The sequence below is a fragment of the Hyla sarda genome, assembly GCF_029499605.1.
Source record: "Hyla sarda isolate aHylSar1 chromosome 1 unlocalized genomic scaffold, aHylSar1.hap1 SUPER_1_unloc_21, whole genome shotgun sequence".
Classification (NCBI taxonomy): Eukaryota; Metazoa; Chordata; class Amphibia; order Anura; family Hylidae; genus Hyla; species Hyla sarda.
Genome location: NW_026607583.1, coordinates 362,160 through 423,107, shown reverse-complemented (window position 1 = coordinate 423,107; position 60,948 = coordinate 362,160). Strand labels below are relative to the sequence as shown.

The following is a 60,948-nucleotide window of genomic DNA, read 5'->3' as shown; positions in this document are numbered from 1 at the left end:
TGTTGGGTCTTCACCATGAGGAGCAGCGGACACATCATATCTCTACATTGTTATGGGGGATTATTTCCCAGCAGACAAAATTATAGAGATAAATGGATAAGAAACTTTATGTCTGAAAAGTAAATCTTTATTAAACACTCGTAACAATGAGAAGTTTTCAGCGGGCACTACTGTGGATTCACAGCGAGTGATACAAATCCCTTCTCCGATGGCAATAATACGGCCGCTCATAAATGCCTCTATCTGGTGGTGCTCAGCAATAAAGTCCTTAGACTAATGCAACTCCAAACAAATAAGAGAGAGAATGCGACAGCGCAACAAAATCCTTCAGGCTTTATATCATGCGGGTGTACAGACAGGTGCAAATCACAGAGCAACGTCCGGTTCACACTGACTTGTGCTTCTTCCTGCTCCCGGAGCCGGAAGAAGTACAAGTCAGTGTGAAAGGGACGTTTCTCTGTGATTTGCACCTGTCTGTACACCCGCATGATATAAAGCCTGAAGGATTTTGGTGAGCTGCCGCATTCTCTCTCTTATTTGTTTGGAGATTATTTATATATATATAATATTCTAGTACCTGGTGACATATATACAGATGTGTTATTTGGATTCTATTTGCATTTTGTATATCAGACATTTTCTGGAATAATAATACTTTTCCCATGTAAATTTATTGCTCTAAAGTGATCTCTCTTGTGACTGACTGCAATGTTGTAGTTTTTGTACAATTTGACAAGTTAGAAGGCTACTTTGTGTGCGTTCTTTGGTGTATAAGAAGACTTGCTTTTCGAGTAAAACATTTTCCACATTCTGCACATGAATATGGCTTCTCTCCTGTGTGGGTTCTTTGATGTTGAACAAGCCATGATTTGGAAGTTAAACATTTTCCACATTCTGAGCATAAAAATGGCTTCTCTCCAATATGAATTTTTTGATGTTCAGACAGATGTGATCTCTGAGTAAAACATTTTTCACATTCTGAACATGAAAATGGCTTCTCTCCAATATGAATTTTTTGATGTTCAGACAGATGTGATCTCTGGGTAAAACATTTTCCACATTCTGAACATGAAAATGGCTTCTCTCCAATATGAATTTTTTGATGTTCAGACAGATGTGATTTCTGAGTAAAATATTTTCCACATTCTGAACATACAAATGGCTTCTCTCCTGTGTGAATTCTCTGATGTCTAACAAGCCGTGATTTAAAAGTAAAACATTTTCCACATTCTGAACATAAAAATGGTTTATCCCCTGTGTGAGTTCTCTGATGTTCAACAAGACTTGATTTAGAAGTAAAACATTTTCCACATACTGAACATGAATATTGCTTCTTCCCTGCACAATGTCTTTGATGTCCAGCACCCCTTCTGTGACCTTTATTTTGCTGAACATCCTGTGATGACTGAGAAGACAGGACCTGTATATAAGGATGAGATGACAGATCTTGGCTGTGAAGGGCTGAGGGTGTATCTGGGATAATGGAATGTTCTTCATATGTATCTTGTGTGATATCATCATCTGCTTTATAATCTGAAGATATAAGATTCTCCTCTGATCTCCTGGTACAATTATCTGCCAAGAATAACACAGATTTTAATTTTAAGTAAAAAAAGAAAAAAAACAACAATAAAAACTTTAACCTCTTAAGGACCCAGGGCATACCTGTACGCCCGACTATCGCGATAGTCTCGATCAGCTAGGACGTGAGCGGAGACCCCCTTACCTTGCTCCTACAGGCTTGAGCAAGCAACCCCCTATTATGCTGATCCATGCAAAGCTATGGCTTTGCAGGGATCAGGGTAAAAGATCAGTGTGTGCAGTGCTATAGCCCCCTATGGGATAATAATGATCAGTGTAAGAGATCAGAGTGTGCAGTGTTATAGTCTCCTATGGGATAACAATGATCAGTATAAGAGATCAGTGTGTGCAGTGTTATAGCCCCTTATGGAATAACAATAATCAGTATAAGAGATCAGTGTGTGCAGTGTTATAGCCCCTTATGGAATAACAATGATCAGTATAAGAGATCAGTGTGTGCAGTGTTATAGTCTCCTATGGGATAATAATGATCAGTATAAGAGATCAGTGTGTGCAGTGTTATAGTCCCCTATGGGATAACAATGATCAGTATAAGAGATCAGTGTGTGCAGTGTTATAGTCTCCTATGGGATAACAATGATCAGTATAAGAGATCAGTGTGTGCAGTGTTATAGCCCCCTATGGAATAACAATGATCAGTATAAGAGATCAGTGTGTGCAGTGTTATAGTCTCCTATGGGATAATAATGATCAGTATAAGAGATCAGTGTGTGCAGTGTTATAGTCTCCTATGGGATAACAATGATCAGTATAAGAGATCAGTGTGTGCAGTGTTATAGTCTCCTATGGGATAACAATAATCAGTATAAGAGATCAGTGTGTGCAGTGTTATAGTCTCCTATGGGATAACAATTATCAGTATAAGAGATCAGTGTGTGCAGTGTTATAGTCTCCTATGGGATAACAATGATCAGTATAAGACATCAGTGTGTGCAGTGTTATAGCCCCCTATGGAATAACAATGATCAGTATAAGAGATCAGTGTGTGCAGTGTTATAGTCTCCTATGGTATAATAATGATCAGTATAAGAGATCAGTGTGTGCAGTGTTATAGGTCCCTATGGGATAACAATGATCAGTATAAGAGATCAGTGTGTGCAGTGTTATAGTCTCCTATGGGATAATAAAGATCAGTATAAGAGATCAGTGTGTGCAGTGTTATAGTCTCCTATGGGATAATAATGATCAGTATAAGAGATCAGTGTGTGCAGTGTTATAGCCTCCTATGGGATAACAATGATCAATGTAAAAGATCAGTGTGTGCAGTGTTATAGTCTCCTATGGGATAACAATGATCAGTATAAGAGATCAGTGTGTGCAGTGTTATAGTCCCCTATGGGACCTACAACACTGCAAAAAAAGTGGGAAAAAAAGTTAATAAAGGTCATTTAACCCCTTCCCTAATAAAAGTTTGAATCACCCCCCTTTTTTCTAAAAAAAATTATATAAAAAAAACTGTGTAAATAAAAATAAATATATGTGGTATCGCCGCGTGCGGAAATGTCCGAATTATAAAAATATATCGTCAATGGCTGACGCGCAAAAAAATTCCAAAGTCCAAAATAGTGTATTTTTGGTCACTTTTTATATCATAAAAAAAGGAATAAAAAGCGATCAAAATGTCAGATCAATGCAAAAATGGAACCGCTAAAAACTTCAGATGACGGCGCAAAAAATGAGCCCTCATACCGTCCCGTACACGGAAAAATAAAAAAGTTATAGGGGTCAGAAGATGACAATTTTAAACGTATACATTTTCCTGCATGTAGTTATGATTTTTTTCCAGAAGTGCGACAAAATCAAACCTATATAAGTAGGGTATCATTTTAATCGTATGGACCTACAGAATAATGATAAGGTGTCATTTTTACCAAAAAGTGCAGTGCGTTGAAACGGAAGGCCCCAAAATTTACAAAATGAAATATTTTCTTCAATTTTGTCGCACAATTAATTGTTTTTTCCGTTACGTCTTGGATTTTTTGATAAAATTACTAATGTCACTGCAAAGTAGAATTGGTGGCGCAAAAAATAAGCCATAATATGGAATAGAAAGCGTTATGATTTTTAGAAAATGATGAGGGAAAAAATGAAAATGCAAAAACAGAAAAACGCTGAGTCCTTAAGGGGTTAAACACTGCGCCCATATTTATAGTCTTTTTAGTAGAACATTATAAGTGCAGCATGTGACATCATGGAACCTTCTCCCCGTCCTCCGGATAATAAATAGTTAATGTAGACATAATATAGGGTCTTCAGGTCACATACACCCCACTCCTGGACCCCATCACACTCCCATCCAGCAGCAATGAACAATCCATAGGGCACAAATCAGACGACAGCCGAGGCGGTTCAGAGCCCCCAGCAATACAGAAGTGCTGGGAAATATCCCAAATTATTCCTCTAGTCGTCTACATGGAAATCCTGCTGACTATATAAGATGGAGACAACAGGGACAATAAACACAACAGCGCACACAAGGACTTTAACCCTTTAACGACACATGACGTAAATGCACATGACTTTGCGCACCAGGACGTACATTTGTGTCCTATACATGACCGTGAGTATCGGAGCAGAGATTGCACTGATGTCCGCCATTAACCCCTCAGATGCCGTGATCAATACAGATACAGTGCGGCACTGATTGTGATCTGATTGTCAGCGGCACGGAGGCCTTCCAGCAGAATTCTAACTCTGCGCTGCGCTCTGAGGCAGGAGAAGAAGCGCAGTTAGTTTACAGACAGCTCTAACGTCCTAGTGACGTGAGTCGCATGTCACGTGAGCGCCGCGCTCTGAGGCAGGAGAAGAAGCGCAGTTAGTTTACAGACAGCTCTAACGTCGTAGTGACGCGAGTCGCATGTCACGTGAGCGCCGCGCTCTGAGGCAGGAGAAGAAGCGCAGTTAGTTTACAGACAGCTCTAACGTCCTAGTGACGCGAGTCACATGTCACGTGAGCGCCGCACTCTGAGGCAGGAGAAGAAGCGCAGTTAGTTTACAGACAGCTCTAATGTCCTAGTGACGCGAGTCACATGTCACGTGAGCGCCGCGCTCTGAGGCAGGAGAAGAAGCGCAGTTAGTTTACAGACAGCTCTAACGTCCTAGTGACGCGAGTCGCATATCACGTGAGCGCCGCGCTCTGAGGCAGGAGAAGAAGCGCAGTTAGTTTACAGACAGCTCTAACTTCGTAGTGACGCGAGTCACATGTCACGTGAGCGCCGCGCTCTGAGGCAGGAGATGAAGCGCAGTTAGTTTACAGACAGCTCTAACGTCCTAGTGACACGAGTCACATGTCACGTGAGCGCCGCGCTCTGAGGCAGGAGAAGAAGCGCAGTTAGTTTACAGACAGCTCTAACGTCCTAGTGACGCGAGTAACATGTCACGTGAGCGCCGCGCTCTGAGGCAGGAGAAGAAGCGCAGTTAGTTTACAGACAGCTCTAACGTCCTAGTGACGCGAGTCACATGTCACGTGAGCGCCGCGCTCTGAGGCAGGAGAAGAAGCGCAGTTAGTTTACAGACAGCTCTAACGTCGTAGTGACGCGAGTCACATGTCACGTGAGCGCCGCGCTCTGAGGCCGGTCACTAGGAGATGAGAGCTGTCTGTAAACTAACTGTGCTTCTTCTCCTGCCTCAGAGCGCGGCGCTCACGTGACATGTGACTCGCGTCACTAGGACGTTAGAGCTGTCTGTAAACTAACTGCGCTTCTTCTCCTGCCTCAGAGCGCGGCGCTCACGTGACATGTGACTCGCGTCACTAGGACGTTAGAGCTGTCTGTAAACTAACTGCGCTTCTTCTCCTGCCTCAGAGCGCGGCGCTCACGTGACATGCGACTCGCGTCACTAGGACATTAGAGCTGTCTGTAAACTAACTGCGCTTCTTCTCCGGCCTCAGAGCGCGGCGCTCACGTGACATGTGACTTGCATCACTACGACGTTAGAGCTGTCTGTAAACTAACTGCGCTTCTTCTCCTGCCTCAGAGCGCGGCGCTCACGTGACATGTGACTCGCGTCACTAGGACGTTAGAGCTGTCTGTAAACTAACTGCGCTTCTTCTCCTGCCTCAGAGCGCGGCGCTCACGTGACATGTGACTCGCGTCACTAGGACGTTAGAGCTGTCTGTAAACTAACTGCGCTTCTTCTCCTGCCTCAGAGCGCGGCGCTCACGTGACATGCGACTCGCGTCACTAGGACATTAGAGCTGTCTGTAAACTAACTGCGCTTCTTCTCCGGCCTCAGAGCGCGGCGCTCACGTGACATGTGACTTGCATCACTACGACGTTAGAGCTGTCTGTAAACTAACTGCGCTTCTTCTCCTGCCTCAGAGCGCGGCGCTCACGTGACATGTGACTCGCGTCACTAGGACGTTAGAGCTGTCTGTAAACTAACTGCGCTTCTTCTCCTGCCTCAGAGCGCGGCGCTCACGTGACATGTGACTCGCGTCACTAGGACGTTAGAGCTGTCTGTAAACTAACTGCGCTTCTTCTCCTGCCTCAGAGCGCGGCGCTCACGTGACATGCGACTCGCGTCACTACGACGTTAGAGCTGTCTGTAAACTAACTGCGCTTCTTCTCCTGCCTCAGAGCGCGGCACTCACGTGACATGTGACTCGCGTCACTAGGACGTTAGAGCTGTCTGTAAACTAACTGCGCTTCTTCTCCTGCCTCAGAGCGCGGCGCTCACGTGACATGTGACTCGCGTCACTAGGACGTTAGAGCTGTCTGTAAACTAACTGCGCTTCTTCTCCGGCCTCAGAGCGCGGCGCTCACGTGACATGTGACTCGCGTCACTAGGACGTTAGAGCTGTCTGTAAACTAACTGCGCTTCTTCTCCTGCCTCAGAGCGCGGCGCTCACGTGACATGTGACTCGCGTCACTAGGACGTTAGAGCTGTCTGTAAACTAACTGCGCTTCTTCTCCTGCCTCAGAGCGCGGCGCTCACGTGACATGTGACTCGCGTCACTAGGACGTTAGAGCTGTCTGTAAACTAACTGCGCTTCTTCTCCTGCCTCAGAGCGCGGCGCTCACGTGACATGTGACTCGCGTCACTAGGACGTTAGAGCTGTCTGTAAACTAACTGCGCTTCTTCTCCTGCCTCAGAGCGCGGCGCTCACGTGACATGCGACTCGCGTCACTACGACGTTAGAGCTGTCTGTAAACTAACTGCGCTTCTTCTCCTGCCTCAGAGCGCGGCGCTCACGTGACATGTGACTCGCGTCACTAGGACGTTAGAGCTGTCTGTAAACTAACTGCGCTTCTTCTCCTGCCTCAGAGCGCGGCGCTCACGTGACATGTGACTTGCATCACTACGACGTTAGAGCTGTCTGTAAACTAACTGCGCTTCTTCTCCTGCCTCAGAGCGCGGCGCTCACGTGACATGTGACTCGCGTCACTAGGACGTTAGAGCTGTCTGTAAACTAACTGCGCTTCTTCTCCTGCCTCAGAGCGCGGCGCTCACGTGACATGCGACTCGCGTCACTACGACGTTAGAGCTGTCTGTAAACTAACTGCGCTTCTTCTCCTGCCTCAGAGCGCGGCGCTCACGTGACATGCGACTCGCGTCACTACGACGTTAGAGCTGTCTGTAAACTAACTGCGCTTCTTCTTCTGCCTCAGAGCGCGGCGCTCACGTGACATGTGACTCGCGTCACTAGGACGTTAGAGCTGTCTGTAAACTAACTGCGCTTCTTCTCCGGCCTCAGAGCGCGGCGCTCACGTGACATGTGACTCGCGTCACTAGGACGTTAGAGCTGTCTGTAAACTAACTGCGCTTCTTCTCCTGCCTCAGAGCGCGGCGCTCACGTGACATGCGACTCGCGTCACTAGGACATTAGAGCTGTCTGTAAACTAACTGCGCTTCTTCTCCGGCCTCAGAGCGCGGCGCTCACGTGACATGTGACTCGCGTCACTAGGACATTAGAGCTGTCTGTAAACTAACTGCGCTTCTTCTCCTGCCTCAGAGCGCGGCGCTCACGTGACATGTGACTTGCATCACTACGACGTTAGAGCTGTCTGTAAACTAACTGCGCTTCTTCTCCTGCCTCAGAGCGCGGCGCTCACGTGACATGTGACTCGCGTCACTAGGACGTTAGAGCTGTCTGTAAACTAACTGCGCTTCTTCTCCTGCCTCAGAGCGCGGCGCTCACGTGACATGCGACTCGCGTCACTAGGACGTTAGAGCTGTCTGTAAACTAACTGCGCTTCTTCTCCTGCCTCAGAGCGCGGCGCTCACGTGACATGTGACTCGCGTCACTAGGACGTTAGAGCTGTCTGTAAACTAACTGCGCTTCTTCTCCTGCCTCAGAGCGCGGCGCTCACGTGACATGTGACTCGCGTCACTAGGACGTTAGAGCTGTCTGTAAACTAACTGCGCTTCTTCTCCTGCCTCAGAGCGCGGCGCTCACGTGACATGCGACTCGCGTCACTACGACGTTAGAGCTGTCTGTAAACTAACTGCGCTTCTTCTCCTGCCTCAGAGCGCGGCGCTCACGTGACATGCGACTCGCGTCACTACGACGTTAGAGCTGTCTGTAAACTAACTGCGCTTCTTCTTCTGCCTCAGAGCGCGGCGCTCACGTGACATGTGACTCGCGTCACTAGGACGTTAGAGCTGTCTGTAAACTAACTGCGCTTCTTCTCCGGCCTCAGAGCGCGGCGCTCACGTGACATGTGACTCGCGTCACTAGGACGTTAGAGCTGTCTGTAAACTAACTGCGCTTCTTCTCCTGCCTCAGAGCGCGGCGCTCACGTGACATGCGACTCGCGTCACTAGGACATTAGAGCTGTCTGTAAACTAACTGCGCTTCTTCTCCGGCCTCAGAGCGCGGCGCTCACGTGACATGTGACTCGCGTCACTAGGACATTAGAGCTGTCTGTAAACTAACTGCGCTTCTTCTCCTGCCTCAGAGCGCGGCGCTCACGTGACATGTGACTTGCATCACTACGACGTTAGAGCTGTCTGTAAACTAACTGCGCTTCTTCTCCTGCCTCAGAGCGCGGCGCTCACGTGACATGTGACTCGCGTCACTAGGACGTTAGAGCTGTCTGTAAGCTAACTGCGCTTCTTCTCCTGCCTCAGAGCGCGGCGCTCACGTGACATGCGACTCGCGTCACTAGGACGTTAGAGCTGTCTGTAAACTAACTGCGCTTCTTCTCCTGCCTCAGAGCGCGGCGCTCACGTGACATGCGACTCGTGTCACTAGGACGTTAGAGCTGTCTGTAAACTAACTGCGCTTCTTCTCCTGCCTCAGAGTGCATATTTTTTCATCATATTAAAAATGACCTAAAATATGCTATTTTGGACTTTGTAATTTTTTTTGCGCGTACGCCATTGTCCGTGCAGTTTATTTAACTATATCCTTTTATAATTCGGAAATTTCTGCCGCAGCGACATCACATATGTTTATTTTTATTTACACTGGGTTTTTCAAACTTGATTCAAACTTTTATTAGGGAAGGGGTTAAATGATCTTTATTAACTTTTTTTTCACTTTTTTTTTGCAACGTTAAAGCTCCCATAGGAGACTATAACACTGCACACACTGATCTCTTATACTGATCATTGTTATCCCATAGGAGACTATAACACTGCACACACTGATCTCTTATACTGATCATTGTTATCCCATAGGGGACTATAACACTGCACACACTGATCTCTTATAATGATCATTGTTATCTCATAGGAGACTATAATACTGCACACAATGATCTCTTATACTGATCATTGTTATCCCATAAGAGACTATAACACTGCACACACTGATCTCTTAAACTGATCATTGTTATCCCATAGGGAACTATAACACTGCACACACTGATGTCTTACACTGATCATTATTATCCCATAGGAGACTATAACACTGCACACACTGATCTCTTATACTGATCATTGCTATCCCATAGGGGACTATAACACTGAACACACTGATCTCTTACACTGATCATTGTTATCCCATAGGAGACTATAACACTGAACACACTGATCTCTTATACTGATCATTGTTATCCCATAGAGGGCTACTTTGGGGGCAACTTTGAACGCCGCGTCTACAGGGTTAATAGTGCGTTGCACCGCGATCAGTCCCACGCGCTACTAGCCACGGGTTCTGGCCGTTGTTAGAGGCTGGGCCCGACCCACTAGGACGCATGGCTCCCCATTATAGAAAGGGAGTTGGCGAAGGGCGTACAGGTATGCCCTCCGTCCCCAACAGGTTAACATAATGTTAATGATGCCGTACGGTGAATGACATGGTGCCATCACATTCACCAAAAATGTTTTCAAATTTATAAAAAGTGACTAAAAAGTCAAATATATACAAAAGTGGAACTAAAAAAAACTACAGGTCATGGTGCAAGAAATGAGCCCTCATACCGTCTCGAACACAAAAAAAAAGAAAAAGGTAGAGATGGTAAAAATAGGGCGATTTTAAACATACTGATTTTGTCTATTACCTGGTGATGTGAGGGGCTGCTGATCCTTCATCATGACCTGATCCTTGTACTGATCCTTGTGTCCTTCTACATACTCCCACTCCTCCATGGAGAAATAGACCGCCACGTCCTGACACCTTATAGGAACCTGACACATAATGATACAGTCATCACCCCGACCCCTCCAGTGGTGTTACTGTATAATGTCCCAGCATTCCCAGCAGTGTCACCTCTCCAGTCATCACCAGACCCCTCCATTACTGTATAATGTCCCAGCATTCCCAGCAGTGTCACCTCTCCAGTCATCACCAGACCCCTCCATTACTGTATAATGTCCCAGCATTCCCAGCAGTGTCACCTCTCCAGTCATCACCAGACCCCTCCATTACTGTATAATGTCCCAGCAGTGTCACCTCTCCAGTCATCACCAGACCCCTCCATTACTGTATAATGTCCCAGCATTCCCAGCAGTGTCACCTCTCCAGTCATCACCAGACCCCTCCATTACTGTATAATGTCCTAGCAGTGTCACCTCTCCAGTCATCACCAGACCCCTCCATTACTGTATAATGTCCCCGCAGTGTCACCTCTCCAGTCATCACCAGACCCCTCCATTACTGTATAATGTCCCAGCAGTGTCACCTCTCCAGTCATCACCAGACCCCTCCATTACTGTATAATGTCCCAGCAGTGTCACCTCTCCAGTCATCACCAGACCCCTCCATTACTGTATAATGTCCCAGCAGTGTCACCTCTCCAGTCATCACCAGACCCCTCCATTACTGTGTAATGTCCCAGCAGTGTCACCTCTCCAGTCATCACCAGACCCCTCCATTACTGTATAATGTCCCAGCAGTGTCACCTCTCCAGTCATCACCAGACCCCTCCATTACTGTATAATGTCCCAGCAGTGTCGCCTCTCCAGTCATCACCAGACCCCTCCATTACTGTGTAATGTCCCAGCAGTGTCACCTCTCCAGTCATCACCAGACCCCTCCATTACTGTATAATGTCCCAGCAGTGTCACCTCTCCAGTCATCACCAGACCCCTCCATTACTGTATAATGTCCCAGCAGTGTCACCTCTCCAGTCATCACCAGACCCCTCCATTACTGTATAATGTCCCAGCAGTGTCACCTCTCCGGTCATCACCACACCCCTCCATTACTGTATAATGTCCCAGCAGTGTCACCTCTCCAGTCATCACCAGACTCCTCCATTACTATATAATGTCCCAGCATTCCCAGCAGTGTCACCTCTCCAGTCATCACCGGACCCCTCCATTACTGTATAATGTCCCAGCAGTGTCACCTCTCCAGTCATCACTAGACCCCTCCATTACTGTATAATGTCCCAGCAGTGTCACCTCTCCAGTCATCACCAGACCCCTCCATTACTGTATAATGTCCCAGCAGGGTCACCTCTCCAGTCATCACCAGACCCCTCCATTACTGTATAATGTCCCAGCAGTGTCACCTCTCTAGTCATCACCAGACCCCTCCATTACTGTATAATGTCCCAGCAGTGTCACCTCTCCAGTCATCACCAGACCCCTCCATTACTGTATAATGTCCCAGCAGTGTCACCTCTCCAGTCATCACCAGACCCCTCCATTACTGTATAATGTCCCAGCATTGTCACCTCTCCAGTCATCACCAGACCCCTCCATTACTGTATAATGTCCCAGCATTCCCAGCAGTGTCACCTCTCCAGTCATCACCAGACCCCTCCATTACTGTATAATGTCCCAGCAGTGTCACCTCTCCAGTCATCACCAGACCCCTCCATTACTGTATAATGTCCCAGCAGGGTCACCTCTCCAGTCATCACCAGACCCTCCATTACTGTATAATGTCCCAGCAGTGTCACCTCTCCAGTCATCACCAGACCCCTCCATTACTGTATAATGTCCCAGCAGGGTCACCTCTCCAGTCAGCAGCTCCATCATCTTGTTGATGAGTTCTAGGATCTTCTGTTCATCCATTTCCTCATGTATCAGGGAGTGAGGTGGGGGCCCCGGGATTGGGCTCAGGGTTCTTCCCCATCCTTCACACACAGGGGCCCGACAGCGCTCACTAGAGGACTTCTTCACTACTGTGTAATCCTGTGTATAGAGAGATACATTAATATCACTACATACATTCCCAGAATCCCTCACCTCTCCAGTCATATCCATCTGTTATTACATAGATAAGAATGAGGTCATGTGACATCACTCCCAGAATCCCTCACCTCTTCAGTCATTTCCATCTGTTGTTACATAGATAAGAATGAAGTCATGTGACATCACTCCCAGAATCCCTCACCTCTCCAGTAAGCCGGAAGAGTATCTGTAGGGTGAGGTTTATGATCCTGTCGGCCATCTTGTTCCTGTCTCTCTCCATGGTTGATTGATCATCCAGGAGAATTCTCTTATATAGAAGATATCAGCAGAGGATCCTGGATTGGAGAAACCTGAAGGGAAGAAGAGGAGACGATGATAAACCGCACCAGATTCTATGGAGAAATAAAATCCATTTCCTGGAGATAATCTGGGGAAACATCTGAGGAGACATTATAGGAGTTTTCAGATTTCTCTATAAAACAAAATCCATTGTCCGAGGGCTGTAAAATAAGAGACTAGAGCGCACTCCCCTCTCCCGTCCAGTGGTGGCGCTCTGGTCCTCCAGGTCTTCTGAGGTCGCTCTCCCTGCTCTGCTGAAGACGTTGTGAATCCATTTCTCCTAATCTCTGAGGCTGCGGTGTATTCAGAACGTCTTCATCAGAGCAGGGAGAAGAATAGAGGGATTCAATATGACATTGTCCAATGAAGAATACTGAAATGTGTCCACTAGGGGGCACAATATACATCACAATTACATCAGGATTTTATGTGAATTGTGATATGTCCCCCCGGAAGAACCTGCTATTACCTACAGCAGAGGCCGAGCATCATATACCGTTACACACGCAGGGTCTGGGCCACCACCGGAGTCAGTGTTTCCCAAGCAGGGTGCCTCCAGCTGTTACAGCATTTGGCTGTCAGGGCATGCTGGGAGTTGTAGTTTCACAACAGCTGGAGGCACACTGGTTTGGAAACACTGTCTTAAGTAATAATAGGGGCGCGGGAGAAACTTAAAAAACCTGATGCTTACATAGTCCTGTATGGAAGAAGTGGCTGATACCCGGAGAAAAGAGACTGACCAGGTGACAGGATGGGCAGGTAAGTGACCTGATACCTTCACCATCCAGACATCCCCTGGGGGCAGTATAGGCAGGAAATCAGGAAACAACCGCTGGTCGGCACGGCGCTCCCTAGAGAAACAACCGCACAGCGCCATGTCTAAGCCACGCCCACCTACATTATTTTATTACAAAAATGGGATATAAACCTATTAGGGGAGGGGCTTCTATTACAAACCCTGAATAACGCTCTGCCATAGTGATCAGTGTTATCGGTGCTCGGCTTATACAGGCTGTGGAGGTGTCTGTATACTTAGAGCCCCGATCTGAGCACAGAGCACGGTAAGGGGCCCTCCGGCCGTCATCTCAGCTGATCTAGACTCCGCCCCCCAACAACTCATTTTAGATCCTGCAATCGACTTTGATCATGAAGTCTAAAGGGTTAATGGCGATGAGCATCATTAGTGGTGAGTCCTGGCTGCTTATAGCTCCTGAGCTCACCTCAAAGTCCCATATGGGGCGGAGAATGTAAATATATATTGTGTCCTTAAGGGTTAATAATAAACATCCCCAATAATCCTGATCTGATGGTGACCGCACACACCTACCTGTATCTGTAGAGGAGCCGTGTGCTCACAGGACCTGCGATGATGTCACCGTCATGTGATCAGTCACATGGAGGAGGAGGAGTCACATGATCAGGGGCTGCTTCTCTGAGAGATCTCCACACACAACACAACAGCAGTGACTGCCCCAGCAGGACCTGCTCTGTATCTGCTACATGCTGGAGGTGTAGGACCTGTGATGATGTCACAATCATGTGACCAGTACATTTGGGAGTAAACTTTAGCAGTATAGATGGGACTGTGGCTTAAGGACCCTTTAGGGAGAATCTTGTGACAGGAGTGGGCGGAGCTCAGCAGTGCAGAATAGAAGAGATTGCGATTGAGGACCTGTGACAATGGTCATGTGACAGCAGAGTCCTGCATACACTGAGCAAATGAGCCTAGAGAAGCAGCCCTTGATCATGTGACTCCTCCTCCTCCATGTGACTGATCACATGACGGTGACATCATGCAGGTCCTGTAAGTACACGGCTCCTGTACAGCTCTGCAGGTGGAGGTATGTGTGCGGTCACATGAGGTGTTTTAGATGTTGTTTGTACTATTAACCCCTTCAGGAACCGGCAGTTTTAGCAACAAACAAAACCAAGTTTATTGTGGTTCGAGATAACTAAACAAAGCTTTAGATTTCCCGGGACGCAGCTCAGGCGTTATCAATGTAATAGTAATGAAGGAACATAAACAAGTGAACATGGGTATGCCAAGACATCAGGTATAAGGGCACATAGGAAAACAGCAGGGGGTGAGCCAGGGAGGCTAATACAGTGAGAATGGAAATCTGACGTCCGGGGAGGAAGAGATCCCGGGAACCATACAGACTCCAACCTATCCACCGCATCCTCTGTAATAGCATTGAGCTTCTCCGCCAACATAATAACATTAACCCGATCCACCACCCTTTGTGAGGACAAAGACGGTTGTTTCCAATGGAACCGGCAGTTTTGAGTTTTAAGCCCTGAAGGACACAGTGATTTCTCATATTTGTGTTATTTTCCTCCTCGCCTTCTAATAGACATAATGATTGTAATTCCCTCTTTACAAAACCATATGAGTCTTGTTGTTGTTTTTTTTTTCAATCACCGGTTTGTACTTTGTAATGACATCACTCATTTTACTGCTAAATCTACAACAAGAGCCAAACATTTTTTATTTGTGGGGTGAAATAGAAAAATTTTATTTTTTTAAATTTGGGGTCTTCTGTTTCGACACAGTGCACTTTATGGTAATAATTCTCTTTATTCTGTAGGTCCAAACGATTACAATGATAAATGATTTATATAGGTTTTATTTTAACACTTTAAAATATAAAACAATTCTAACTTTTTGTACAATAATGAGTCTGTATCAGATTGTCCTACCTTGTCCCCTATAACTCTCTTATTATTCCGTATACGGGGATGTATGAAAGTAATTTTTTGCGCTGTGATCTGTAATTTTTATCGGAACCACTTTAGTTTTGATGAGACTTTTTGGTCGCTTTTAAAGAATTTTTTTTGGACCATGAAGTTGTATTTTTTTACGTTTACTCCATTGACCGTGCGGTTACACATAAGTTTAGGTTTATTTTTGTTTACATTATTTTATTTTAAAATAAATTGGTAAATGGGGGAAGATTAATCGTTTATTAGGGGAGGGGCTTATTCACATTAAGTTAATGTTCTTTTTACCTTATTCCCAGTTTTTTAGTCCCTGTAGTAGACTATTACATGGAATCTATAGATTACATACACTGATCAATGCTGTGATGCTGAGGCTGCCTGCAGGATTGGAGCGTCGTTCAGACAGCGTGGAGCGAGGTTAGGGACCTCCACCCGTTCTCTCAGCTGACCAGGACCCCGCTATTTCACTGTGGGTGTCCTTATCAGCTCCACTGAGCTACCGGAAATAGATTTTTGGCATTGGTGATGTCCGGCATTAGCAATGAGTCCCAGAAGCTGATAGCAGGTAGGACCTAGGGGCTATGAATCGTGCTGAACTCCTGACTGTGCTTCATAGACTGGCAGCGGCCTCCCCCTCCCCTCCAAATCTTATCACTTTAATGACAGGAGTCCCTGCCCTGAAAGGGGTTTCCTACACAAGAGCAGAAGATATGCCAGATATGATGCGTCTCCTGCTCCGGAGCTGGGCCCATGGCTATACATTATATACCTCCTGCCCAGTCAGCCATGAAAGAGTTAAATGGTGGTGATGCATTGCCACTTAACTTTTCTGGGGCCACACACTATACAGATAGCTGCTTATTGTCCCTTCTACTCGCTGGGATAAGATCAACCAGTCTAGCTAGGGTTAAGTGGCGCACAGCACTGCCAATTCTATCCTTAGGGGCCAGACAGTAAGCAGCCATCTATATAGTCCCGGGGGAGGGGAGCAGTGATACTATGAAATATCACTTAACTCCTTACACTCCATGGGACGGGCGCTTTGGGTATAATGACCTGAACTGACAGCTGGATCATCAGACTTGCGGTCAGTTGGGGACATGTGACCATAATATAGAGGATCTGCCCCGACAAGTATTCACCTCAACATCCGAGAGCAAGAAGATAAATCATGTGCAGGAATATCCCCTCAAATGTCTCCATATAACATCCTGGAATTGTATAGAATTAAATGTTTATTCACAATACAGGTTCCTATAAGGTGTCAGGACGTGGTGGTCTATTTCTCCATGGAGGAGTGGGAGTATGTAGAAGGACACAAGGATCAGTACAAGGATCAGGTCATGATGGAGGATCAGCAGCCCCTCACATCACCAGGTAATAGACATGACTATATACACACGTCCTCTCATTATTTGTATGTAAAGAATGATTTCAGTCTCTGTATGTGTTCCCTACAGTCAGATCCAGTAAGAGAACAGCACCAGAGAGGTGTCCCCGTCCTCTTGATGAGCAGAATATGGAGGACATTACTACAGGGAAAGATCTGATCTATATTAAGGCTACAGACATAAAGGAAGAAGAAGAAGAGACAGATGTGAGCGGTGATGAGCAGTATAAGGAGAAAATTCCTACAGGGAAAGATCTGATCTATATTAATGCTACAGACATAAAGGAAGAAGAAGAAGAGACAGAAGTAAGCGGTAATGAGCAGTATAAGGAGGACATTCCTACAGGGAAAGATCTGATCTATATTAATGCTACAGACATAAAGGATGAAGAAGTGACAGATGTGAGCAGTGATGAGCTGTATAAGGAGGACATTCCTACAGGGAAAGATGATCTGACCTATATTAAAGCTACGGACATAAAGGAAGAACAAGAGACAGATGTAAGCAGTGATGAGCAGTATAAGGAGAACATTCCGACAGGAAAAGATCTGATGTATATTAATGCTACAGACATGAAGGAAAAAGAAGAGACAGATGTGAGCGGTGATGAGCAGTATAAGGAGGACATTCATGCAGGGAAAGATCTGATGTATTTTAATGCTACAGACATAAAGGAAGAAGAAGAGACAGATGTGAGCAGTTTTGAGCAGTATAAGGAGGACATTCCTACAGGGAAAGATCTGATGTACAATAATGCTACAGACATAAGGGAAGAAGAAGAGACAGATGTGAGCGGTGATGAGCAGTATAAGGAGGACATTCCTACAGGGAAAGATCTGATGTACAATAATGCTACAGACATAAAGGAAGAAGAAGAGAAAGATGTGAGCAGTGATGAGCAGTATAAGGAGGACATTCCTGCAGGGAAAGATCTGATGTATTTTAATGCTACAGACATAAAGGAAGAAGAAGAGACAGATGTGAGCAGTGATGAGCAGTATAAGGAGGACATTGACATTCCTATAGGTAACTGCCCAGGTGAGAATTAACCACTAAATACAGAGAACAGTCTCAGATTCTGCTTAGTCACTGATTGTAATAATTTTTATGGAATTTTTTAAAGGGGTACTCTGATGGAATATTTATTTTTATTTTTTTGCCAGAAAGTTTACTTCTATTTAAAAATCTTAATCATTCCAGTACTTATCAGCTGCTGTATTCTCCACAGAAAGTTGTGTAGATCTTTTCAATCTGACCACAGTGCTCTCTACTGACACCTCTATCCGTGACTAGAACTGTCCAGAGCAGGAGAAATTTCCTTCCTCTAGTAGACAGCAGCTGATAAGTACAGGGAGGATTAAGATTTTTAAATAGAAGTAATTTACAATTCTGTATAACTTTCTGGCACCAATAGATTTGAATAAAAATCGTGTTCCACCATAATTCCCTTGTGCGCCCTGTGCCCGCTCCAGCAATAGAATGTGGGGTCACGTGGTAACCCGGCATCATATCAGGTTGGTCCCGGCGGCTAACGATAGCTGGGACCTGTGGCTAATTCTGGACATCACCAATTGTGGTGATGCCTGGTATTAACCCTTTAGAAGCGGCAGCATTCCCGGCAGCTCAGTCGGGATGATCGGGACCACCGCAGTGACCACCGCCATCAGCTGTTAGGACACGAGGAGGATCCCTACCTGCCTCCTCATTGTCCGATCGCCAATTCACTGCTCCGTGCCTGAGATCCAAGCAGTAGCAGTCGAGAGCCGAAAACACTGATCATTGCTATGCTATGGCATAACATTGATCAGTGTGGGCTATCAATGTAATGCATGTTATAGTCCCTTATGGGGGCTGTACATGTGTAAAAAAAAATCCCCCAATTTAGTACCACAAATATTTTTATTTTTTTGGGTAAAATGATTGATGTCATTACAAAGTAGAATTGGTGGCAAATTTGAAAGGGTTATACCAGACAACACAATACACAACATGGAGACATATACCAGATAACATGATACACAACATGGAGACATATACCAGATAACACTATACACAACATGGAGACATATACCAGATAACACAATACACAACATGGAGACATATACCAGATAACACAATACACAACATGGAGACATATACCAGATAATACAATACACAACATGGAGACATATACCAGATAACACGATACACAACATGGAGACATATACCAGATAACACAATACACAACATGGAGACATATATACCAGATAACACAATACACAACATGGAGACATATACCAGATAACACAATACACAACATGGAGACATATACCAGATAACACAATACACAACATGGAGACATATACCAGATAACACGATACACAACATGGAGACATATACCAGATAACACAATACACAACATGGAGACATATACCAGATAACATGATACACAACATGGAGACATATACCAGATAACACTATACACAACATGGAGACATATACCAGATAACACAATACACAACATGGAGACATATACCAGATAACACAATACACAACATGGAGACATATACCAGATAACACGATACACAACATGGAGACATATATCTGATAATACGATACACAACATGGAGACATATACCAGATAACACAATACACAACATGGAGACATATACCAGATAACACAATACACAACATGGAGACATATACCAGACAACACAATACACAACATGGAGACATATACCAGACAACACAATACACAACATGGAGACATATACCAGACAACACAATACACAACATGGAGACATATACCAGACAACACAATACACAACATGGAGACATATACCAGATAACACTATACACAACATGGAGACATATACCAGACAACACAATACACAACATGGAGACATATACCAGACAACACAATACACAACATGGAGACATATACCAGACAACACAATACACAACATGGAGACATATACCAGACAACACAATACACAACATGGAGACATATACCAGACAACACAATACACAACATGGAGACATATACCAGACAACACAATACACAACATGGAGACATATACCAGATAACACAATACACAACACGGAGACATATACCAGATAACACAATACACAACATGGAGACATATACCAGATAACACAATACACAACATGGAGACATATACCAGATAACACAACACACAACATGGAGACATATACCAGATAACACAATACACAACATGGAGACATATACCAGACAACACAATACACAATATGGAGACATATACCAGACAACACAATACACAACATGGAGACATATATACCAGATAACACAATACACAATATGGAGACATATACCAGACAACACAATACACAACATGGAGACATATACCAGATAACACAATACACAACATGGAGACATATACCAGATAACACAATACACAACATGGAGACATATACCAGATAACACAATACACAACATGGAGACATATACCAGATAACACGATACACAACACGGAGACATATACCAGATAACACAATACACAACATGGAGACATATACCAGATAACACAATACACAACATGGAGACATATACCAGATAACACGATACACAACATGGAGACATATACCAGATAACACGATACACAACATGGAGACATATACCAGATAACAACATACACAACATGGAGACATATACCAGATAACACAATACACAACATGGAGACATATACCAGATAACATAATACACAACATGGAGACATATACCAGATAACACAATACACAACATGGAGACATATATCAGATAACACAATACACAACATGGAGATATATACCAGATAACACAATACACAACATGGAGACATGTACCAGATAACACAATACACAACATGGAGACATATACCAGATAACACAATACACAACATGGAGACATATACCAGATAACACAATACACAACATGGAGACATGTACCAGATAACACAATACACAACATGGAGACATATATACCAGATAACACAATACACAACATGGAGACATATATACCAGATAACACAATACACAACATGGAGACATATACCAGATAACACGATACACAACATGGAGACATATACCAGATAACACGATACACAACATGGAGACATATACCAGATAACACGATACACAACATGGAGACATATACCAGATAACACGATACACAACATGGAGACATATACCAGATAACACAATACACAACATGGAGACATTTACCAGATAACACAATACACAACATGGAGACATATACCAGATAACACAATACACAACATGGAGACATGTACCAGATAACACAATACACAACATGGAGACATATACCAGATAACACAATACACAACATGGAGACATATACCAGATAACACAATACACAACATGGAGATATATACCAGATAACACAATACACAACATGGAGACATATACCAGATATCACAATACACAACATGGAGACATATACCAGATAACACAATACACAACATGGAGACATATACCAGATAACACAATACACAACATGGAGACATATACCAGATAACACAATACACAACATGGAGACATATACCAGATAACACAACACACAACATGGAGACATATACCAGATAACACAATACACAACATGGAGACATATACCAGATAACACAATACACAACATGGAGACATATACCAGATAACACAATACACAACATGGAGACATATACCAGATAACACAATACACAACATGGAGACATATACCAGATAACACAGTACACAACATGGAGACATATACCAGATAACACGATACACAACATGGAGACATATACCAGATAACACAATACACAACATGGAGACATGTACCAGATAACACAATACACAACATGGAGACATATAGCGGATAACACAATACACAACATGGAAACATATACCAGATATCACTATACACAACATGGAGACATATAGCGGATAACACAATACACAACATGGAGACATATACCAGATAACACAATACACAACATGGAGACATATACCAGATAACACAATACACAACATGGAGACATATACCAGATAACACAATACACAACATGGAGACATATACCAGATAACACAATACACAACATGGAGACATATACCAGATAACACAATACACAACATGGAGACATATACCAGATAACACAATACACAACATGGAGACATATACCAGATAACACAATACACAACATGGAGACATATACCAGATAATACAATACACAACATGGAGACATATACCAGATAACACAGTACACAACATGGAGACATATACCAGATAACATAATACACAACATGGAGACATATACCAGATAACACAATACACAACATGGAGACATATACCAGATAACAATACACAACATGGAGACATATACCAGATAACACAGTACACAACATGGAGACATATACCAGATAACATAATACACAACATGGAGACATATACCAGATAACACAGTACACAACATGGAGACATATACCAGATAACATAATACACAACATGGAGACATATACCAGATAACACAATACACAACATGGAGACATATACCAGATAACAATACACAACATGGAGACATATACCAGATAACACAATACACAACATGGAGACATATATACCAGATAACACATTACACAACATGGAGCCATGTACCAGATAAAAGAAGGAGTCTTTGAAGGATGGGTTCTCTCTCTTCCTCAGCATTATTAACAAGCAGCAACACATTTCCCTGCTGGGCCCTGGCTATTTAATATGCTACAGTTCTGTCTGCCTCCTGTTGAGCTTCTTGTGTCTCAACCACCAACCATCTACACTCCAGGAAGGAAAGAAAGGCGACAGACATGTCAATACCACAGGACTCCTGGCTGGGAAGCCAACAGTCTACTGTACTGAACAGTTTAAGCAAAAGACAAACACAATGAAAACAACAAAGTTTTTATTTTTTTTATTAATGTAATTAAACAAGTGGCTGGATAGTAGCAGTCGGCATAAACATCAGGAACAGGAACTTTACCGGTTCAAAAATACAAACCTCATTATTTGGTTGTTTTAGAACAAAATCAAAGCTTCTCTATATGAACCAAAAACAAGATCTGTAAAACCTAGAAATGGTTTATATTAATCTTGAAATGTAGTTATAGGCTTAAAGGGGTACTCCGCCCCTGGCATCTTATCCCCTATCCAAAGGATAGGGGATAAGATGTCAGATTGCCGGGGTCCCGCTGCTGGGGATCCCGGGGATCGCTGCTGCGGCACCCCGCCATCATTACTGTGCACAGCGAGATCGCTCTGTGCGTAATGACGGGCGATACAGGGGCCGGAGCATCGTTACGTCATGGCTCCGCCCCTCATGACATCACGACCCGTCCCCTTAATGCAAGTCTATGGCAGGGGGCGTGACGATCACCACGCCCCCTCCCCATAGACTTGTATTGACGGGGCGGGCCGTGACATCATGAGGGGCGGAGCCGTGACGTAATGATGCTCTGGCCCCTGTACTGCCCGTCATTACGTGCAGAGCGATCTCGCTGTGCGCAGTAATGATAGCGATGATAGCGATCCCCGGGGTCCCCAGCAGCGGGACCCCGGCAATCTGACATCTTATCCCCTATCCTTTGGATAGGGGATAAGATGTCTAGGGGCGGAGTACCCCTTTAAATGCAAATCAATTCAATGTAGAGTTCTAAGGAAGAGAATTGCCTCTGCCGGATCCTCTTTCATAGTTAGTAGTAGGTGCATTGTTTGCCGACTCCGACTCCAGGTACCCAAAATTTCGTCCGACTCTGACTCCTCTATACCGACTCCTCAGCACTGCTGCTCAGACAACTATTTCTGCAGACCCATCACCACCTGTAGGTTTATTGGATTTGCCCCTCTTCCCCTGGTGACCGAATCCATCACACTGCGCACATCTGACCACCGGCCGAGGTCGGACATCACTGAGGGCGACGATTAGCTGAGCTTTAGTTTGGTGGATTAACCAGAAGAAGAAGGAATAAGGACACTGCAGAGGGTGGGAGCGGGATACTGGAGGCATCGGGGGAGCAGCGGAGGAAAGTCTTGTTGCTGTATAATGCTGTGTAATAGGTATAATATTCTACAGTGAATACAACCTAAGGATTATGTATAAAAGTCCTCTACGAGGAATAAAAAACAAAAAATGTATTTACTATTGTGTAAAAGCCCCTCCCCTAATAAAAAATAATATCACCCTTCTATTTCCATTTTACAAAAAAAATTATAATAATAATAAACATATGTGGTATTCCCAAATAAGGAATTGTCCAAACTATTAAAATATAATGTTTTGATGCCCTAGAGTCAACAGCCTAATCATAAAAAAAGCCAAATGCCAAAAATGCAGATTTTTGCTCAAATCATATATAAAAAAAAAAAAAGGAAAATACATTTGAAACTCCTATCAATAGAGCGCAGATGTAATGAATCAATACAGTGCACATTTACTGCATTCATCTGTATGAGCAATAGAATGATTGCTTATACAAGTCCCATACGAGGACTAAAAATGTAAATAAACCCCCTCGAATAATAAAAATGTAAATTTTTTTGGTGTAAAAATGTAAAGTTGTAATTAAAAAAATTGTTGTAATTGTTGTTAGGACTAAAGTGTAATGAAATATATCATTGTGATCGTACTGAGCTGATGAATAATTTTACCACACAGTTAATGTAGGGTGTCATTACAATGCAAGATCGGTCCTACAAAAACAAGCTCCCAAACGGCTCTGTACATGGGAAAATAAGAGTTATGGCTCTTAGAAGAGGAGGAAAAAAGAAAATTCAAAATTTAAAATTTCCTGTGTTATTAACCCCTTAACGATGCAGGACGTAAATGTACGTCCTGGTGATGCGGTACTTAACGCACCAGGACGTACATTTACGTCCTGAGCATAACCCCGGGCATCAGAGCGATGCCGGCATCATGCGCGGCAGGTCCCGGCTGTGGATCGCAGCCAGGGACCCGCCGGTAATAGCAGACACCCGCGATCCCGCGGATGTCCGCCATTAACCCCTCAGATGCCGTGATCAAGACAGATCACAGCATCTGCAGCATCGTGATCACTTAACAGGATGATCGGATTGCCCGCAGCGCTGCCGCGGCGATCCGATCATCCTACACGGCAGACGGAGGTCCCCTCACCTGGCTCCGCTGTCTTTCGGGAGTCTTCTGCTCTGATCTGCCTTCCTTCAGACCAGAGCAGAAGATGACCGATAACACTGATCAGTGCTATGTCCTATACAGAGCACTGAGCAGGATTAGCAATCGAATGGTTGCTATAAATAGTCCCCTATGGGGACTATAAGAGTGTAAAAATAAAAGTAAAAAAAATAAAGTATAAAAAATTTGAAAACCCCCTCCCCCAATAAAAACGTAAATTGTCCCATTTTCCCTATTTTACCCCCAAAAAGTGTAAAAAAAAATTATATACATATTTGGTATCGCCGCGTGCGTAAATATCCGTACTATTAAAATAAAATGTAAATGATCCCGTACGGGGAACGGCATGAACATAAAAAAAAAAAAAGTCCAAAATACCTGCTTTTTTATAACATTTTATTCCAAAAACAATTAATAAAAAATGTAATAACATTTTTATATAAGCAAATATGGTATCAATAAAAAGTACAGATCATGGCGCAAAAAATGAGCCCTCATACCCCCGCTTATACGGAAAAATGAAAAAGTTATAGGTCTTCAAAATGGGGATTTTAAACGTACTAATTTGGTTAAAAAGTTTGCGATTTTAATTTTTTTAAGCGCAACAGTAATAGAAAAGTATATAATCATGGGTATCATTTTAATCGTATTGACCCAAAGAATAAAGAACACACGTCATTTTTAACATAAATTGTACGGCGTGAAAACAAAACCTTCCAAAATTAGCAAAACTGCGGTTTTCTTTTAAATTTCCCCACACAAATAGTATTTTTTGGGTTGCGCCATACATTTTATGGTAAAGCGAGTGATGGCATTACAACGGACAACTGGTCCCGCAAAAAACAAGCCCTCATACTAGTCTGTGGATGAAAATATAAAAGAGTTATGATTTTTTGAAGGGGAGGAGGAAAAAACTAAAGCATAAAAATAAAATTGTCTGAGTCCTTAAGGTCCAAATGGGCTGAGTCCTTAAGGGGTTAAAGGGTTAATACTGATAAAATCTGTTTTATTCTTGGCAGATAATTGTACCTGGAGATCAGAGGAGAATCTTATATCTTCAGATTATAAAGCAGATGATGATATCACACAAGATACATATGAAGAACATTCCATTATCCCAGATACACCCTCAGCCCTTCACAGCCAAGATCTGTCATCTCCTCCTTATATACAGGTCCTGTCTTCTCACTCATCACAGGATGTTCTGCAAAATAAAGGTCACAGAAGGGGTGTTGGACATCAACGAGCTCATACAGGAAAGAAACCATTTTCATGCTCAGAATGTGGGAAATGTTTTACATTTAAATCAGTTCTTGTTGTACATCAAAGAACTCACACAGGAGAGAAGCCATTTTCATGTTCAGAATGTGAAAAATGTTTTAATCGGAAATCACATCTTGTTCAACATCAAAGAACTCACACAGGGGAGAAAACATTTTCATGTTCAGAATGTGGAAAATGTTGTACTCAGAAATCAGATCTTATAAAACATCAAAGAGCTCACACAGGGGAGAAGCCATTTTCATGTGTAGAATGTGATAAATGTTTTATTAAGAAATCATATCTTTTTGTACATCAAAGAACTCACACAGGAGAGAAGCCATTTTCATGTTCAGAATGTGAAAAAAGTTTTAATCGGAAATCACACCTTGTTCAACATCAAAGAACTCACACAGGGGAACAAACCTTTTCATGTTCAGAATGTGAAAAATGTTATACTCAGAAATCAGCTCTTATAAAACATCAAAGAACTCACACAGGGGAGAAGCCATTTTCATGTTCAGAATGTGGGAAATGTTTTACTCAGCAATCAAATCTTGTTAATCATGAACGAATTCACACAGGAGAGAAGCCATTTTCATGTGTAGAATGTGAGAAATGTTTTACTAAGAAATCATATCTTGTTGTACATCAAAGAACTCACACAGGAGTGAAGCCATTTTCCTGTTCAGAATGTGGAAAATGTTTTGCTCAGAAATCAGATCTTGTTAAACATCAAAGAACTCACACAGGGGTGAAGCCCTTTTCATGTGCAGAATGTGGGAAATGTTTTACTGATCAAACAAGTCTTATTCAACATCAAAGAACTCACACAGGAGAGAAGCCATTTGTATGTGTAGAATGTGAGAAATGTTTTACTTGTCAATCAAATCTTCTTAAACATCAGAAAACTCACACAGGGGAGAAGCCATATTCATGCTCATAATGTGGGAAATGTTTTATTTAGAAATCATTACCTATTAGATATCTAAGAATTCCTACAGGAGAGAAGCCAATTCAGAGCAATAAATGATGCAGACAACACATCTATATATTCACCATGTACATAGGATATCTGACATTTATACATATATCATATACTGCATCTCCAAACTTGTTACCAATTGTTAATAAAAGTTTTCTATTAGGACGTAGTCACCGATCCAGCGATGTCATCACTATAGTTTACATGGTAGGAGAAGAGTGTGATATATGGTCAGGGGTGTGGAAATTTAATTAAAAAAAACTGCTTGTCCACGGGACTAAAATGGAGCAAAATCTACTTGTCCCTCCTGAGGATCCACTTGTCCGGGCAATTTTCGTTTTTACCCTCTCGTTCTTTCCTCCTCACCCGATAATAACCATAACTAACTACTATAATGATACCATTTAATTGTTCAATAACATTCTCCGAACCAAATATATATATAAATATAGTAGCTTTTGCCCGCGCCTTGGCTCTCATTAAATTTGGGGTAACTTAGATCTACTTTTTACGATCCTATAGTAATGAGGCCGCTCTGGGTAAAGTCTACGGGCGTCCAAACAACCCGAATTCTACCAAACATTACGTCTGCTGTTCCATGGAATTGAAGATCAACATCCTTCGAGGACTTCTACCGAGTCTGCGCACAGGGGAACCCGCCTTCTCCCGCTGCTTATATACTGTCTGGGTGCAGCGCGTGCATGGCGCATTCAACCTAATCTTAATTCATACAAACTTTGAACCCCCGTTTCACCCCTTCAGGGGTGGAATATTAGAAATCGTTTAAACACGTGTTTCTTTATCTCTAATTGTTAGCCCAAAAACAAAGTTTCATGCTTCTAGCTTCAAAAATGACGGACTTCCATACAAACTTTCACCCCCTTAAGGGTTGAATTTAGACAAATCCTTTCTTATTCCTCGTCTACGTCTTAAATACAACACCTGTGAAAAAATTCAGCTTTCTAGGTCCAAGGGTTTAGGCTGGGCGTTGAGCAGTCAGTGAGTCAGGTCTTCTCTTTTTGTGTGTGTATATATATATATAGATAGATAGATATATAGATAATCGGGGAACTGAAATTTAAATAGTAAAAGATAATTTAGCGGATTTGGTGTTTTCCTTTTCTACACCATTCACCTTGTGGTTGAGGTAACATGTTGTTTTGATACTTTAGTCGCCTGATTACACCAATACCAGATCTGTAGAGCTTCCGTCATGTTTTATTAATTTAAAAAAAAATTCTGAACTTTTTTTCGATTTCTTTTAATTGCCATTTCTTGACCCCTGTAGCTTTCTTTTTCGCATACCAGGCTGTATGAGGGCAAATTTTTTGCTCAATAATCAGTTTTTTGTACCATTTTGGTATGGATCTGACTTTTAATCGCATTTCAACTTTTTTTTCTGGGATATTATAAAAATTGTAATTTTGTGGTTTGGTATTTTGTTTACATTTATGTCATTTACCGTATGGGATACTGGGATACATAATGTTATATTTTAACCCCTTAAGGACCAGGCCATTTTACACCTCAGGACCCGGCCATTTTTTGCAATTCTGACCACTGTCACTTTAAACATTAATAACTCTGATGCTTTTAGTTATCATTCTGATTCCGAGATTGTTTTTTCGTGACATATTCTACTTTAACATAGTGGTAAAATTTTGTGGTAACTTGCATCCTTTCTTGGTGAAAAATCCCAACATTTTATGAAAAATTTGAAAATTTTGCATTTTTTTAACTTTGAAGCTCTCTGCTTGTAAGGAAAATGGATATTCCAAATAATTTTTTTTTTTTTATTCACATATACAATATGTCTATTTTATGTTTGCATCATAAAATTTACGTGTTTTTACTTTTGGAAGACACCAGAGGGCTTCAAAGTTCAGCAGCAATTTTCCAATTTTTCACAAAATTTCCAAACTCACAATTTTTCATGGACCAGTTCAGGTTTGAAGTGGATTTGAAGGGTCTTCATATTAGAAATACCCCACAAATTACCCCATTATAAAAACTGCACCCCCCAGAGTATTCAAAATGACATTCAGTCCGTGTTTTAACCCTTTAGGTGTTTCACAGGAATAACAGCAAAGTGAAGGAGAAAATTCACAATCTCCATTTTTTACACTCGCATGTTCTTGTAGACCCAATTTTTGAATTTTTACAAGGGGAAAAAGGAGAAAATGTCTACTTATATTTGTAGCCCAATTTCTCTCGAGTAAGCACATATGTCTATGTAAAGTGTTCGGCGGGCGCAGTAGAGGGCTCAGAAGCGAAGGAGCGACAAGGGGATTTTGGAGAGTACGTTTTTTTAAAATGGTTTTTGGGAGGCATGTTGCATTTAGGAAGCCCCTATGGTGCCAGAACAGCAAAAATCCCCCACATGGCATACCATTTTGGAAACTAGACCCCTTGAGGTACGTAACAAGGAATAAAGTGAGCCTTAATACCCCACAGGGGTTTCACGACTTTTGCATATGTAAAAAAATAAAAATAAAATTTCACTAAAATGTGTGTTTCCCCCCAAATTTCACATTTTTGCAAGGGTTAATAGCAGAAAATACCCCCCAAACATTGTAACCCCATCTCTTCTGAGTATGGAGGTACCCCATAAGTTGACCTGAGGTGTACTATGAGTGAACTACAATGCTCAGAAGAGAAGGAGTCATATTTGGCTTTTTGAGAGCAAATTTTGCTCGGGGGCATGTCGCATTTAGGAAGCCCCTATGGTGCCAGGACAGCAAAAAAAAAACACATGGCATACCATTTTGGAAACTAGACCCCTTGTGGAACGTAACAAGAAATAAAGTGAGCCTTAATACCCCACAGGGGTTTCACGACTTTTGCATACGTAAAAAAAAAATAAAAAAAATCACTAAAATGTGTGTTTCCCCCCAAATTTCACATTTTTACAAGGGTTAATAGCAGAAAATACCCCCCAAAATTTGTAACCACATCTCTTCTGAGTATGGAGGTACCCCATAAGTTGACCTGAAGTGCACTACGGGCGAACTACAATGCTCAGAAGAGAAGGAGTCATATTTGGCTTTTTGAGAGCAAATTTTGCTCGGGGGGCATGTCGCATTTAGGAAGCCCATATGGTGCCAGGACAGCAAAATAACCCCCACATGGCATACCATTTTTGGAAACTAGACCCCTTGAGGAACGTAACAAGGCATAAAATGAGCATTTACCCCCCACTGGTGTCTGTCAAATCTTTGGAACAGTGGGCTGTACAACATTTTTAATTTGCACAGCCCATTGTTCCAAAGATCCGTCAGACACCAGTGGGGGGTAAATTCTCACTGCACCCCTCATTACATTCCGTGAGGGGTCTAGTTTCCGAAATGGGGTCACATGTGGGGTTTTGTTTTTTTGCGTTTGTCAAAACCGCTGTAACAATCAGCCACCCCTGTGCAAATCACCTCAAATGTACATGGTGCACTCTCCCTTCTGGGCCTTGTTGTGCGCCCCCAGAGCACTTTGTGCCCACATATGGGGTATCTCCGTAGTCGGGAGAAATTGTGTTACAAATTTTGTGGGGCTTTTTTCCCCTTTACCTCTTGTCAAAATGAAAAGTATAGGGCAACACCAGCATGTTAGTGTAAAAAGTTTATTTTTTTTACACTAACATGCTGGTGTAGACCCCAACTTCACCTTTTCATAAGGGGTGAAAGGAGAAAAAGACCCCCAAGATTTGTAAGGCAATTTCTCCCGAGTACGGCGATACCCCATATGTGGCCCTAAACTGTTGCCCTGAAATACGACAGGGCTCCAAAGTGAGAGCGCCATGTGCATTTGAGGCCTGAATTAGGGATTTGCATAGGGGTGGACATAGGGGTATTCTACGCCAGTGATTCCCAAACAGGGTGCCTCCAGCTGTTGTAAAACTCCCAGCATGCCTGGACAGTCAACGGCTGTCTGGCAATACTGGGAGTTGTTGTTTTGCAACAGCTGGAGGCTCCATTTTGGAAAGAGTGGCGTACCAGACGTTTTTCATTTTTATTGGGGAGGGAGGGGGGCTGTGTAGGGGTATGTGTATATGTAGTGTTTTTTACTTTTTATTTTATTTTGTGTTAGTGTAGTGTAGTGTAGTGTTTTTAGGGTACAGTCACACGGGCGGGGGGATTACAGCGAGTTTGAGCTGCCGCGCAAAATTTGCTGCATCGCAAACTTGCAGCCCGATACTCACTGTAAGCCCCCTGCCCATGTGAATGTACCCTGTACATTCACAGGGGGAGGGACCTCCAGCTGTTGCAAAACTACAACTCCCAGCATGCCTGAGAATGTTTGGGAGTTGTGGTTTTGCAACAGCTGGAGGCACACGGGTTGGGAAACACTGAGTTAGGAAACAATGTTTCCCAACCAGTGTGCCTCCAGCTGTTGCAAAACCACAACTCCCAAACATTCTCAGGCATGCTGGGAGTAGTAGTTCGGCAACATCTTTAGAGCCAGATGTTGCCGAACTACAACTCCCAGCATGCTTGGAGTTGTAGTTTTGCAACATCTGGAGGACTACAGTTTGCAGACCACTAATACAGTGGTTCCCAATCTGTGCCCTTCCAGATGTTGCAAAACTACAACTCCCAGTATGCCAAAACTGTCCAGGCATGCTGGGAGTTGTAGTTCTGCAACATCTGAAGGGCCAGATGTTACAGAACTACAACTCCCAGCATGCCTGGACAGTAAGGGCATGCTGAGGATGTGTAGTTTTGCAACATCTGGAAGGGCACAGTGGTCTCCAAACTGTGTACCTCCAGATGTTGCAAAACTGCAACTCCCAGCATGCCCAGACGCCAAGGGCTGTCTGGGCATGCTGGGAGTTGTAGTTTACAGGGTCCTATTACAGAAATGCATGTCGCTTTACGGCGACGTGCATTGCTGTAAAGGGCCCGACCGCGGCTGAAGATCTACTCACCTGTCGCCGCCGCCGCCGTCTTCATCGTCTGGATCCGGGTCTTCAGGGACGAGGTAAGTACCGGGGCCGGTCCCCAGCACTCCCCCGTCCCCCGCCGCGTCCTCCGGTCTTCCTCCCGTCCTCTCCGGACTTTCAGGGGCCGGGCAGGACGGGAGGAAGTAACCGCCCCCCCTCCTGCGATTGGTCGGTTAACTAACCGACAGATCGCAGGGGATCGGAGGAGGTGGCCGGCTTGCCACCTCGCTCCGATACTCCAGCATGGTCCTGGCTGTCTGCGACAGCCGGGATCATGCGAAATTACCGGGCGGTCGGGTCCCAGAGACCCGATCAGCCCGGTATCGCCGCAGATCGCAAGGGCGATTTCCCTTGCGACTTGCGGCGATCGCCGACATGGGGGGCCTACATGGCCCCCCTCGGCGTTTGCCCTGGATGCCTGCTGAAGGATTTCAGCAGGCATCCAGTTCCGATCTCTGCCCGGCGAGCGGCAGAGACCGGAAAACGCCATGACGTATGCATACGTCATGGGTCCTTAAGACCCAGGGTGTGAAGACGTATGCATACGTCATGGGTCCTGAACAGGTTAATAGCTCATACAATTACGCACGCTGTGATACTAAATATGTTTATTTTTAATATGTTTACATGTTTTTTATGTAGGAAAAGGGGGATGATTTGAACTTTTAATAGGGAAGGGGTTAATGTCTTTTAAACTTTTATTAAAACTTGTTTTTTTTTTTTACACTTTATTAGACTTTTAGGAGGAATCATTAGATTCCTCATACAGATCAATAGAGTTCTACTGAACCCTATTGATCTGTGTGCTCTGTGATCCACTGATAGAGCCTGGTCCAGCCAGGATCTGTCAATGACAGAGCCACAGACACCAGGGAAGTAGAGGTAAGCCCTCCGGCTACCTTTACAGTGGATCGTGCTGTGGGTGGCGATTCACTCCACTAGCCCACCAGGGAGCATTCACATGTCCCTTTGGATGCCGCTGTCAGCTTTGACAGCGGCAATCTAAATGGTTAATAGCAATAGCCAGCCACGGCGATCGCCATATGCTCGCTATTAGCGGTGGCCCCCAGCTACTGAAATCAGTCGGGGGCTGCAGAGTATGGAACAGGCTCCAGTCCGGATGCTGCTCCATACAGACTGCTGAGCGCCGCCGCACTTGTCAGGTCTGGCCCTGCTTGCCTGAAGCTGGGCTAAGGGCCTGAAAATTTCACCTTCCCGGCATCCGGAACTGCATGTCCCAGGCGTCAGGCGATAGGAATTCCACATCCCTGTATGGTTGTGATATTCACTGCTCCTCATTAAGAAGACCCAACAGGCATAATCCATGGGGAGCTGCTACTGGAGACCCAAACACCTCACAGAGAAGGGACTTATTCCAGTGATGAAGAATTCCAGGACATAACCAGATTAGAGACAGAAAATCACTTCTATCTTCTGGCTTCTAGGACATTCTGATCATATAGGTGTTAGATTAGTGGGGTCTCCTACTCTACACAGGGTCCTTCCTTAGGTTATAGAGGGAAGAACAAGTTGTATTCGGCCGAAGTGCCGAGAAGAATTAACCAGGTGGCTCTATGGTTGGTTCCCAGCTCTCTGAGGGGCTGAAGCCTCTAACATTTATCAGTAGCTGAGCACCGGGTGTTGTCCGGTTTTCCCTACCTAATCCTTGTGGGGGAGGAAAAGCAAAATAGGAAGCTCTTATCCTCATATCCCGTCTCAATATACTCTCCTCATATCACAAACTCATATCCATATCCTGACCTCGAATTACGTCCTCATATTCCGTCCTCATATGCTGACCTCATATCCCGTCCTCATATCTCGTCACCATATCCCGACCTCATATCCAGCCCTCAGGTGGGGCTTAGTTGTGATGAAGAGATTGGGGGTGTGGCTTTGTGGAAATGGGCGTGACTTGCAAGCTCATATCCCATCCTAATATCCCGTCCCCGTATCTTGACCTTGTATGCTGTTCTCATATCCCGCCCTCAGGTGGGGCTAAGTTGTGATGAAGAGATGGGGGGCGTGGCTTTGTGGGAATGAACGTGACTTGCAAGCTGGGCTGATGCACAAAAAAGGGTAGAAAATAAAAGTGGTGTGGCTTACATTGTGGGTGTGGCTTTGTTAGATGTGGTGGGGAATGCTGGAGGGGTGTGGCTTGTAAGCTGGACTGACGCACTCACCAGGAGATGCAGGGCGCAGAGGAGATACTTGCATGGGACTTGAGACTAAAAACCCATTGAGATATATATGATGGGAATATTCCACCCGATACTCGTCCAAGACAGTGGTCTCAAAGTGTGGCCCTCCAGATGTTGCTAAACTTCAACTCCGGGCATGCTGGGAGTTATAGTTTTGCAGTAGCTAGAGGCACCCTGGTTGGGAAACAATAGTCTAAACTGTGACACAAAAAAAACAAAATAGTATTCAAATCCTGAAGGTTCCGTGGGCCTCTTCTATGAATCATGATCTTCAGTTCTTTCCTGTAGATTTTCAATGGAATATAAGTCAGGTGATTGGCTGGTGGTTGAAGTTTTAAAACATCTGGAGGGCCACACTTTGAGACCACTGCTGTAAGAAGACGGCAAAGAGACCAAAGAACAAAGAGACGACACATCGCGGTTATAGTGAGAACGATCTGTTTATTATAAAGAAGTTGGATCTTCTATAGGAAGAACTTTGCAGAGGCCTTGTTAAAAATAAAACAAACAATCTGGTTGCTATGGGCAACTGGCCGACTTTTCCTTTGGACAGGTCATGATAAATCTCCCCCTATAGCGGATAATCCTCGGTTCATGGAAAGGACTTGTTGTACGTCATTTGTTCACCTGAAGCTCATGGCGCCTCATGGCTCCTGGAACAACATGGCCGACTTTTCATTCTGAATCCAATATTGTTTTTTCGTGACATATTCTACTTTATATTAGTGGTACAATTTTGTCGATACTTGCATCATTTCTTTGTGAAAAATTCCAAAATTTGATGAAAAAATTGAAAATTTAGCATTTTTTTATTTTGAAGCTCTCTGCCTATAAGTAAAATGGATATTCCAAATAAATTATATATTGATTCACATATACAATATGTCTACTTTATGTTTGCATCATAAAGTTTACATGTTTTTACTTTTGGAAGACATCAGAGGGCTTCAAAGTGCAGCATTAATTTTCCAATTTTTCACAACATTTTCTAAATCTGAATTTTTCATGGAGCAGTTCAGTTTTGAAGTGGATTTGAAGGGCCTTCATATTAGAAATACCCCATAAATGACCCCTTTATAAAAACTGCACCCATCAAAGTATCCAAAATGACATTCAGTAAGTGTGTTAACCCTTTAGGTGAATTTTTTCAAGGAGTAATAGGAGAAAAAGCCCCCCAAAATTTGTAACCCAATTTCTCTCGAGTAAGGAAATACCTCATTTGTGGATGTCAAGTGTTCGGCGGGCGCAGTAGATGGCTCAGAAGCGAAGGAGCAACAATGGGATTTTGGAGAGTGAATTTTTTCGGGGGCATGTCGCATTTAGGAAGCCCCTATAGTGCCAGAACAGCAAAAAAAAAAAACACATGGCATACCATTTTGGAACCTACACCCCTCAAGGCACGTAACAAGGGGTATAGTGAGCCTTAACACCCCACAGGTGTTTGACGACTTTTCGTTAAAGTCGGATGTGTAAATGAAAAAAAAAACATTTTCACTAAAGTGCATTTTTCCCCCCAAATTTACCATTTTTACAAAGGGTAATGGGAGAAAATGCCCCCCAAAATTTGTAACCCCATCTTTTTTATGGAAATACCCCATGGAAATACCCCATGTTAGGACGTAAAATGCTCTGAGGGCGAACTACAATGCTCATAAGAGAAGGAGTCACATTTGGCTTATGGAAAGCAAATTTTGCTGAAATGGTTTTGGGGGGCCATGTCGCATTTAGGAAGCCCCTATGGTGCCAGAACAGCAAAAAGAAAAAAAAAAACACATGGCATACTGTTTTGGAAACTACACCCCTTAACTCCTTGGGGACGAAGGGCATATCCATACGCCCTCGCGTCCCGTCACTTAAGGACGGAGGGCGTATCCATACGCCCTCCGTATTACCGTTCACCGCAGCTCGCCGGCCGGTGATCGGACCGGGATGACTGCTGATATCTATCAGCAGGCATCCCATGGCAATGCCTAGGGAGGTCCTGAGACCCCCCAATGTCGGCGATCGCGGCAAATCGCTGGTCAATTCGATAAATAAGAATGATCGGAGCTGTCAGAGACAGCGCCGACCATCCTAAAGGATAGGAGCGAGGTGGCAGTGTTGCCACCCCCTCCTATCCCCTGCCATTGGTTGAGTTAGAGTTCATTTCCTCCACTCTGCCCACCGATCAGAAGTCGGGGCAGAGCAGGGGGAAAATGGGCGGCGAGGGGGGAGCGTGGCCCGACTTACCCAAACCGGCGGAGTCGGCATCCCGGAGCAGCGGCGGCAGCAGGAGGAGCGGCGGCTGGAAAGTACGGTGTGGAGAAGGCTGCAGTGAAGATCGCGGTAAGTGAACTTCTCTGTGGCCTTCTAAAAGCTGCAAAACTACAACTCCCAGCATGCCCAGACAGCCAAAGGCTGTCTGGGCATGCTGGGAGTTGTAGTTTTGCAACATCTGGAGGTACACAGTTTGGAGACCACTGTGCAGTGGTCTCTAAACTGTGGTCCTCCAGATGTTGCAAATCTACAACTTTCAGCATGCACTGACTGTCTGGGCATGCTGGGAGTTGTAGTTTTGCAACATCTGAAGTGGCACACGGTGGTCTCTAAACTGTAGCCCTCCAGATGTTGCAAAACTACAATTCCCAGCATGGCCAGACAGTCAGGGATGCTGGGCATGTAGTTCTGCAATATCTGGCCTTTCATATCTTGCAGAACTACAACTCCCAGCATGCCTGGACAGTCTGGTCATGCTTGGAGTTGTAGTTTTGCAACATCTGGAGGGCTACAGTTTGGAGACCACTACTTAGCGGTCTCCAAACTGTTCTTCCCCAGTTGTTGCATACCTACAACTCCTATCATGCCCAGACTGTCCAGGCATGCTGGGAGTTGTAGTTCTGCAACATCTGAAGGGCCAGATATTGCAGAGCTACATGCCCAGCATCCCTGACTGTCTGGTCATGCTGGGAATTGTAGTTTTGCAACAGCTGTAGGCACACTGGTTGCGAAACACTGAGTTAGAGTCTGTTCCCTAACTCAGTGATTCCAACCCGTGTGCCTCCAGCTGTTGCAAAACTACAACTCCCAGAATGCACTGACAGACCGTACATGCTGGGAGTTGTAGTTTTGCAACAGCTGGAGGCACATTGGTTGGAATCACTGAGCTAGAGTCTGTTTTTTTACTCAGTGGTTCCCCACCAGTGTGCCTACAGCTGTTGTAAAACTACAACTCCCAGCATGTACGGTCTGTCAGTGCATTCTGTGAGTTTTCATTTTGCCACAGCTGAAGGTTTGGGGTGCCCCCCCCTCCCCTATGTGAATGTACAGGGTACAGGGTACATTCACACGGACTGGTTTACAGTAGGTTTCCTTCTACAAGTTTGAGCTGCGGCAATGTTTCCGCCGCAGCTCAAACTCCCCCGCGGAAAACGTACTTTGAATCCCCGCCTGTGTGAATGTACCTTAAAATCACTACACTACACTAACAAATAATAAAAAGTAAAACACTACATATACATACACCCTTACACGTCCCCCCCCCCCCAATAAAAACTAAAAACGTCTCATACGGCAGTGTTTCCTAAACAGAGCCTCCAGCTGTTGCAAAACCACAACTCCCAGTATTGCCGGACAGCCATAGACTGTGCTGGCAGGCTGGGAATCTTGCAACAGCTGGAGGCACCCTGTTTGGGAAACACTGCTGTAGGGTTTTACTGTAGGTAACCGGGTCCGCCCCTATTGCAAATTCCTTATTCAGGCCTCAAATGCGCATGGCGCTCCAGCGGTCACGGAGTTTAAGTACTTGGGGATCTTTATCCATAGAGACCCAGCTAGTGACCTATCGTCTAACATCCTCTCATTGATCCCATATGTCAAATCCAAATTTGGAGTTTGAGCTACGCTTCCGCTATCTGTTACTGGGCGTGTTAATCTTATTAAACTCATTATCCTCCCTAAGTGCCTGTATATGGTGGAACACGCTTCTGGGCCTGTCCCTAAATATTTTTTTGACTCCCTTCTCTCTCTCCTGTCCCCTTTTATTTGGGGCCCAAATAGACGCAAAATTTGACTTTCTACTTTGCAACGCCCTAAATTAGCGGCAGGTATGTCATTACCCGACTTCTACCTTTACTATTTGGCGGACCAGCTACGATACCTCAGGCAATGGGTGGGAGAGGATGTTGGAACGGGTCCGGAGCGATCCTTGACTAGCTTTGTCCCGTTCTTGACCCCGAGACTTCTACTGGAGAGTCCCATCCTTGGCGGGCGGGCTTACCTACCCCTCCATAAACTGGCGATCAAGGTTTGGCGTGCTGCTAAGGTGCTCTATGGTTATACTGGTGTGCCATTGGATCTCCTGATGTGGGACAACCCCTTCCTCCCACACATTACTGTCTCTCTGGACCCACCCTTTTGGAGGGGACTCGGGATTCTTACTTTAGACCATGTGTACCGTGACAATGTACTGTGCTCCTTTGATCAGTTACAATCCACCTATGCTTTGCCCAGGCATTGTTTTTTTAGGTATTTACAGTTGCGCCATGCGCTTAATGCTCAGTTCCCTGTAGGTAGCGCCCCTATCTCAGCCTTCCCTCTAATAGGTGTGCTGCGATCTCAGGGTCCTAGGGGGCTGGTGTCCATCCTGTACACACACCTTATCCAGGCCAAGATTTCCGGATCCCAGTTGCCGGCGGTCCAGCATTGGGAGTCTCACATCCCCAATGTGTCTACAGAGGTCTGGGAGGAAATATTTTATACGCATATGCTGGTGTCCCCAGCGGCTAATAATAAATTGATTCAATTGAATGTCATTCATTACAGCTATGTTACCCCTCTCAGACTGTTTAGAATGGGTCGTTCAGACTCTGATACCTCCCCCCAAAATGCCTCAATATAGGGGCAAGCCCAAATGCCAAAAGTCCGCTCCGGCATCACCACAGCGGTGATGCCGGAGCGGACTTTTGGCATTTGGGCTTGCCCCTATATTGAGGCATTTTGGGGGGAGGTTATTCGATTCCTCAACACACTTGCTCAGCCTCCCTTATCTGCTGACCCCTTAATCTGTCTTTTCGGTGTTTTAGATGAGGAGGTGTGGACTCATCATGTCTGCGTCTTCTTGAGGGAAACATTATTCATGGCCAGGAAGGCTATTGCACTTAAGTGGATGGACCCCAGCCCTCCTACTTTATCTCAATGGAGAGCTTTGGTAAATGCAGTGATACCCTTCTCCCATTTGGTATATAAACATAGGAAATGTCCCGGTAAATTTCTTTCAGTGTGGGGTGAGTGGTGCTCCTCTCCGTCTACACAATGCTCATACTCTATGTCTCCTCGTGGGCCTCCATCCCCAGTTCCTGGTGACCGTGTGTGATTGCGTTGTGCACTTGTCGTCTTCTCTCTTTTCTGTGTCGTGTTAGCTGGTCTTCTCTGTTATCTTCTCTTGCACGGGTCTGCTTTCTTTCATTTCTCTTCCTTCCCACCCTCCCCCTTCTCTCTTTCCATCTCTTACCTTTTCACTCAACTATGGTGGTACATATGTTTGCCCAGGGTGTGCTCCGTGGGGATGCTCCAATTACTAGTTTCTCGAGTATCCCGGGTTCTCCCGGTTTGAGGTTGCCTACTTAGTGTTCTTTATATTGCATTCTAAGATAAGTAACCCTGTCGTTTACATTCTGTCAGATTGTACTGTTGCTCAGGAGCCCTTGCGTTACTGTAACGTGTAATACCATGTTGTCACTTTATTGGGCCTGCGAGCTGATTGTACCTTACTTTTCAATAAAACGTGTTTAAAAAAAATGCGCATGGCGCTCTCTCACTTCAGAGCCCTGTCGTATTTCAAGGCAACAGTTTAGGGCCAAATATGGGGTATCTCCGTACTCGGGAGAAATTGCACTACAAATTTTGGGGGGATTTTTCGCCTTTTACCCCTTATGAAAAAGTAAAGTTGGGGGCTACACCAGCATGTTAGTGTAAAAAAATTTAAAAATTTTACACTAACATGCTGGTGTTGCCCCATACTTCACATTTTCACAAGAGGTAAAAGGAGAAAATGACCCCCAAAATTTGTAACACAATTTCTTCTGAGTACGGAAATACCCCATATGTGTACAGGTAAAATGCTCTGCGGATTAACTACATGGCTCAGGAGTGAGAGAGCGCCATGTACATTTGAGGCCTAAATTGGTGATTTGCACAGGGGTGGCTGATCGTTACAGCGATTCTGACTTGAACACAAAAAAAAAACACCCACATGTGACCCCAATTTGGAAACTACACCCCTCACGGAACGTAACAAGGGGTATAGTGAGCCTTAACACTCTTCAGGTCCTTGACAAATTTTCATTAAAGTTGGACATGAAAATGTAAAAAAAAAAAATTTCCCCTGAAATGCTGGTGTTACCCCAAATTTTTCATTTTCACAAGGGGTAATAGGAAAAAAGCCCCCAAAAATTTGTAACCCCATTTCTTCTGAGTATATAAATACCCCATATGTGGAAGTAATGTGCTCTGCGGGCGCACTACAATGCCCAGAAGAGAAGAAGCGCCATTGGGCTTTTTGAGAGAATTAGGCTGGAATTGAAGGCTATGTGTGTTTACAAAGCCCCCATGGTGCCAGAACAGTGGACCCCCTCCACAGGTGACCCCATTTTGAAAACTACACCCCTCACGGAATGTAACAAGGGGTACAGTGAGCATTTACGCCCCACAGGTGTAAAATGCCAGTGGGTGTAAATGCTCACTGCACCCCTTATTAAGTTCTGTGAGGGGTGTAGTTTCCAAAATAGTATGCCATGTGTTTTTTTTTTTTTTACTGTTCTGGCATCATGGTGGCTTCCTAAATGCGACATGCCCCCAAATACCATTTCAGCAAAATTCGCTCTCCAAAAGTCCAATGTTGTTCCTTCCCTTCTGAGCCCTCTAGTGCACCCACAGATCACTTTACATACACATATGAGGTATTTCCTTACTCGAGAGAAATGGGGTTAGAAATTTTGTGGGGCATTTTCTCCTATTACTCCTTGTGAAAATGAAAAGTTTGGGGTAACACCAGCATTTCAGTGTTAAAAATAAAATTTTTCATTACACGTCCAACTTTAACGAAAGTTCGTCAATCACTGGTGGGGTGTTAAGGCTCACTGTACCCCTTGTTACGTGCCTTGAGGGGTGTAGTTTCCAAAATAGTATGCCATGTGGGTGTTTTTGTGCTGTTCTGGCACCATAGGGGCTTCCTAAATGTGACATGCCCCCCCCCAAAAAACCATTTCAGCAAAATTTGCTTTCCTAAAGCCAAATGTGACTCCTTCTCTTCTGAGCATTGTAGTTTGCCTGCAGAGCATTTTACGCCCTAACATGGGGTATTTTCATACTCAGAAGAGATGGGGTTACAAATTTTGGGGGGCATTTTCTCCCATTACCCTTTGTAAAAATGGTAAATTTGGGAAAAAAAACTGCACACATCCGACTTTAACGAAAAGTCGTCAAACACCTGTGGGGTATTAAGGCTCACTGGACCCCTTGTTATGTGCTTTGAGGGGTGTAGTTTCCAAAATAGTATGCCATGTGTTTTTTTTTTTGCTGTTCTGGCACCATAGGGGCTTCCTAAATGTGACATGCCCCCCAAAAACCATTTCAGAAAAATTCACTCTCCAAAATCCCACTGTCGCTCATTCCCTTCTGAGCCCTCTACTGCGCCCACCGAACATTTTACGTACACATATGAGGTATTTCCTTACTCGAGAGAAATTAGGTTACAAATTTTGATTTTTGTTTTTCTCCTATTACCCCTTGTAAAAATTTAAAAACTGGGTCTACAAGAACATGCGAGTGTAAAAAAATGAAGATTTTGAATTTTCTCCTTTACTTTGTTGCTATTCCTGTGAAACACCTAAAGGGTTAACAAACTTTCTGAATGTAATTTTGAATACTTTGAGGGGTGCAGTTTTTATAATGGGGTCATTTATGGGGTATTTCTAATATGAAGGCCCTTCAAATCCACTTCAAAACTGAACTGGTCCCTTAAAAATTCTGATTTTGAAAATTTTGAAGAAAAATTAGAAAATTTTGAACTTTGAAGCCTCTGATGTCTTCCAAAAGTAAAAACATCTCAACTTTATGATGCAAATATAAAGTAGACATATTGTATATGTGAATCAATATATCATTTATTTGGAATATCTCTTTCCTTACAAGCAGAGAGCTTCAAAGTTATAAAAATGCAAAATTTTCAATTTTTGCATGAAATTTTGGAATTTTTCACCAAGAAATGATGCAAGTATCGATTAAATTTTACCACTAACATGAAGTAGAATATGTCACGAAAAAACAATCTCAGAATCAGAATAAAAAGTAAAAGCGTCCCAGAGTTATTAATGCTTATAGTGACAGTGGTCAGATGTGCAAAAAATGCTCCCGTCCTTAGGGTTATAATGGGCTCTGTCCCCAAGGGGTTAAAGAATTCTGGATGAAGGTGGTTAGAATGATAGAAGGAAGGCGAGAATGGAAGGAAGGAGATAAACTGATATCTTGGTTATTAGGGGGAGAAAGAACGAAAGGAAGAAAGAGACAAGATTCTAAGAGGGAAAGTGCAATTTGCAACAAGATTATTGGTGGCAGGAAAATGGATCTAAAGAAGCTCCAAATATTGATGAACTTAAAGCTACAGTAGGTAAGATGAGGGATTCTGAGTTCTCCTTTAAGGCTACAGTATGTAAGATGGTGAATTCTGAGTTCTCCTTTAAGGCTACAGTATGTAAGATGGTGGATTCTGAGTTCTCCTTTAAGGCTACAGTATGTAAGATGGTGGATTCTGAGTTCTCCTTTAAGGCTACAGTATGTAAGATGGTGGATTCTGAGTTCTCCTTTAAGGCTACAGTATGTAAGATGGTGGATTCTGAGTTCTCCTTTAAGGCTACAGTATGTAAGATGGTGGATTCTGAGTTCTCCTTTAAGGCTACAGTATGTAATATGGTGGATTCTGAGTTCTCCTTTAAGGCTACAGTATGTAAGATGGTGGATTCTGAGTTCTCCTTTAAGGCTACAGTATGTAAGATGGTGGATTCTGAGTTCTCCTTTAAGGCTACAGTATGTAAGATGGTGGATTCTGAGTTCTCCTTTAAGGCTACAGTATGTAAGATGGTGAATTCTGAGTTCTCCTTTAAGGCTACAGTATGTAAGATGGTGGATTCTGAGTTCTCCTTTAAGGCTACAGTATGTAAGATGGTGAATTCTGAGTTCTCCTTTAAGGCTACAGTATGTAAGATGGTGAATTCTGAGTTCTTCTTTAAGGCTACAGTATGTAAGATGATGGATTCTGAGTTCTCCTTTAAGGCTACAGTATGTAAGATGGTGAATTCTGAGTTCTCCTTTAAGGCTACAGTATGTAAGATGGTGGATTCTGTGTTCTCCTTTAAGGCTACAGTATGTAAGATGGTGGATTCTGAGTTCTCCTTTAAGGCTACAGTATGTAAGATGGTGGATTCTGAGTTCTCCTTTAAGGCTACAGTATGTAAGATGGTGGATTCTGAGTTCTCCTTTAAGGCTACAGTATGTAAGATGGTGAATTCTGAGTTCTCCTTTAAGGCTACAGTATGTAAGATGGTGAATTCTGAGTTCTCCTTTAAGGCTACAGTATGTAAGATGATGGATTCTGAGTTCTCCTTTAAGGCTACAGTATGTAAGATGGTGAATTCTGAGTTCTCCTTTAAGGCTACAGTATGTAAGATGGTGGATTCTGAGTTCTCCTTTAAGGCTACAGTATGTAAGATGGTGGATTCTGAGTTCTCCTTTAAGGCTACAGTATGTAAGATGGTGGATTCTGAGTTCTCCTTTAAGGCTACAGTATGTAAGATGGTGGATTCTGAGTTCTCCTTTAAGGCTACAGTATGTAAGATGGTGAATTCTGAGTTCTTCTTTAAGGCTACAGTATGTAAGATGATGGGTTCTGAGTTCTCCTTTAAGGCTACAGTATGTAAGATGGTGAATTCTGAGTTCTCCTTTAAGGCTACAGTATGTAAGATGGTGGATTCTGTGTTCTTCTTTAAGGCTACAGTATGTAAGATGGTGGATTCTGAGTTCTCCTTTAAGGCTACAGTATGTAAGATGGTGGATTCTGAGTTCTCCTTTAAGGCTACAGTATGTAAGATGGTGGATTCTGAGTTCTCCTTTAAGGCTACAGTATGTAAGATGGTGAATTCTGAGTTCTCCTTTAAGGCTACAGTATGTAAGATGGTGAATTCTGAGTTCTCCTTTAAGGCTACAGTATGTAAGATGATGGATTCTGAGTTCTCCTTTAAGGCTACAGTATGTAAGATGGTGAATTCTGAGTTCTCCTTTAAGGCTACAGTATGTAAGATGGTGGATTCTGAGTTCTCCTTTAAGGCTACAGTATGTAAGATGGTGGATTCTGAGTTCTCCTTTAAGGCTACAGTATGTAAGATGATGGATTCTGAGTTCTCCTTTAAGGCTACAGTATGTAAGATGGTGGATTCTGAGTTCTCCTTTAAGGCTACAGTATGTAAGATGGTGAATTCTGAGTTCTCCTTTAAGGCTACAGTATGTAAGATGGTGGATTCTGAGTTCTCCTTTAAGGCTACAGTATGTAAGATTGTGGATTCTGAGTTCTCCTTTAAGGCTACAGTATGTAAGATGATGGATTCTGAGTTCTCCTTTAAGGCTACAGTATGTAATATGGTGGATTCTGAGTTCTCCTTTAAGGCTACAGTATGTAAGATTGTGAATTCTGAGTTCTCCTTTAAGGCTACAGTATGTAAGATGGTGGATTCTGAGTTCTCCTTTAAGGCTACAGTATGTAAGATGGTGGATTCTGAGTTCTCCTTTAAGGCTACAGTATGTAAGATGGTGAATTCTGAGTTCTCCTTTAAGGCTACAGTATGTAAGATGGTGGATTCTGAGTTCTCCTTTAAGGCTACAGTATGTAAGATGGTGGATTCTGAGTTCTCCTTTAAGGCTACAGTATGTAAGATGATGAATTCTGAGTTCTCCTTTAAGGCTACAGTATGTAAGATGGTGAATTCTGAGTTCTCCTTTAAGGCTACAGTATGTAAGATTGTGAATTCTGAGTTCTCCTTTAAGGCTACAGTATGTAAGATGGTGAATTCTGAGTTCTCCTTTAAGGCTACAGTATGTAAGATGGTGGATTCTGAGTTCTCCTTTAAGGCTACAGTATGTAAGATGATGGATTCTGAGTTCTCCTTTAAGGCTACAGTATGTAAGATGGTGAATTCTGAGTTCTCCTTTAAGGCTACAGTATGTAAGATGGTGGATTCTGAGCTCTCCTTTAAGGCTACAGTATGTAAGATGGTGGATTCTGAGTTCTCCTTTAAGGCTACAGTATGTAAGATGGTGAATTCTGAGTTCTCCTTTAAGGCTACAGTATGTAAGATGATGGATTCTGAGTTCTCCTTTAAGGCTACAGTATGTAAGATGGTGAATTCTGAGTTCTCCTTTAAGGCTACAGTATGTAAGATGGTGGATTCTGAGTTCTCCTTTAAGGCTACAGTATGTAAGATGGTGGATTCTGAGTTCTCCTTTAAGGCTACAGTATGTAAGATGGTGGATTCTGAGTTCTCCTTTAAGGCTGCAGTATGTAAGATGGTGGATTCTGAGTTCTCCTTTAAGGCTACAGTATGTAAGATGGTGGATTTTGAGTTCTCCTTTAAGGCTACAGTATGTAAGATGGTGAATTCTGAGTTCTCCTTTAAGGCTACAGTATGTAAGATGGTGGATTCTGAGTTCTCCTTTAAGGCTACAGTATGTAATATGGTGGATTCTGAGTTCTCCTTTAAGGCTACAGTATGTAAGATAGGGGTGGGGTGGAGGGGGTGGGGTAGGGGTGGGGTGGAGGGGGTGGGGTAGGGGTGGGGTGGAGGGGGTGGGGTAGGGGTGGTGTGGAGGGGGTGGGGTAGGGGTGGGGTGGAGGGGGTGGGGTTGGGGTGGTGTGGAGGGGGTGGGGTAGGGGTGGTGTGGAGGGCGTGGGGTAGGGGTGGTGTGGAGGGGGTGGGGTAGGGGTGGTGTGGAGGGGGTGGGGTAGGGGTGGTGTGGAGGGGGTGGCGTAGGGGTGGGGTGGAGGGGGTGGGGTAGGGGTGGTGCGGAGGGGGTGGGGTAGGGGTGGTGTGGAGGGGGTGGGGTAGGGGTGGTGTGGAGGGGGTGGGGTGAGCACATATATCTATGTAAGGAGAGGTGCTCTGTCCGACCATTTGTAGTATATACAGAATACATAGGTGCGGTGTCCTTTTCCTTTCCTCTCTTCTCCCTTGTTTGTTTGTTTGTTTGTTTTCCTTCAGGTTTTTTCTGCTTCTTTTTTTTGTCTCTCCTCCCTTGTTTTTGTTTTTTTTTTGGAATGAAAATTGAGTAATTGAGAGTTTTAGTGCCGGTTTAAGTGAAGGAGCTGGATGTAAGTCGTTTCCCCTAAAATATTAATAATAAAAAGAAAAAAGGTAAAATGCTCTTTCAAAGATCGTCCCCGAAAATGTTGATCCTGGGGGGTGATTAATAAACACATTGGCGGGGGAGCACAAGTAGTCAGGGAGGAGGGGGGCGTGAAGACGAAGCGCTATTCACTGGCAAGGGGAGGAAATTTGTAAATAATTATAAAAAATAAATAAAAGGAAAAGAAAAAAAAAGAAGGAAAAAAAAAGAAAGAGAAAAAAGGAAATGATAATAAGGGGAGTGAAGGACGAGAGATTGAGAGAGGGAGGAAGGAGGAGAGAGGGAGGAGATGAATAGCGCCATTGGGGTTTGAGTAGAAGGTGGAGAGGGGGTGGAGCCAAATGTTATTTTATTTATGTATTTTGTCTTAGGGATAGGAAGGTCTATTAAGGGGGTGGAGAGGTAGTAGTAGATAAGGAAAAAGGAATATTTGGATGGCGAGGGTCTGACAGGGCACTGGAACCGGATTGAAGAAATGTATAGGGGGGGGGGGGGGAGGGGAAAAAGGGAAAATTTTGTTGAAGTGTTGATAATAGACAAAGAAAAATAGAAATGTGATTTTAAATAAAATGTATAATTGTTGTGGAAATAAAAATAAATAAATACCGTATTTATCGGCGTATACCACGCACCGGCCTATAACACGCACCCTCATTTTACAAAGGATATTTGGGTAAAAAAAGTTTTTTACCCAAATATCCATGGTAAAATGAGGGTGCGTGTGTGCGCGTGTATACCCCGATATACCCCCAGGAAAGGCAGAGGGAGAGAGGCCGTCGCTGCCCGCTTCTCTCCCCCTTCTCTCTTTCCTGGGGTCTAGAGCCCTGCTGCCGGCCCTTCTCTCCCCCTGGTTATCGGCGCCGCTTCTCTCCCCCTTCTCTCTTTCCTGGGGTCTAGAGTGCTGCTGCCGGCCCTTCTCTCCCCCTGCCTTTCCTGGGGTCTAGAGTGCTGCTGCCGGCCCTTCTCTCCCCCTGGCTATCGGCGCTGCTGCCCGTTCTGTCCCCCTGACTATCGGTCCCGGCGCCCCATTGCCGGCGCCGATAGCCAGGGGGAGAGAAGCGGCGTTGTTGATATGCACTGCACGGCGCAGCACACTGATGTCATGCGCCGCGCCGTGCAGCGCATAGCAACGACGCAGGGGACGCATGCCGGAGGCCTGCAGCAGCGCGGACCCGACCCAGGTAATTATGCCACCGGGGATGGGGGGAGGCAACGGGGCAGCGGCGCCGGCAATGGGGGGAGGCAATGGGTGCCGCTGCCCCTTCTCTCCCCCTGGCTGTCGGCGCCGCTTCTCTCCCCCTGGCTATCGGCGCCGGCAATGGGGCACCGATAGTCAGGGGGACAGAACGGGCAGCGGCGCCGATAGACAGGGGGTGAGAAGGGCCGGCAGCAGGACTCTAGACCCCAGGAAAGGCAGGGGGAGAGAAGCGGGCAGCGATGGCCTCTCTCCCCCTGCCTTTCCTGGGGGTGTATCGGGGTAGAACACGCACATAGACTTTAGGCTAAAAATTTTAGCCTAAAAAGTGCGTGTTATACGCCGATAAATACGGTACATGATATGTTAGTATAGAAAAAAGAATAAAAATACACACAATAGTAACAGGTTATTATTTGTTATTGCTAATCCTGTTGGTGAGCTAGAAAAATCCAATATTTTAGCTAACCCTGTTCATGCTCATCCAGTTAAAAAAAATAAAAATGTATATATATATATATATATATATATACAAAATAGCAAGGCGACTGCGGCACACAGAATTGTGAAAAATGAAAGTTGTGTTTATTCCATGAACAAGAGCGACGTTTCGGTGTTCTCACAACACCATTCTCAAGCTAAATAACAGTGATCCAACCAGGTATTTATACATACAAGTGCAAATCAATTACAATCAATCAGTGCACATAATCATACAAATTCAATTAATACAAAACCATAAAAAATGTGCAAAAACGTGCATACAAAAGTAAAAAATGTGATAAGGGGTATATAAAATACCCAGATATAGTGATTAATATAATAAAATTACTACACAATTATGTAGCAAAGGTAAAAACAGAGAATGGTCTTATGATAGTTAATTACAAACATGTGCTTATTAATGTAAAATAATACTTATGTTTGGAGAGGGCGGGATGTTCAGGACGCTTCACATGTAAACGAATGTGTATCCGCCATATCAGCGTGGGTGATTCTGCACTGCGGCTGCGCCGCATTCTGCGTGACTATGGTAACAATGGTTGTGAGAAAATATGACCAATCAGGGGGCGCCATATCACCTATCCCACAATACTCCTGTGGCGGTCACCTGATCGGTCATGTGATCTACAGGTTGTGTTGCTACGATCTCCAATCAGGGGTGGTAACGTGGCAAACATGTGATCTGTGTCAGAGATCGCATGGGGCCGGGAATACACGCACAGGCGCATTGGGTCATCGATCCGCCGCGCATGCGCGTTGTCATCTGGAGGAGAGCCGACTTCCATCTTGCTTCAGGGAAGGTAAATAAACTAAAAAAATAAATGATACAAAATATGAATAGATAAAAAAAAACACAAAAAACTAAATATAATGAGAATAAATAAATAAAGAAATATAATATCAACAAATAATATAAAAAATATAAAAAATATATAAATAAAAAAATAATAAAATAAAAATAAATAAATAATATTAAAAAAAAAATAAACGAATAAATGAATAAGTAAAAGAATAATGTTCAAGTCAGTTCAAGCTATACACCGCTAAGTTGATAAACACCCCAGTATTTAAAATATTAAGTGGAGTGGGGGTACCTGCAGGCAGTGCTCTCTAGGTTCGGTTTTGGTTCTGCTTTCCGGAAGTGGGTCTCCCTCCTCTACCGGTGTCCGCGGGCCAAGGTCCTGGTTAATGGTACTTGCTCGCGCCCATTTCCCTTGGGCAGGGGTACGCGTCAGGGGTGCCCTCTGTCCCCGCTCCTGTTTGCGGTGGCGGTGGAGCCCCTTGCACTGCGTATCCGCCAGGACCCTGGTTTCCGTGGTATGCCGGTGGGAGACAGGGAAGAACGCATTGGTCTGTACGCGGATGATACAGTGCTCTTTCTTTCAGACCCGTTGGCGACACTGCCGTATGCTATGGCCTTACTGGATAGGTTCGGATTCTATTCTGGGCTGTTTATTAACTGGTCTAAATCCGTTATTATGCCCCTCCTGCGTAAAACTTGGCCCCCCATTATGTGTGGCCTTCCAGTGGTAACGGAGTTTAAGTACCTGGGGATCTTCATCCACAGGGACCCGGCTGGTGACCTATTGTCTAACATCCTCTCACTGATCCCATATGTCAAATCCAAATTTAGAGTTTGGGCTACGTTACCGCTATCTGTTACTGGGCGTGTTAATCTTATTAAACTCATTATCCTTCCTAAATGCCTATATATGTTGGAACACGCCTCTGGGCCTTTCCCTAAATGTTTCTTTGACTCCCTTCACTCTCTTCTGTCCCCATTTATTTGGGGCCCGAATAGACGCAAAATTCGACTTTCTACTTTGCAACGCCCTAAATTAGCGGCAGGTATGTCATTACCCGACTTCTACCTTTACTATTTGGCGGACCAGCTACGATATCTCAGGCAATGGATAGGAGAGGATGTTGGAACAGGCCCGGAGCGATCCTTAACTAGCTTTGTCCCATTCTTGACCCCGAGACTTCTACTGGAGAGTCCCACCCTTGGCGGGCGGGCTTACCTACCCCTTCATAAACTGGCGATCAAGGTATGGCGTGCAGCTAAGGTGCTCTATGGTTATACTGGTGTGCCATTGGATCTCCCGATGTGGGACAACCCCTTCCTCCCACACATTACTGTCTCTCTGGACCCACCCTTTTGGAGGGGACTCGGGATTCTTACTTTAGACCATGTATACCGTGACAATGTACTGTGTTCCTTTGATCAGTTGCAATCCACCCATGCTTTGCCCAGGCACTATTTTTTCAGGTATTTACAGTTGCGCCATGCGCTTAATGCTCAGTTCCCTGTGGGCAGCGCCCCTATCTCAGCCTTCCCTCTAATAGGTATGCTGCGATCTCAGGGTCCTAGGGGGCTGGTGTCCATCCTATATACACACCTCATTCAGGCCAAGGTTACCGGTTCCAAGCTGCCGGCGGTCCGGCATTGGGAGTCTCACATCCCCAATGTGTCTACTGAGATCTGGGAGGAAATATTTTATACGCATATGCTGGTGTCCCCAGCGGCTAATAATAAATTAATTCAATTGAATGTCATTCATTACAGCTATGTTACCCCTCTCAGACTGTTTAGAATGGGTCGTTCCGACTCTGATGCCTGTCACCGCTGTGGTGATGCCGGAGCGGACTTTTGGCATCTTATTTGGGCTTGTCCCACTATTGAGGCATTTTGGGGGGAGGTTATTCGATTCCTCAACACGCTTGCCCAGCCTCCCTTATCTGCTGACCCCTTAATCTGTCTATTTGGTGTTTTAGATGAGGAGATGTGGACTCATCATGTCCGCGTCTTCTTGAGGGAAACATTATTCATGGCCAGGAAGGCTATTGCACTTAAGTGGATGGACCCCGGCCCTCCTACTTTATCTCAATGGAAGGCTTTGGTGAATGCAGTGATATCCTTCTCCCGTTTGGTATATAAACATAGGAAATGTCCAGGTAAATTTCTTTCAGTGTGGGGTGAGTGGTGCTCCTCTCCGTCCACGCAATGCTCATACTCTATGTCTCCTCGTGGGCCTCCATCTCCGATTCCTGGAGATCGTGTGTGATTGCATGGTGCGCTTGTCGTCTTCTCTCTTTTATGTGATATGTTGGCTGGTCCTCTCTGCTCTCTTTTCTTGCACGGGTCTGCTTTCTTTCCTTTCTTTTCTTTCCCACCTTCCCCCTTCTCTCTCTCCATCTCTTACCTTTTTCTCTTAACAATGATGGTACACAACTTTACTCAGGGTATGCTCCATGGGGGTGCTCCAATTCCTAGTTTCTAGAGTATCCCGGGTTCTCCCGGTTTGCGGTTGCCTGTTTAATGTTCTTTATTTTGCACTCTAAGACAAGTAACCCTGTCGTTTACATTCTGTCAGACTGTACTTTGCTCAGGCGCTCTTGAATCAATGTAACGTGTAATACCATGTTGACACTTTTGTGGGCCTGCGTGCCGATTGTTCCTTACTTTTCAATAAAACGTGTTTAAAAAAAAGAAATGACAACCTCCAATGAATATGAGCGGAATGAGTCATGGAGGATGATGTAAGTAAAAGTACGATGTGCTATTGGTAGAAGCGAACGCCGAGCAATTAGCGCGTTAGTAGCGAGGGCATAAATAAGAAAGCGGCCATAACGCAGTGTACCTCAAACTCTTGAAAAAGCCGGGTCTCACCGGCGAAACGTTGATTCAGAGGAGAACAGATTTTAGCTCAATCCCGGCAGTAACATATGGATGGACCACGGAGCTCTGAGATGCTAAGTCTATAGACGGCATTTGAGCAGAGCACTGCATACAAAGCCTCCTGGTCAAATACATCCAAGCATAAATATGCCATAAAACTAACACAAATGAATACGGGATTGTAATTTTAATCACACACTGCCACTTAGTGGGCAATTTTGAGCACGTCAACATAGTTATTATTTGTAAAATTAAAAGTTAAGTTTTAGACCAGAGAGGGTCTCTATTCAGGGTTTACCCTGAGGGGAGTTGCATCCCCAAGGTTTTTTGTTTCTGATTAAAGTGCCCATAGACCCTTTAGGAGGTATTTTGGTTATACACCATTCTCTGCAGGACAATATTCTCTGCAGGACACCATTCTCTGCAGGACACCATCCTCTGCAGGACACCATTCTCTGCAGGACACCATTCTCTGCAGGACACCATTCTCTGCAGGACACCATCCTCTGCAGGACACCATCCTCTGCAGGACGCCATCCTCTGCAGGACACCATCCTCTGCAGGACGCCATCCTCTGCAGGACACCATCCTCTGCAGGACGCCATCCTCTGCAGGACACCATCCTCTGCAGGACACCATCCTCTGCAGGACACCATTCTCTGCAGGACACCATTCTCTCCAGGACACCATTCTCTGCAGGACGCCATCCTCTGCAGGACGCCATCCTCTGCAGGACGCCATCCTCTGCAGGACGCCATCCTCTGCAGGACGCCATCCTCTGCAGGACGCCATCCTCTGCAGGACGCCATTCTCTGCAGGACACCATCCTCTGCAGGACACCATCCTCTGCAGGACGCCATTCTCTGCAGGACGCCATCCTCTGCAGGACGCCATCCTCTGCAGGACGCCATTCTCTGCAGGACGCCATTCTCTGCAGGACACCATCCTCTGCAGGACGCCATCCTCTGCAGGACACCATCCTCTACAGGACGCCATCCTCTGCAGGACACCATCCTCTGCAGGACGCCATCCTCTGCAGGACACCATCCTCTGCAGGACGCCATCCTCTGCAGGACACCATTCTCTGCAGGACGCCATCCTCTGCAGGACGCCATCCTCTGCAGGACGCCATTCTCTGCAGGACGCCATTCTCTGCAGGACACCATCCTCTGCAGGATGCCATCCTCTGCAGGACACCATCCTCTGCAGGACACCATCCTCTGCAGGACACCATTCTCTGCAGGACACCATTCTCTGCAGGACACCATTCTCTGCAGGACGCCATCCTCTGCAGGACGCCATTCTCTGCGGGACGCCATCCTCTGCGGGACGCCATCCTCTGCGGGACGCCATCCTCTGCGGGACACCATTCTCTGCGGGACACCATTCTCTGCAGGACACCATTCTCTGCAGGACACCATTCTCTGCAGGACACCATTCTCTGCAGGACACCATCCTCTGCAGGACACCATCCTCTGCAGGACACCATCCTCTGCAGGACACCATTCTCTGCAGGACACCATCCTCTGCAGGACACCATTCTCTGCAGGACACCATTCTCTGCAGGACACCATTCTCTGCAGGACACCATCCTCTGCAGGACACCATCCTCTGCAGGACACCATTCTCTGCAGGACACCATTCTCTGCAGGACACCATTCTCTGCAGGACACCATCCTCTGCAGGACACCATTCTCTGCAGGACACCATCCTCTGCAGGACACCATCCTCTGCAGGACACCATTCTCTGCAGGACACCATTCTCTGCAGGCCGCACGGTCTGCCTGTCAGTGCTGAGAATGCTCCGGTCTCAGCATCATTCAGTCTGCAGCCATTACACTGTGCGGGGGCTGGGAAGAGATAAGCTCCTCCCCCTCTCACCCCTCTGTGTTTCCTGCAGGCCGGGCTCAGCTTACTGCCCTCCACCACAGACCCGGACACCCACCCAATGCCTCCGGACCCCCCTGCCCACCCTGATGCTGCCCTTCGTGGTAAGTAACTTTGGGGGGTCAGGCTCGGGAGACAGGTAAAGGGGAACTCTTATCAGTGTTTCCCAGCAGAGGCCTCTAACTGTAGTAAAACTACAACTCCCAGCATGTATTTGGCTTTGTGGGCATACTGGGAGTTGTGGTTTTACAACAGCTGGAGGCTTTCTATCTTCTATCTATCTCTCATATCTATGTATGTATCTATCTCATATCTATCTATCTATCTCATATCTATCATCTATCTATCTATCTAATATATATCATCTATCTATCTCATATCTATCTATCTCATATCTATCTATCTATCTATCTATCTAATATATCTATCTCATATCTATCTATCTCATATCTATCTATCTATCTCATATCTATCTATCTCATATCTATCTATCTATCTATCTATCTATCTATCTCATATCTATCTACATATCTATATCATATCTATCTATCTATCTATCTCATATCTATCTACATATCTATATCATATCTATCCCACTGCTGCCAGCTTCTATTTTTCATTTACTTACAGCCTATTTAGACGCAGAGACAGGATAAGTTATAGATTGTGGGGGATCCGAGCGCTAGGACCCCCTACAATCTCCCGGACAGGGCCCCTGCAGTCTGCTGGAAGGGGGTGCTGAACCCTGCACGGAGCTTCCTGCGGGGGACATTGGAATGGCCAGTTCCGGCAGACTGACAGGGCCCCGTTATGTGCCCCTCACTTATAATGCCCCCCCTGTCATGTGCCCCTCACTTATAATGCCCCCCTGTCATGTGCCCCTCACTTATAATGCCCCCCTGTCATGTGCCCCTCACTTATAATGCCCCCCTGTCATGTGCCCCTCACTTATAATGCCCCCCTGTCATAAGCCCCTCACTTATAATGCCCCCCTGTCATGTGCCCCTCACTTATAATGCCCCTCACTTATAATGCCCCCTTGTCATGTGCCCCTCACTTATAATGCCCCCCTGTCATGTGCCCCTCACTTATAATGCCCCCCTGTCATGTGCCCCTCACTTATAATGCTCCCGTCATGTGCCCCTCACTTATAATGCCCCCTTGTCATGTGCCCCTCACTTATAATGCTCCCCTGTCATGTGCCCCTCACTTATAATGCTCCCCTGTCATGTGCCCCTCACTTATAATGCCCCCCTGTCACATGCCCCTCACTTATAATGCCCCCCTGTCACGTGCCCCTCACTTATAATGCCCCCCTGTCATGTGCCCCTCACATATAATGCCCCCTGTCATGTGCCCCTCACTTATAATGCTCCCCTGTCACGTGCCCCTCACTTATAATGCCCCCTGTCACGTGCCCCTCACTTATAATGCCCCCTGTCATGTGCCCCTCACTTATAATGCCCCCCTGTCATGTGCCCCTCACTTATAATGCTCCCCTGTCATGTGCCCCTCACTTATAATGCCCCCCTGTCATGTGCCCCTCACTTATAATGCCCCCCTGTCATGTGCCCCTCACTTATAATGCCCCCCCTGTCATGTGCCCCTCACTTATAATGCTCCCCTGTCATGAGCCCCTCACTTATAATGCCCCCCTGTCATGAGCCCCTCACTTATAATGCTCCCCTGTCATGTGCCCCTCACTTATAATGCCCCCCTGTCATGTGCCCCTCACTTATAATGCTCCCGTGTCATGTGCCCCTCACTTATAATGCTCCCCTGTCATGTGCCCCTCACTTATAATGCTCCCCTGTCATGAGCCCCTCACTTATAATGCTCCCCTGTCATGTGCCCCTCACTTATAATGCCCCCCTGTCATGTGCCCCTCACTTATAATGCCCCCCTGTCATGTGCCCCTGACTTATAATGCCCCCCTGTCATGTGCCCCTCACTTATAATGCCCCCCTGTCATGTGCCCCTGACTTATAATACCCCCTGTCATGTGCCCCTCACTTATAATGCCCCCTGTCATGTGCCCCTCACTTATAATGCCCCCTGTCATGTGCCCCTCACTTATAATGCCCCCCTGTCATGTGCCCCTCACTTATAATGCCCCCTGTCATGTGCCGCTAACAAATAATGTGCTCTGATTTATAATGCAGTCCTTTTATGTGCCCTTTACTTAAAATGCTCCCTGAGGGTGCAGGACAGGGGGCATTATATGTGAGGGGAACATAACGGGGCATTATAAGTTGAAGCACATTATATATTAGCGGCCCAAGACAGGGGGGCATTATAAGTGAGGGGCACATGACAGGGGGGCATTATAAGTGAGGGGCACATGAAGGGGGCATTATAAGTTAGGCCCTCACTTATAATGCACATAACAGGCCCTCACTTATAATGCCCCTCTGTCTTGGGCCCCTCACTTATAATGCCCCCCTGTCTTGGTCCGCTAACATATAATGTACTTCAACTTATAATGCCCCCTGTTATGTGCCCCTTACTTATAATGCACCCTGAAGGGGCAGGACAGGGGGCATTATATGTGAGGGGAACATTACAGGGGCATTATATGTGAGGGGCACATGATAGGGGGGCATTATAAGTGAGGAACCCCCTGTCATGTGCCCCTCACATATAAAGCCCCCCTGTCATGTGCCCCTAACATATAATGTGTCCTGTCTTATAATGCCCCCCTGTTATGTTCCCCTCACTTATAATGCCCCCTGAGGGAGCAGGATTGAGGGGCATTATATGTGAGGGGAACATTGCAGGGGCAGTTTATGTGAGGGGCACAGCACAGGGGGCATTAAATGGTAGGGGCACAGGACAAAGGGCATAATTATTATGAGGGGGAACAGGACAGGTCATAGTTATATGTGGGGGCACAGGATGGGGCATTACTACCATATATGAGGGGCACAGAGTATAAGGAATTTCTGGGGTAGTACGGTTTTCATTAGCCACAATACATCACGGTATTGTATTCAGAGGGATATTTAGAGCGTACAGTGTGTGGTAGTATTATATTCAGAGGGTACAGTGTGTGGCAGTATTAGATTCAGTGGGTACAGTGTGTGGCAGTATTATATTCAGTGGGTACAGTGTGTGGCAGTATTATATTCAGTGGGTACAGTGTGTGGCAGTATTATATTCAGTGGGTACCGTGTGTGGCAGTATTATATTCAGTGGGTACAGTGTGTGGCAGTATTATATTCAGTGGGTACCGTGTGTGGCAGTATTATATTCAGTGGGTACAGTGTGTGGCAGTATTATATTCAGTGGGTACCGTGTGTGGCAGTATTATATTCAGTGGGTACAGTGTGTGGCAGTATTATATTCAGAGGGGACAGTGTGTGGCAGTATTATATTCATTGGGTACAGTGTGTGGCAGTATTATATTCATTGGGTACAGTGTGTGGCAGTATTATATTCAGTGGGTACCGTGTGTGGCAGTATTATATTCAGTGGGTACAGTGTGTGGCAGTATTATATTCAGTGGGTACCGTGTGTGGCAGTATTATATTCAGTGGGTACAGTGTGTGGCAGTATTATATTCAGTGGGTACCGTGTGTGGCAGTATTATATTCAGTGGGTACAGTGTGTGGCAGTATTATATTCAGAGGGGACTGTGTGTGGCAGTATTATATTCATTGGGTACAGTGTGTGGCAGTATTGTATTCAAAGGGTAAAGTGAGTTGTAGTATATTCGGAGGGTACAGTGTGTCAGAATTATATTCAAAGGATATGGTGTTTGGCAGTATTATAATAATACTTTTTTCATATAGAGGATCAGAATGCGCTGACATAGTGGGGAGCCATCTGGGCGTCAAGTTATGCAACGAGAACATTTAGCTGGACCTGGCGGTATGTACCATCTGAATTAGATAAGGAAAGACTATAGAGAAGACGTCACCTGTAGTCACTGATATCATTGTGTATTGTCCTGACTGTCCCATCAGAGCTGTAGTCACTTGTAAGTTTTGCAGTAATGATGGGTGAAACAACAACTCCCAGCATCTCCTCACCACTGCTTAGGTCATACTGGGAGCTGTAGTTTTAAATGGTAAAAACATCTTTAGCGCTTTCCCATTCTGTGGCAATTGGTGTATTTGGTTATTATACTGGATACATTTAATAATATTGTAAGTTCTTTAAGAAACACCTTATTTTCTGTCCGCCAATGCAAAATTCTCTAATAGTGCCCCTCCCGAGACTAGACTCCGGATCCGCCCCTGGTTGTGGTTAAACTTTACTTTCCTGGAAAAGTTTCTGAGTTCTCCATAGCAACCAATCAGATTGCTTCCTTCATTTTTAAGAGGCCTTTTCAAAGGTTTTTATAATGGGGTCATTTATGGGGTATTTCTAATATGAAGACCCTTAAAATCCACTTCCAACCTGAACTGGGCCCTGAAAAATTACGATTTTGAAAATCTTGAGAAAAATTGGAAAATTGCTGCGGAACTTTGAAGCCTTTGGTGTCTTCCAAAAGTAAAAACTTGTCAATTTTTTTATGCAGACACAAAGTAGACATATTGAATATGTGAATCAATATGTAATTTATTTGGAATATCTATTTTCCTTTCAAGCAGAGACTTTCAAAGTTAGAAAAATGCAAAATTTTCAAAATTTTCATGAAATTTTTAGATTTTTTACCAAGAAAGGATGAAAATATCAGTGAAATTTTACCAATAACATAAAGTAGAATATGTCACGAAAAAACAATCTCGGAATCAGAATGATAAGTAAAAGCATTCCAGAGTTATTAATGTTTAAAGTGACAGTGGTCAGATTTTCAAAAAATGCCCAGGTCCTGAAGGTGAAAATGGGCTGGATCATGAAGAGGTTAAAGGAGTAGTCCAGTGCTGAAAAACATCCCCTATCCCAAGGGTAAGGGATAAGTTTCAGATTGCGGGGGAGGGGTCTGACCGCTGGGGGGCCCCCGCGATCTCCTGTATGGGGCCCTGGCTCGCTGGCCAGATAGCGCGTGTTGACCACCAGACGAAGCGGCAGCCGACACGCCCCTTCAAAAAAAGCGCTATGGCAGAGCCAGAGATTGCCAAAGGCAGCGCTGCATCAGTCCCCCCAAAACATTTGAGTTCCTGGATTTAAATATCTATATTCCGGATGGCTGTTTGCATACTGCCACCTATTTTAAGGAACTACCTCGACTTTAACAGTTGCCATCGGAAATAATGGAAGAAGAACATTCCATTCGGTCAAATGAAAAGAATCCGGAGGAATTGTTCTTCCACACACAAATGCCAGCAACAACTAGATAACCTGGAGAATCGTTTTAAACAAAAAGTGTATCCCAAACCCCTTATACAAGGAGCACGCCAGAGAGTGGACGAATTAGAACAAAGTGCTTGCTTGGAAAATAATAAACAGGGTAATGCAGAGGGAGGTTATAATGATTCTGGTTTTCTAACTACCGTATATACTCGAGTATAAGCCGACCAGAATATAAGCCGAGGCCCCTAATTCCCCCCCCCCCCCCCAAAAAAAAAAAAAAATAAATAAAAAAAAAAAAAAAAATATATATATATATATATATATATATATATATATATATATATATATATATATATATATATATATGTTATTGACTCGACTATAAGCCTAGGGTGGGAAATACATCATCCCCCCATGAAATCATCCAGACCCCTGTCATCATCCCCCCCCCCCTTCATCATCATCGCCTGTCAATCCCTTCATCAGTGGTTTTCAACCTGCGGACCTCTAGATGTTGCAAAACTACAACCCCCAGCATGCCCGGACAGCCATCGGCTGTCTGGGCATGCTGGGAGTTGTAGTTTTGAAACCTCTGGAGGTCCGCAGGTTGAATACCACTGCGGCCTTCATCATCATCCCCCCCTTAATCATCATCCCCCTCCCTTTCATCATCACCGCCTGTCAATCCCTTCATCAGTGGTCTTCAACCTGCGGACCTCCAAATGTTGCAGAACCACAACTCCCAGCATGCCCAGACAGCTATCGGCTGTCCGGGCATGCTGGGAGTTGTAGTTTTAAAACCTCTGGAGGTCCGCAGGTTGAAGACCACTGTGGCCTTTTTGTTTTGTACTCACCTCCCCTTGGCAGGAAGTTAGGGTGAGCTGGTCCTAGTGATGTTGCCTTGACGACGACGCACAGGGACGTTGTGCATGAAGAGGGCCCTCCGGTGAAAATGGACAGCCCGGAACGAGTATCCCTCCCCACAGGACGGTCCCTGCAGCATAGATGGCCCGGACCAGCTCACCCAAACTGGGGGGGTGAGTACAAAACAAAAGAGGGGGGCCTGGATGATGACGAAGGCCGAAGTGGTCTTCAACCTGCGGACCTCCAGATGTTTCAAAACTACAACACCCAGCATGCCCAGACAGCTGATGGCTGTCTGGGCATGCTGGGAGTTGTAGTTTTACAACATCTGGCGGTCTGCAGGTTGAAGACCACTGAAAAGGGATTGACAGGCGGAGAGATCACTCGAGTATAAGCCGAGGGGGGCGTTTTCAGCACGAAAAATGGTGCTGAAAAACTCGGCTTATACTCGAGTATATACGGTAGGTATTACACATCACACACCAATATTTTTTTTAAATGTTTTTTATTTTTTTGTATAGGTAATATCACCAGCTCATATTATTTTTTTGTATAGGTAATATTACCAGCTCATATTATTTTTTTGTATAGGTAATATCACCAGCTCATATTATTTTTTTGTATAGGTAATATCACCAGCTCATATTATTTTTTTTTATGGTTTTTCCGTGTCCTGTGCAGTATCTCTCCCAGAAGTCCACTTGATGGCCCCCGTGGTGGTCTACACCCCGAAGTCATCAATTCTTACTCTAAGAGAGAGTTTGCAGCTGTTCCTGGAGACGGTTAACATTAACCTCTGCATGGTGGAATAATAGGTCACGATGTTTATCAGGATCAGTAGAAGCATCACCCACTCCATGATTATGGTGGTGATTTCACGGATCTCGTCCCAGTCTTCATCATCATAGAATAATTCCTGTAATGTTTTATATCCAAAGTAGAAAATTGCGCAGGTAAAAGTCAGGCCACAGCAGGTGCATCTACTATGGTGGATGACTTTGTTTGCTCCTGGTAATTTATAC

At 44.5% G+C, this 60,948-nt stretch overlaps 2 protein-coding genes across 4 annotated transcripts; one reads left to right on the top strand and one right to left on the bottom strand.

The window, feature by feature from the left end:
* Nucleotides 1-525: 525 nt before the first annotated feature.
* LOC130298109 (gastrula zinc finger protein XlCGF17.1-like) lies at nucleotides 526-14,167 on the bottom strand. Of its 3 annotated transcripts, none has more exons than XM_056551001.1 (5): nucleotides 13,799-14,167; nucleotides 12,335-12,482; nucleotides 11,953-12,132; nucleotides 10,050-10,176; nucleotides 526-1,575 (listed from the first exon to the last, which is right to left on the bottom strand). In XM_056551001.1, exons 2-5 carry the CDS (start codon nucleotides 12,410-12,412, stop codon nucleotides 746-748), a joined length of 1,215 nt encoding a protein of 404 aa, XP_056406976.1. In that variant the 5' UTR covers nucleotides 12,413-12,482; nucleotides 13,799-14,167; the 3' UTR covers nucleotides 526-745. The 3 variants fall into 3 exon arrangements, with proteins under 3 accessions (XP_056406976.1, XP_056406977.1, XP_056406978.1); XM_056551002.1 differs by lacking the exon at nucleotides 13,799-14,167 and adding an exon at nucleotides 13,692-13,780; XM_056551003.1 differs by lacking the exon at nucleotides 13,799-14,167 and having other exon boundaries at nucleotides 12,261-12,396.
* Nucleotides 14,168-14,180: 13 nt separating this feature from the next.
* Nucleotides 14,181-27,227, top strand: LOC130298103 (zinc finger protein 436-like). Its single transcript, XM_056550994.1, has 4 exons — nucleotides 14,181-14,312; nucleotides 16,443-16,569; nucleotides 16,653-17,621; nucleotides 25,777-27,227. Exons 2-4 carry the CDS (start codon nucleotides 16,482-16,484, stop codon nucleotides 26,961-26,963), a joined length of 2,244 nt encoding a protein of 747 aa, XP_056406969.1. The 5' UTR covers nucleotides 14,181-14,312; nucleotides 16,443-16,481; the 3' UTR covers nucleotides 26,964-27,227.
* The last annotated feature ends 33,721 nt before the right edge of the window (nucleotides 27,228-60,948 follow it).

Coding starts and splice junctions, on each gene's coding strand:
- LOC130298109 (XM_056551001.1), bottom strand. CDS start 12,412: ATGGAGAGAGACAGGAACAAGATGGCCGACAGGATCATAAACCTCACC. Junction 12,133..12,334: donor TCTTCCGGCTTACTGGAGAG/GTGAGGGATTCT, acceptor CTCTATACACAG/GATTACACAGTAGTGAAGAA. Junction 1,576..10,049: donor GCAGCCCCTCACATCACCAG/GTAATAGACAAA, acceptor TATTCTTGGCAG/ATAATTGTACCAGGAGATCA.
- LOC130298103 (XM_056550994.1), top strand. CDS start 16,482: ATGGAGGAGTGGGAGTATGTAGAAGGACACAAGGATCAGTACAAGGAT. Junction 16,570..16,652: donor GCAGCCCCTCACATCACCAG/GTAATAGACATG, acceptor TGTTCCCTACAG/TCAGATCCAGTAAGAGAACA. Junction 17,622..25,776: donor TCCTATAGGTAACTGCCCAG/GTGAGAATTAAC, acceptor TATTCTTGGCAG/ATAATTGTACCTGGAGATCA.